General features: G+C 39.6%; 2 protein-coding genes across 5 annotated transcripts; both read right to left on the bottom strand.

Moving 5' to 3' along the window:
- Positions 1-17,211: 17,211 nt before the first annotated feature.
- ISCA1 (iron-sulfur cluster assembly 1) lies at positions 17,212-24,507 on the bottom strand. Its single transcript, XM_032096654.1, has 4 exons — positions 24,161-24,507; positions 21,977-22,030; positions 20,160-20,265; positions 17,212-19,690 (listed from the first exon to the last, which is right to left on the bottom strand). Exons 1-4 carry the CDS (start codon positions 24,239-24,241, stop codon positions 19,542-19,544), a joined length of 390 nt encoding a protein of 129 aa, XP_031952545.1. The 5' UTR covers positions 24,242-24,507; the 3' UTR covers positions 17,212-19,541.
- A 5,685-nt stretch (positions 24,508-30,192) lies between these two features.
- TUT7 (terminal uridylyl transferase 7) lies at positions 30,193-65,036 on the bottom strand. 4 transcript variants are annotated; one of them, XM_032095947.1, is made up of 29 exons: positions 64,934-65,036; positions 62,514-63,040; positions 58,137-58,312; positions 57,483-57,599; positions 56,566-56,743; positions 55,977-56,065; positions 55,000-55,051; positions 53,207-53,276; positions 52,215-52,341; positions 51,352-51,471; positions 48,754-48,885; positions 47,843-48,023; positions 46,333-47,480; positions 46,057-46,207; positions 45,303-45,389; positions 44,340-44,440; positions 43,777-43,834; positions 42,980-43,083; positions 41,911-42,000; positions 41,708-41,821; positions 41,522-41,599; positions 40,087-40,264; positions 39,160-39,207; positions 38,948-39,039; positions 38,321-38,436; positions 34,897-35,216; positions 33,080-33,156; positions 32,855-32,918; positions 31,166-31,233 (listed from the first exon to the last, which is right to left on the bottom strand). In XM_032095947.1, the coding sequence occupies exons 2-29, from the start codon at positions 63,007-63,009 to the stop codon at positions 31,166-31,168; spliced, it is 4,632 nt and encodes a 1,543-aa protein (XP_031951838.1). In that variant the 5' UTR covers positions 63,010-63,040; positions 64,934-65,036. The 4 variants fall into 4 exon arrangements, with proteins under 4 accessions (XP_031951837.1, XP_031951840.1, XP_031951838.1 ...); XM_032095948.1 differs by lacking the exon at positions 64,934-65,036 and adding an exon at positions 64,177-64,681; XM_032095946.1 differs by lacking the exon at positions 64,934-65,036 and having other exon boundaries at positions 30,193-31,233; positions 62,514-63,009.
- Between the last annotated feature and the right edge of the window lie 7,053 nt (positions 65,037-72,089).

Genomic DNA, 72,089 nt, shown 5'->3' with positions numbered 1-72,089 from the left:
TCTCCCCTCACTGATCCATCCTGCCATGCCACCACAGAAGTGTATCGGATTGGTCAAGCATGAGTTCCCCCTGGTGAATCCATGCTGACTACTCCCAGTGACCCTATTGTCTTCTACATGCCCAGGCAGAATGGGCTGTTCCTTTTCAGGTGTGGAGGTGAGGCTGACTGCACATATTTTCCTAGCTCCTCCTTGTCCTTCTTGAAGATGGCAGTAACACCAGCTTTCCCTCAGCCATTGGGCACCTCTCCTGTTCTCCATGATTTTGCACAGATAATGGAGGTTGGCTTAGCAACATCTGCCAGCAACATCTCCCCTGGCACCCATGGGTGCATCCCATCAGAGCCCACGGATTTATGGGTGTTAAGTCTGTCTAGCTGATCTCTAACCCAACCCTCTATGACCAGGGGAAGTCTGCATTTCCCCAGCCTTCCTCTCTTGCCTCCAAGGTCTGGGACTTCTCAGGGCTGGCCTCACCAGTAAAGACTGAGACAAAAGAAAGCATTCAGTAATTCTGCCTTCTCTGTGTCTTCCATCACCAGGACATCCATCTGATTCAGCACTGGCCCCACATTTTTCCTAATCTTCCTTTTGCTGCTGCTGCTGAATCTATATAAGCTTTGAAATTCACTTTTGAAGTAAGAAAACTCTAGTATATATATTGTAAAAATGGACATCACTATTCACTAGGTCAAGCAGTATGCCTAGTATTGTGCAAGTTTTAATGCTCTTACTCTTTAGAACTGGATTTACATACTGCGCTTTGAGATGTAATTTCACTGCTAGTTGGAAATTGGAGTAAGTATTTGCTTAGCTATGAAATAATACTAGGTGGTATTTTCTACTTCCATTTTAAAAGAAAAACCTTCTGAGCGTTTTATCTGGATTCCAACTCATCCGTGCATTTGCAGACATAGAAAATTCTTATTTAGGTAATCACTTCATATTACATCACAACAAGCCATTTGCAAACAAAACAAGAAATAAGTAGGAAACAGAACAATTTGTTTGCATCTACAAGGATACTCAGAAGAACTGTCAAATCGAATCTGACTGCAGTCTTGTGTTACTGAAGCACAGACAAGGGGTTTTCTTATCCTTTCCCAGATTTTGTGTGCTCTCTCAGAGGAATTCTGAATGTTGTCTGTGGGCTTACCTTCTGTAAATGGCAACATCATTCTGGCTTCTTCAGCTCTGCAGAAGTTGCCTCGAAGTGTCAGCTCTCTTGCTTAATTGCACTGTCTCATTCAGAGAAAATTCCCAGTGTGCTCTGATATGAGAACAAAGAGCTTCATGGAAAATCCAGACCAGCTGTAGGAATTACAGTTAGGCAGGCTGGTCTTGATAGGACAAAATCAACATCTACTGTAAAGGCAGTAAAAAACTCCACCTTAGAAAAGGACATGTTGACTTAGAGAGCTGGATCTTCACCAGATTAACTGTCAGCTTCGCTGCTTGACTTCTTTTTCTTCATGTTACCTCTGTGTCTTTGGTATATTGGCAGCTAACTTGTCCTATTCTGGGAAATAGGTTTTTCATTCATGAGACACCTCTAAATGTTGCGTTAGGAGGTTTATTGATTGATGTTAATTCTTCCGCATTGGTTGATGCCATTTTCTTGGGAAAAGTATTACCTGCAGGCAGTGGCTGTAGTCACTCTTGATGGTTCACCTAGGAGTCAGAATTAAGTCATTCTTTTCTCTTCAAAAATGATAAATAAAAGACAGAAACCCTTATCTCCAACCTTTTTTGTCTTCCATATATGTAAGCCAGTAAAAAGAATGGAACACATTGTTTTCTGTAGTTGTTAGATCGATGGACAGCTTTCTGTGATACCAGTTGCATGTGCAATGAAGGGTGCCAGATTTGCAAGCATTTGCTACAACCTTGTGCATATGTGTACAGTCCCATGCACAGGTTTCAGGCTGAACCTGGTTCTCCTAGAGCATGGGCTGATACTTGCAAAACTTAGGACTATTGGACTGAAATTCATAAAGTGAAGGATATAGTCTGACCTCTGCTGTGCAATTACAGAGCAAATGAGTCTTCTCAGTTCTTCAGTAGCTCAGAACAATAATGCTGTTTTCACCTAATGAGGGCACTGAGTAGCTTAACTTGCTAGGGATAGTACATGGCCAGTCCAATACATAAAACAGGGCTTAAAAGGTTGAAAAAGTTCTCTCTGAGTCTTGAATGTCTACCTAGGAAACAGTGGTATTTTCTAGAAAAACTGTCAGTGGTGCAAAACTGCAGTTCTGCAGGGAAGGGCAGTGTTAACTGGCATGGTAACTGAGTTCAGTTTTGGCTAACTTGCCTCACTTCATTTACAGGAAGACAGAACATATAAGGATCATTTTTTCACTTCTTAGTGCCAGAGTTCACATTACATAAGAGGATATGGTAATGTCTGGTAGACTGTATGTGAAATTACCTGAGAGCCACAGGATTCTAGCTCCAGTGGTGCGCCTTGGTACAGGGCTCTGCTGTTGTTACGATCAAAGGAACAGCACTTAACTTCTACCGTAATTTATAATGTAACTGTAACAATTTAACAGAAGAATAACACTTAGCAGCATTTAACCTAATTTATAACTTCAGAGTTATACTTAGTAACTTAGCGAAAGAACAACACTTAGCAGCATTTAAGTAGGGTTAACTTGTAAGTCACAAGCTTACTTACAGGCCTAACTTAGTTGATATCCAAGGTATTTAAACATCTAAGAAGGCAGCATTTTTCTCAGATTTGCTATAGCATATGCGCATGTGCATGCACACAGACATAAAGAGTCAGCGCAAGCAAGGTACCTGTGAAAAATTCCCCTCAGAGGTCAGTGAAATACGCACGTTGGATGCTTTTGCATTCCCCGACGGGTGAAGTGTCAGGCCTTGAGGAGTGACTCGTCACTGTTCAGTGATTCTCCAAGGATAGCACACCTGAGAGTTCACTGGCTCTGAGAGGCGTCCCCCTCAGAGGGAGATGCTGGTCACAGCCCACTGCGGTCCAGGAGAGCTCAAAGGGTCTCATTTGGACCGCTGTTTGTAAGGTCGCAAGAGAGTGGGTTTTAGTCATAGTGTTTCATACTGGCTGCAGTTTGGGTCGGCACTCTCTTTGAATGTACGAGAACAGGAATGTTGTGCCATTGAGTCAGGAAAGATACTTTCCAAGGCTGTTCATAGGTAAAACAGGACCTCATTAGACAACAGTTCCTGGGAGCAGACCATGTTTCTGATAAGCTTAGGAAGAGCTGAGCCCAGGTGTTGTTTCCAAGGCTGAGGCCTAATGAGCATTTCTTAGATCACAGTGCAGCCTGGAATGGGGGAGAGGGGGAATGCATCACGACAGGAGTCTATAAAGCACAAGCTGATTTACACCTCTTTACATGAATTTTGCATTACCTTGTACACAATACATGTGCTACATATGCAGGTACAGGGCAAAAAGGAAACCTATTATAAAGGTTATGTGGGAATTGCTAGAAGTACTTTGGAAATGCAGGTGGGAAACTGAAAAGTGTCCAGCAAGGCAGTCTACCTATAAATTCAGTAGCATTCAGAAGCATAAGTTTCATACAGTGGTGTTTGTTTATGTGAAGGTAATGCTGTGTTTCCTGGGACTGGTGCCTGAGAGGCACAAGTGTCTGTTTGTGAACCAGATTTGTCACCTTATGGTCACAACAGGGAGCTAGTAGCGAGTGACAGCCTTACCAGTGATTTAGCACCCAGACAAAGCATTTCCAGTAGGGTTGATAGCTAATTGTCCCCTCTTGGGCTGAGACTGCTGCCAGCATTAACTGACTGGATATATATCATGGTATCCCGCAGTGGTAGGGAGGAGAAGAGAGATCCAGCAGGCAGGAATTGTGCAGCAAGATTCATTTATTGAATTATTTTACAACTCTTTTATAGACTTTTTTCTTCATAGTCTAATTGGTCAAAGGATCAGCCACCCCTTGGAGTGGTTGGCTAAAATCCTAAAACATCCATTGTCAAAGTATTTTTCTACTGTACCATAAACAAGGCTTTGCAAGGTCACAGGTGTTCATAGCTTATAGAACTCTGCTAATATCTTCCGTGAGAGAGAAAAGTATCTCATGGGAGTGGAAAGAAGCAAGAGAAATTCTTGCTAGCCACATATTTGTATCTACAGATACATATGTCAAATCTCCTTTTGTCAGCAGTTCAAAGATGGTATGTACAGGATACCACTGAAATTGAACAAATGGTGTTTCTACACTTCCAACATAGCAGCAGGAATAAGAAGCCACCTTAGAAATACATCACATCAACAGCATTTGCACCTTTTGCACCACAAAAATATGGGTACTACAGCAAATCCTGAAGTTTCAGATTAGACACAGCCTCTGTGACAGTCTTCTGCTGATGCAAACCCGCAAGTATTATTACTGTACAATGGGCACATTAAAAATAAATTTTGCATCACTGTTACCTGAAGAGACAGAAATAGCAAATAAAAATACAGTGTGTGGAGATAGCCACCAGATGGTAGCAAATATGTGGTATAGGTGTCTGTCAAATCTTATACTGCATTTCTTGAAAGAGAGAACACTCATGTACATGTTTAAACATGTGATCAACAAGCTGATCTATAAAAATGCTACTGTAATTTTTAACAACCACTCAAAATTTTTACATCAAAAACCACCATTGAGTTATATCCTTCATGGTTACTTTGCTACTGTTAGCAGAACACATCCTTCATGTTCCTTCTGACAAAGAGGTGAGACAAAATTAAGATGTTTGCAAAATTCAGCAAAATGATTGACATTTGTCTTCAGACAACTGGTTGTTGCATTGCCAAATTTTATCCTCAGTCTAAAGTGAAGAAAACTCCAGTGCTTACTAAACTGCCTGACAGCTTCTGCATAAAGACTGTAGAAGTGAATAATGTACAGTGGAAAACCGCTTTTCAGGCTGTTCAAACAACTCTATGCTAACATCATCAATTCACCAAAGCAAGACTGAGACCCTGGGCTCTAGACTGTTCTAGACAAATATAAAAATTTACCCTTTCTCATAGAAAAATAAATACTGACGTAATCAGAAGCAATAGTTCATTACATTTCTGCTGACCCTGATTCACACAGCTACAGGGACTGCATGATACATCTGTGGTCACAATCTCCCTAGACATTAGAACAACATAGATTTAGGAAACAAGGCATTCCAAAGCTGAGTGTATGTATAAGGGAAAGGGCATCACATCTTCTGGGAGCTTCCTTTGCCCTTTGTTTGTTGGGTGAAGGGCCAAAGCTTACATCTGCAAGGGTTATTACCACCAGCTGAGAACAAACAAAGACACAAGCAAACCAAAGCAAAAAACCAAACCAACAAACAAAAACCAAAACAAACAGGAAAACCCCAAAAAACCAGCACTCCAATCTATGCCATCACTACCACAAAATTACTATTTTGTTTCTAGAACTCTCTGGTTCAAGAATTGAGATGTTGACAGGAAAAAAGATGATAGCTTTTGAAGAGTTCACAATGTCATTGCCACCTCTGCACAATGGATGTTAATGCTACTTTGCTTTCCAAGTGACTCATACCTCTAAAAGACTGACATTTTGTATTAGAACCCTGAGAGATGATTTTGGATCCTTTGCTTTTAAAACATGTGAAAACAACAGTTTGGGGTTCTATGTACATGGATAATTTGGTGCAAATTGGCTGTCTCCAAGTTCTTTTTGGTCCTCATGCTTTTTTGGATCTCTTTTTTGAACCTCTTCTCTTGATACTGTAGAGGCAGGCAGCAGAGCTGTTGTGCAAGTATTCATCCTCCATGACAAGATCTCATCAAAGCCTCTGCATTAAATAATGTTCTGTCTGGATTGCTTTGTTGTTTTCTGAAAGCTGGAAAGGTATAGACTTTATTATGGATAATCCCTTGCCCTTGCTTCTACCACCTGCCTTGTGATGACAGAAATTAACATATATGTGCACCTGTCTTCTTCTCTCACCAGTGACTGCAGTTTTCCTTGAGAAGAGGTACTGTTTAATATTGTGTTCCATCATGTCTTTAGAGGATTAAATTATTTCATGGGGACTAATGATACAGACAGTAACAGTAGTGGAAAGTGTAATGCTAGCAGGGCTAATCCTATTATTGAATTTGTGTAGCAAATGGACAGCAAAAGACTATTTGGAGCAGCAGTGATAAATGCATCACCCATGGCACAGTGATGCAATCCTGCTGCTGTATCTTGGAAGAGGAATCCGTGCAATCTTTGAAACATAACTGTGTATAGGATCTGTTACCTTTTGCCTGTTTATGGCATGCCAAGGCTAATTCCTGAAGTAAATTCACAGTCCTCTGCACAGCCATGGTCTGCCTTAGGTCCAGCAATAAACAAGCACCTTTCATGAGCTAGCAGCTCTGCAGCACAGAAAAGCACAGCTGGCCCAAAATAGACTAGAGCTGCATTAGATCTGCATGTCACCCACTGCACTACCCTGAATAGCTTTTTGTGGATATCACTTTTAGAAGTGCAGTCAGACTTGGCTCTGGTACAACATCCAAAGGCCTTTATAGACTTGGAGGCTCTAAAAATAACGTGTTTGAAATAATATACTTCAACTAAGAATGTGACAACCTACTGGAGCATAGCTTAGTACAGACCGTTTCTTCTGCTGCCTGAGGAGCAGAAAGCAGGAACTAATTGCCTTGATTGTTTCTCTTCCCTAATTGTGTGAATTTGATTTTTAAGACCCTGGTATTAGCTGCCTGTACAAGCAATTACAGACCTGCAAACCATTTCCCAAGCTGTTGCTGCCAACAGAATTGTGCCTGTTCCAGTATACTCCAGGACATAGGGAGAGCACAAACAGGTTCTCACTTTTTTTTTCCCCAGTGGCTGCTCAGCAGTACTCCAAGCCTGCAGCCTTACTGCTGAGCATGATCTGTGTGCCCCTCATGCTGCTAATATTACACTGCCATCTCAGAAAGAAGGAAATATTCAAAATCTTCCCTTATAGGCCAACCACCTTGTCAGGAAAAAAAATCTCCGAAACTTTAAAGAAAAGAGAGATTTCCCAGCTACACCTGTAACACTTTCCTATGTCTGCTTTCTGAGAGATTGCCATTTCAGGTGGAAAAGAGAATCCGGACTGTCTTGAGGTGTCTCCATGCAAATGTCCCCTATAGGTACACAAGGCAACCCCACAAAGCAATTTGAAGCACAGCCTAGCAGTTTTGCTTTTGTAAACCTCAGTGTATCTGCGGTGGTTTATGCCACACCTCCAACTCTTGACTTTTGCATCATGCTTTTACTCAACAGGCTGCACCCTCTGAGTCTATTCTCTGCAGTGCCTTGGGAAACTACAGTCAAGGTCTTACACCTGCATTACATAGAATTTACAACTGTGAATTCTGACAGTCATTCAGATGTAGTTCTGTTCATGCTGCTTTGGCAATGCACAGGGACTTAACAATCAAGAACGCAAGAGAAGGAGAATTTATATTTGCTTTGGAACTATGCATTATTTACAGGGCACAAATAAGGAGACTAAAGCCAATAGCTCTTGAATGTTATTTCCAGCTGTGTTACTTCATCTGTGTGACCTCAGGAGAGCAGTGTCTATATTTAAGCTTCCAGGCATGTATTTGTTCCTTACAATGGCTTTAATCTTTATAAGCAGCTAGCTGTCCAGTGCATGTATGTGCACCATGCACATAACAAAACAGAAACACCAAGCTACATCACAGAAAAAGACCCAACCCCATCTATGAGCTAAAACTAACAGGACAGGAATATTGACTTGCACAGTGGGAAAACAACGACAGCAACAACACGATATTACCTTGTAAAAGTCTTTGAAACTTTCTCTTTCTCTGCCCTTTTTATGATCACAGCTAGAGTCACCAAGTGTCTGTTTATGAGAGCTTGGGGACAGCCAGTGAACCCCCCACTCAGATTTCTAAATCCATTCATGAATGTACTGTCAGGGAACACTGTCAGGCTTTGCCACAGCCAAGCCGTGCCTTAGAACCAGACACACAAACTAACAAAAAGTAGAAATATGTTATATGTTAGGACAAATTGTTGAGTACTGTAACTTGATAGACATTGTAGCAAATCTGTACTAGGCAAATAATTATTCCACCACATAACAAAATCACAGGATCTTTTAAGACGGAAAAGACATCTGAGATTGTTGAGCCCAACCTTTGACTGATCAACATCTTGTCAACTAGACCATGGCACTAAGTTCTGTGTCCAGTCATTTCTCGTACACCTCCAGAGATGGTGGCTCCACCACCTCCCTAGGCAGTCCATTCCAATGTTTAACAATCTCATTCATGAAGAAATTCCTCCTGATGTCCAGCCTGAACCTCTCCCAGTGCAGCTTGAGGCTATTTCCTCATGTCCTGTCACTTGCTGCTTGGGAGAAGAGGCCAATCCCCACTTGGCTACATCCTCCTTTCAGGTGGCTGTAAAAAGTCATAAAGTCACCCCCGAGCCTTCTTTTTTCCGGGCTAAACAACCTCCCTCAGCTGCTCCTCATCCGACTGGTGCTCCAGACCCTTCACAGCTTCATTGCTCTGCTCTGTGCAGAGTGAAACTCAACCTGCATCATACCACTGCTGCACCTTACTCTTAAAACACAATGATAAAGAAAGGTGTCAGCGAGGATTATAAAGTCCTGGTGGGGATGGACCACTTCCTTCCAATGTAAGAAATGTCCCTGATTCTTTGTGTTTCATAAATAATTCGCAAAAGAGCCTGGTTGTCTGTTCACTCCATGGTAATTGCACAGTGAAGCTGTCCTTCAGATGAGAGAAAAAACAGCCCACTGAAACCCAGGCATTCCTAGTAACTCAAGCTGTTACAGTGCTGATGTACTAGTTTGAAAACAAACCAGTGGGAGGCACCAAGTCAGAATAACAATTTAATGGAAATTAAAGAAAAGGGGGAAAAAAGGTAAAAGAAAACACTGTCAAACTGACAGAGTCAAGGTACAACCTGACACCCTGTTAGGCACGGTGGTGGTAGCAGTCTGGTAGAATGGTAGCTGCAGTCCTCTGAAACAGTGATCCTGTAGTAAAACAGTCTGCTCTTCCTCAGAAAGTCCAATGGTGGCTGTGTAGCTCCTGTCCTCTGGAAATCCAGTGGGAAGGGTTGTCTCCGGTGTTTAGAGTCCCAGCTTATATCCACGATGGGATGCTTGGTTCCTCCCTCTGGGTGGAGCATCTCACAATGGGGTAATGAGTCATGAGGCCAAGTGTTGATTAGGCTCATTAACAGAAGATAGTCCGGAGGGAGTTATCTCTGAGTCAGGCGACAGGACAATGATGGGCCATTAACAGAAAGATAGTCTGGGGGGAGGAGGCAAGGAAACACTGCCCCACCTGGTTTCAACAGCTGATGGGGATGGTAATAGAATACACTGCAACCCAGGACAACTGATCACGGAGCAAATAAAACTGGTGTGACCGCATTGTTAGATCAGAAATAGTGGCAGCCAGCCATAAGAGGACAGAACCCTTTTTTTTATGGATTCTATTTGTTTCACAGGAATCCACGCTTGTAAGTCTGAAATGTCAGAAAGCTAAAGAAAACTTGACTAGAGGTATTTGTGGGAGGAGAGGGAAGAGAGGAAAGAGAGGGAGGGGGTTTAAGATATAATTTTTAATCATCTTGCTGTGTAGCAGAATTGAGACTCACATTAGACAGCAAGGTTTCCCCTGCAGTGGACAGGCAGAGTGCATTGAGCCAGCTCCAGCACCCTGTATGAAATAAAGCACTTCAGAATTAAACATTGTACATCACAACCATCACTGAAAGGTAAAGTCTCAGATCTTTTAACAAAGGTAGCTACAGGTGAGGGGTAATAGCTCCAATTGTTCCTCAGTAAGTGTAGTAGATACTGAAAAATTGAAAAAATAGACTATGTATCTCCTACAAAACTTTTAGTTACTCAGCTTCAGCAAAGATGTTAGAATAATTTGTATTAAATTGTTTACTGTAAGAACTACTACATCAATGAAATAAATTCATATAAAACACAGGTTAGAGTGCATTCCCAATTCCCTTTTTTTCCCTCCAGGAACTTCTCCAAAGGCTCTTGAACAACTTTATTTGGTTTAGCCTGTCCGTGAATTTCAAACATAATTAATAAAGACATCTTAAGCTGATCTCCTGGAAGTGACACAGTCTCTGTTTTATACTAGGAAATCTTTCCTACAAATTACATACTGTGATCAAGTATTACAATGCTACCACTGAAATACAAGCACTGGTTTTCTTTCGTGTTATAAGCACTTACTCAAAGATCTACACAAGCCTTAATTTGTGTTACATATTTCTTTCCCACAGTATGAACTCATCTAAAGAGAGGTAAGATTCATGTTTTGAGTGTGGCTTTATGTACAGAAGGAATCCGAGGTTTTTTGCTTTATGATTCTTTAGATCACTTTGCAAGGGAAGGACTCTCCAGCGTTACACCAGTATCAGGGAGAGACAGGAGTCTGCAGGAGCTAAGGCACAGCCTTGCCTTTGGGCAGCAATAAAACACCTCCTTCTAAATATTTTCTACAGCAAATGTACATAATTCTCTTGCAGCTAGAACTCTTCTGTACATTTTTTTTTGGAAGAAGCTCCTTCTCATGCCTGGGGAGTGCACATGTCTGGGAAATCAAGCTACGTGTCCTTTCAAACTATCTCTAAATCAGGAACAGCTATTATCAGAAAATGGCCAGAATACTCACTGAATAGTTATCTTTCCTAGGTCAGAAGGGACCCATTTCACACTTTATGGTCCTGATCAAAAAGTTCACCGAAGTCTGGGGGCTTTCATTAACTTCGAGGGGTTTCAGCTCTGATCATTAAAATGAAAAAGAAAAAAAAAACAAAACCAAAAAACCAACAAAGCAATACTTCATCACCTAGCTGCCAGTCTCTGTGTGGGGGTACAGTTAAAATTGAACAAAGTAGAAACCCACTGAGGTTTTCACTCTGCTTTGTATCATACCGCTTATGCATCTGAGAAAAACACTTTATACCTTTAGAGTATTTCTCTGAAGTACACAGCTCTCACTCATTGGGATTTCTGAGAGAACAGCTAGTGGTGGCAACTAAGGCAGCTCCGCATTCTTTTCTCCATAAACACCATCCCGTGCAGCAGGACCACACCCATGCTTGCTGAAGTAACTGTTTTCATCACTCTGCTGAACAGTCATATATGTGTCCAAGGAATAATTTATTTGCATGGTGTAGAGAGACGAAGAGCACAGTTACCAGGAAGCTCCCAGCAATGGATCAACCTCCCAGCTGGCTGTAGTTGTTTCCGGGTACCTAGCAAGGAGAGAATCTCTGCTGAGGCAACAGCATTGTACAAATTGATTAGCTGAGGTAACCAGGCCAACCAAAGGTGTTGCTAATACTTGGAGACACATTGTGGACCAGGCAGAAAGATCTCCTTTGTCATTGGGACTGAGGGAATTCTGTCATAAAACAGGAAAGTCTGATGGGTTAAAGGAGAATTGAAGAGAAAGGAGGAATACAACTGGGATATCTATTCCTGAATAAAAGAAAAGGGCTGTTCCTGGGCATTGGACGCAAGGACTCCTTCATGACCAGTAAGAGTAGACTGACAGGAAAAGTGATCGAAAAAATATTAAGGTGTTGCCTGGAAAGAGGGTAGAAGACAGTGGATAAATACATAGAGAGAGATGAATATACAAAAACAAGAAGAGAGAGAAATGAAAGGATGAGAGAGAAGGAAGGACAGACTTCAGTTCCTTAGCCTGGGCAGGGGACAACCTGGTAAGTTAAGTGGGATGGTTAACGTAGAACATGCCTACTCTCAGGACCACATCTGACCCAGGGATATCTCAGATAGCAGTTAACTGAGCTAGTCTCTCTAGGCTAGGAATTACATTGAACAGAGAAATACAAACTACATTTCATACACACCATGTTCCTGCAGAGACAAAAAAATATAAGCACATTGTTTTTCTGAAGGTTTATGCTTCCCTCCAGCTGCTCCACATCTGAGGAACACTAAAACACTTGTGAGAGTCATATTGTTCTGCTGTGTTGGTACAGCATGAGAAAGTCATGCTCCAAACTCAATTTCCAGCTAGTATTGCAGTCTGAAGAATAATTAAAAATAATAGTAACTTTTTAAATTGCCTACGGCACGTCAACTTTATTTGCTTTCTCTGCTGAACTGCAGTAATTTCCATTCAAATTCATGATGCAGACCAGGATATGAAAGATAAACAGAAAAAATTATTGAATACTCAAAAATCAAAGGGACAACATAGCATGCCTTCTGAGTTGTTCCTTCTAGTATCTTGAAAGGTCTGTAAATTGTTTCTCTCAAAATTTTTTGAAATGTCTCTTTTATCTTCACCGTTCCATTGAAATCTCCTCAGATTGTGGAAGATCACATAGGCATTTCTGCCATGGGCAAAAAGATATGTATTATGTTAACGCATACATATAATACAACATTTTCTCTAGAATAAGTGGGAGTACATTGTAACAAGCCAGAACACTCACCTCTGCATGTTGTAATTTAAACTGGTGCTCAGTACCCAACACTTTCAGTGAGATATCTACACTTGACAAATGCCTACATTGTTTGTTGCTGTTATTTCTTAGAAGGAAAAAAACAAGGGAAAAAACAAAGAAGAAAAAAGGAAAAATAGGTCTACTTCTACTCTCACAGGGGTGAATAGAGTGATTTTGACTGATTATAAAGTCATGAGGTAAAATAATTCATATATAATTACTGTTTGGCACTCATCTTGCCAGTCTCAGTCACAAAGCCAGTGGCTAGATGTCAACACTTGACAACTGCACACTCTTAGAAGCGTGGGTTTGCTGGCAGATCCAAGAAGACAGGTTTGAACTGATGCTGCCTATGTTACATCTGCTATTTGAAGCAAAAAACAGATCTTATTTCAGCTCGTTTCAGTCTGTCCCCGTGTTAAAACCTCCTTTGTCATCTAGGTATTGATTTTGTCCCTGTTGGCCTCTGAGGAATGTCTAGGCAGAGACAGTGTGAGAACCAATTGAAACCAGCTGCCTGAACAGTTCTCAGCTCCTTGAGGGAGCTGACATGCAAGCATGTAAGGAGTGTATGCTATGGCAGTCTTCAGGTGATGACTCACCTACCCAAAAGTATTGCAACAGTGGAAAATATACAGCCTCTGACAAATAATTTCTTGAAGATTTGATGCTATATGTGAGATGCCAAGAGTTAAAGCAATTGGTTTAGTTTTTCCCAAGCTATGCAGAAAGGCCACTCAGAGCCATGGGGTTTTGCTTAGATGTGCATGCACACACGCACACACACACACAGGGTAATAGATGAAAAATGCATATGTAACCCTAAAGTACTTTGTAGTAATGAAGGTGGGGAGGAGGGAAGAAATATGGGAAGTATTGCTTTGGCACAGATTCTCCCTTTGTTTTTCAATTGGGACTAAAGATGCGCTGGTATGGTAATCTCTCTGCACAGAGTGGCCACAGTATATCCAAGCCATTAGCTATAGCAGGTTCATAAAAACAGCCTCTTAATACATTTCAGAGCAGGTGTACTATGTTGTTAATTTGAGAGGAGAAAACTGTATACGTGAATCCAGATCCCACCAAAATCCAAGACAAGTTTTCCACTGAATTCAATGTTAGGAGCAACTAACAAGCTTGTAAGAATCGACTACTTCTATGCACATGGACCTGAAAGTGCTCCCAAATGCCTGTAGGACTTATATATGTTTTTAATATTTCCTGTCATGATTTTGTGGAAAAAATCATGTTTTGTGTAATAAATGCAGCAGATTCTTTGCCTACTTCTCCTTTGAAAACTATCCTTTTTCATATCCCAGATAGTCATGCTTCTATTACTTACAAATTATTTCAGAGACTAATGTCTGAATTCCTATATCCACGAGTTGGCACTTGGAATTCAGACTTTTCCTTCTTTTAATTTTTGTTCTGTGGTTTCTGAATAATCCCATTTGTAGTACTCTGAGAGATCCATAAATAGTTATCAGTACTGACTGCTCAGCATCAGAATTGTGTAATGTAGACATGGAGGAAGTCTTGAATGTTGACTGGAGTCTTTTCTCTTTCCTAAAGTGTTGTATTTTGCATAACATTTCTTTCCCCTCTCTCCCCCTGAAATACTTGTATCAAAGAAACTGGCAATAACACATAAGGAAGTATAAGTTTTTGCAATGGCTTGCAGACCAACTTCCCTGTGCCCTCCAGCAACAGGTATTTTTTACTTTGAATTAGAGAATTGTTTGACATCTTCAGATATGAAACTGTGTGGGATTCTCATTCCTGTTCTTGTTGATTTAGCATTTTGCTTTTCAGCATCTATTTGTGAACAATTGGTAATAATAGGCTCATTAGAAAGCAAGCTGTGTTTGTTACATGCTGTAGCATCCCAATTGTTAGATCTTATTGCTAACTGTACAGTACAGAAGAGAGATGTGCGCTTGCTCCAGAAAACATGGGTACCTTGCTGCTAATTTTTAGTGTTTGTGAGGTATGACAACAATTTTTGAAAAGCATACTGTAAAATCTTCACATTGATGGTGCAGGACCGTAAAAATATATTACATGGATAACTCTGAATTTTTCTGTTGTTGTTGCTTAAACTTTTTGAAGACTACAAATTTTGATAAAAATTGCAGTTCGGTAGCAACTGATCGTCATACAATGCAAACAAATTACATTTGGAACAAAAAAATCTTGCAATCTAAACACAGTATAAAAAATAATCACAGGCTGGGTATGAAGCTAAAAGCATGATCACACAAGAGACAAAGAACCATGTTCCCAAATAGGCCACAATAATGATGAGTACATTTCCTTTGAACTGATACATAATATTATGCATATCTTTTATAATGTTTATAACAGAGTGCAGATGTCAACTGGTCTGTGAAAAAAAAATCTCTAATTTTCTGCATTATGCCTTAATAGAATTGTACAAAAGTAGTTTAAAAATGTAATTTTTCTGGAATACTATTATGGTACATATATAAAACAGATCACTAAGAGGAAGAAGGTGAACTTAAGGAAGCTGTTAATAGTGTGTATATCCCTTAGTTTATGTCCAGAATCCAGTGCCAGCCAAATGCCATCCTATCTCTTACTAGGAAGTTGTGAAGATGAGGAGGAATGTTGAAAAAACCCAATGCTTCAAAAGCTAAAGCTGGTCAGAAAGCTCCTCTGCTTCTCTTTCCATCAGGATCTTGGAAATGATTTGGCCATTTGGATTTCTGTGATCATTTGCCAGGTGTCAGGGACAGATACAAAGCACAGAACAGAATGCAAGAAAGACAAGCAGCAGAGCTGAACAATGCTTTTCACCACTATAGGCAAAAGTGCTCTGGTATTTAGGAAATCCAGTAGGAAACTTGGAACACGAGCATGAGGAAAGAGATCTGCCTTTTGAAACGTGTGGACTGGAAACTTGCTGCCACCCAGTGTCAGCAGGTATCTGTTCCCACGAACTAGCCCTTGGAGTTCAGTCTGTGTGGGGTTGGACCCTGTCCCTAGACAGACACGGTCTGGGACCGCTGGGTTCTTGTGTGAGGAGCTTGGGGCGCACTGCTGCCCGCTAAGGCATGCACAGACTGAGGCACAGCCCACTGAAAGGGAGCATAAAACGTGAGGGTGAAGACCCTGCTAAAATGGAGTGGTTAATCTTCCCTTGCTGTACTTCTCTTTAAGAAAAGTGCCAGATATCGCATACAAAAATTGCTATTCAAATGCTGTTCAAGCCCAAATGCATGTGGAATTGCCCTAAGTACATTTTCCTCACCATGTTGAAGCAGGATATCTCTTAGGTGTTAAAAGCAGCAGTAAAGTGCATGGCAGCCCAAAATGCTCACTGTTTGGCAGATCACTTTACAGACACAAAGCTGTATTGGTCACGAGAAAAAGTAATTTCCAAGTATTCTTTCATTTTAAATTTAAGTACTCTTTTGAGGGTTCTTTTGAGCTGAAGACAGAGATGCACACTCTGCCACATCTACAACTACGAAATTCTTCTGTAAGAAGAAACTGCAAAATTCTAGCATCATAAAAAATTTGTGTCATGAACAGTCAGGCAGCCAGTAGTATAATAATGGTATAGCTGGTATAGTGAAGGTGCTGATTTAAATAAACAGGGAGAATAATAACTACAGTAATTAAAAAAAAATCAAAACAACAATAAAAAAATCAACAAAATCAATGGAAGCAACCTTCAGCATATAGAAATTAAGTTAAAAAAAAAAAAAGTTTCTTTTGCATGAAAAATTCAGTTTCTGAATCTTAATTTTTTATTTTGTAGTTCCTATTTATTTTGTCCCATCACCTGTTGTCCAGTTGACTTGCATATTGAGCTATTCAATGTTTTCCTAAATAAAATCTTCTTCCTGAGCCATCCAAAAAGAGCTATAAAACTGGGTGGAACAGGGATACTGACCTGGTCGAGCAAGCATTTTTGTCAACTTCTGTAAGATCTCCAACAGAAAGCCTTTCCAGGCTCCTGACTGTATGAAAGATTTGTCTCTCTCTCTCTAACATCATGAATATGCAATTGTATCAACGACCTCTTACGTTTTTCTAGAATTCATTACTTCGTCTTCTATTGTTCAGAATCTTCACCTAACAGGAAAAGGAATCTTTATAGAGGTGGACAGACTGTATCTAAGAGAAAACCCCAAATGTGTCATGGACATAGTATACCATAGGGCATTAATGCCATGATAAAGCACTGAAGTGGAATGGTGAAGAATTCCCTTTGACTCATCCTGGAAATGCCTAACCAGTTTAAAAAAACAGATTTTAAATCAGCAGTTACTTTGATCAAAATCATTATCCTGCATTGAAACATACCACAATGATTTTTGGTATGTAAAAGCCTTCAAAATATATTTATCTTGTCTCCTAGAATTTTTACCCTGAGAATAGTGTGTCATGAATTTTAACAGAAGGCTATGCATTAACAGCACAGTCCTCCAGTATGTGTAAATATCTTATGTACACAGTTTACTATTTTTTTTTTGCCATGTTTCTATGCCATTTCAATGCTGTTAATATCTGGAAATATTTAATATTTTGGGGAAATATTAAGTCAGGTAACAACAGCATTGTTACTACTTTGTAATCCCAGCACACAAACCTGTTCTCTCCCCCAGTGCTTTTTTATTACTTTAAAAAATCATTCAAGATAGGAATATTTCATGGTTACCAACAGGCTATATTTATTATTATAATTGAGGACTCTACATATATCGTTGCACAAAATTATAGTGGACCAGTCAACAAAACTATACAGCTTGTATGCAACTGTAAATAGCACTTTAGCAGAAGTTTAACACATTGTGCATTAGTTATCTTAGTAAGGTGACAACTTAAGATGATTACTTCATGGGGGTACAAAAGTGCAAACTTTCATTCAAGGCATACACACAAAACACACAAAAATGATTGCTGTACATGCCACAGGTCTAAAATAAATTTCATACCAATCCCCTCCACTGCAAAACAAGTTAAACGAGTAAGCACCAGCACTCTTAGCAACCACCAGTGTTACCACATTCAAAGTCTTCTCTCTAGCAAGAAGCAGAGAAATGCAATCTGAAGAAATGCCCTTAGCTTGGAGTTTTAGATGTAATGCAACTATGTCACATGAACTCCATGTTTTTGTTTGGCAAGCCTGAAAAGTGTTATGTCACTATAGAAGCACTTCACCAGTGTATTACCACTAATTCCTGAATCACTATGTAAAGTAACTGTGTGCAACAGCTGACTGTTGAAGGAAATAGTGTCTTTACATCAAAAGGTGACATACAACCAAAATTCAAGTATTTACTGTTAGACTGTAAGTAATTCTGACCTTCTGTTCCTGTGCACTACATAAAGCAGATGAAGCCTAATTTTGTTTTTTCATTTTTATTCTTCCATCTGCCCTGGCAAAAGGTGCAGAGGGAAGAACCAAAATGTAGGTGCAATCCGGCACCTCCAGCAGTTGGTGACAGGCATGTGGGTACAACTGTCCGCCTCAAGATGACCTGTGGATTTTCAACAAGCAGACCTAATGCTCTTAGATCACTTCCATCTCAACACCTGCAAGATTCCTTGTGTCCCCTACTTTTTATTTGCACCACTTTCACCAGCTGTTCAAATTTGTTGCTCAGGCAGATATCTTATTTTCTGCACAAGTGAGCACCTGAGCTGCACCATGTAATCTCCAGACAATCAGGAGTTAAAAGGGCAGAACAGCTCCTTTCTCATACCAGGTGTTGGGAAGGTCTAGAGAGATATTTATGCTTCTGTCTCAGCACCAGTGAATAACTGCTGAAGACTGTATAAACTTGAAACACACTTGATTACAAAACCAAATTTCTGATTAAGTAAATTCCAAAGAAAAAATGGCCTCTTACAGTATTTTAATTACTGTCTCTGTTAATTTAAAAGTAATATGAAATACTAAGGGGTTTTTTCTAATTAAAAATGCTTTTTCTCCTGTTATCAAGTTAACCTCAAGACAGGAGTTAAACACAAGTGACCATAAACTTTGGTGAAAAAATTCTACTACCTAAAGAGTTATGAAAAAGAGTTCAAACACTTAACAAAATTAGTAGCATGCATGATTACCAAAAAAAAAAAAAAAAAAAAAGTAATGAGAAATCTGACATTTGTCTCTCAATAGAAGTGTTCATAGATTTTGGTGCAAACAGAGCACATTCTGTGAACATGGGGAATGAGAAAGTGGAGGCAGTTTTACCAACTCTGCAAATTAATTGAGGCAAGAAAAGAAACTGAAATGTGAAAAACAAGGCCTGTGTATCACTTTTTAGCCCTCCAGTGCCAGATACTTCATGTTTTGAAAATGACCAAGTACAGCAGGGACTGTGCCTTCAACAAAGAAAGGAAAATAATTAAAATTAGGCTAGCCCTCTTTGAAGCATTTCTATACCAGTGCTACCATAGTCTACCACTATATTAATACATGAACAACATTTTTATTTCCCTGAATTTAAGGGAAAATAAACCACCAGAAAATGCACTTGTAAAAAGATGAAAGCACTGGAAAACTACAAAATAAGCAAGGACTGTGTGCTTGTATATATAAATCCTTATAAATACACAGAAATGGTTGAGATTTTTTGTTCATTCGTTTGTTTGTTTTCCCCAAATCAAAGCAGAACACAATATATTCTTTCAAATGGGTTTTGAATGGGGAAGTATGAGTAGGATTGACAAAGAAAATGACAGAGGAAGAACAGTGAGATTTTATTTCCTTGGCAAGTGGAAGTACAGTGATGTTACTGCAGCACTTACTGTTCTTACCTTTTAGATCCCAACTCATCACAAATTACAGCGTAACTACATCAGTGGTGGAATTTAACACACAGCTTACATTTTCAAATATTTAAATTTATTTTTCTTAATAGTATCCCCACTTTACGCAGCCTACAAACCTGAAGAAAATGCATTTGCTTCTCAGAGTCATAATAGTAAGTGTTTTGGGCTGCTCAAAGTCAAAGAAGTAGTCCTGAGATTTCAGATGTTAAAGCTTTCTCCACAGCCACACGTTCCTTTGATGTTTGGATTATTGAAGACAAATTCACTGGACAGTTTGTCTTCTACATAGTCCATTTCAGTTCCTAGAAGTGTCAGCTGTGCCTTCTTTTCAATAAACACTCTAACGCCTTGAAAACAAGAGAAAAAGCAGAAATTACATACAGCAAAACCATCATTCACTTTGAAATTCTCTTTTGACCAGTAAAAAAAAAAGAGGAAGCTAAATATGAAGACTACCAGTACAACTTGGTTTCCCTGGCCTAATGTGGGGCACTTTCATCACTGTTTTCAATCTGCCTATAGAAGTCTGGCAAAGTCTGGAACTGTTACTTGGGTGTGCACATGAATGTCTGTAATTTTGAATGGGGACAAAAAAAAATGATGCTGAGGAAAATAAGCTGTAGAACATGGCACCGAATCTCAGCTTCAGTACGCAATTCCCATGCATTACAGACGGTAACCCATTTCATACCTTTCTTAAAGTCTGTGAATCCAACAAGATGCACAAAACTTTGACAACACAGATTTCTTCTCTCAAAATGACCAGGTTTCATCCCCACCACCCGAGAAGCTTGTGCTGCTGCACCAGAAACTCACCATCTTGAACTACTTCTTCATCAGAGTCTCCTTTCGATTTTGTATATTCTAATGTGTAAGAAAGTCCATTGCATCCCCTTGTACGAACACCTACTTTCACACCTACCTAAAAACCAATAAACAACAAAAAACACCACCACATGCATGACTTCCTTTTTAAAACCTATTCAGAATAGCAAGTTAAAAAGTATGCAGAACAACGAAATGCTGACATTTATTTTTCTCCACTGCCTAAATGCAAAAGTGAATTACTTTAACAGATTAAGAGATAACTTTTTCTTTTTTCTTTTATAAATTTGACTGCCACGGTAAAAAAAAACATCTGGTGCTTGCTGCTGCAGATCACGCCCTACAGTATGTTAAAGTTTTGAAGTAATGAACCATTGGGACTCTTGTAGGAACCTGGTCTCAAAAAGGTCAAATTTCAAAGGCAGATACTTTTGTGACTTCAAACTACAGTTTACTCAGATGCTAATTCAGGTACTATGACAAGATTATAGACAGTAACATAATTATGAAGCTGTGAGGCCAAAACAAGGGCAGTTACTGGATTAGAACTGTTGTAATGACACCATCAGAAAACTTACTTTAAACCAAAGTTCTGAAAAACATACTTTGATTTTTCACTACCTTTATTGCCAGTCTCACTTAAAAAGCAAACCCCTCCCTAAATCAAATATGTCTGTATGTGTACTGTTTTAACTGGCCTTAAAAGCCAACTTAGTCAATGTTCGTAACATTCACAGCCTTCAACAAGTCTGACAAAAAGAGCATCCATGTAAGGAAAAAAACTGAGAAAAAGTTTTAACAAAGTAGAAAACTATTTGTGTGTAACAATCTTTAAGAAGTATCACCTTCCACAAACCAGTGCTTCATAACTAAGAGGCAATTTTATTATCGATGTCCGTATATTGTGATAAAAATGTATCAAAATGCAACAGTTGTCATCAAATGGGACCTCAAGACAAACTGCATCTGACCCTTTAAGGGTAATACATTTCTCTACAGGAACTGCTACAAATAATGGGCTGGAAAATGCAAACACCATCTACAGCCAGGAAATGACTGACTGTATCAATTGTAGGCCCAGGGCTTCCTTAGGATGGTTTAAAACATTAGCACAAGTAAGTCTAGTTAGTTGCAGATGTGCAGGAAGAAAAAGAAACAATGGGCTTGTTAATAAAAGAAATGTTCTTCTTGAAATAATACTCACTTGTTAAAAAAAAGCTAATGTTTGCTTTTACAACGGTTATAAAAGAAGCCTCTGCGTGTCTTTCCCCCAGGAAGAAAAGATGACAAACTCATTATTTGGTGAAACACTGATTAGTTAAAAAAACAGACTGCCTGGCAAGTTTCCTCAGAATTAGAAGTTCTCCAATGCATATGAATATAACTTTATTACTGCATACTTCACAATGAGAATTCCTACAAGAACTTAAATAATAACGTCTTAATATCAACAGCTGAAGAGCTCTCTCCCTATCAGAAGTCAACACTATGCCATACTAAAGGGTTCCACTAAAATGTATCTCAAAAATACTTGAAGCTTAAAATTTTTCCAGCTTTATTAATCTCAGCAGTAACAGTACAGTGAAATGTCATTACAGTCAGTTGTTTGCTGCATTTCATTTCGTAACAAAACAAAGCTGGATATACAAATAAGCTAATGCATTCCCCACCAAAAAAAGATGTCAACATCTCTAACAAACACTTCAGTGCTCATTTCAAACTTCTAAGTTAACCAGAAATGCTTTGCAATCATGAGTTGTGCTAATACCTTTGCACACCCTACACACTTATTATTATATTATACTTACATGGTCAGGTTTATCTTTCAGAAGCTCTTTTATTTTCTGGACAGCAGAAGGGGTCTGAAAGACAGAAGCACACATATAAGTTTTAATATGTTTTTGTTTATTTGCAATGAGTATTTGCATGTATTAAAGTTGAGGCATGTAAGATACACACTGCTGTAAAACAGATGTCTGCTCAACCTAATTGATACAGAAAACACCACCTGTTCACTCCTCTCCTCACCCACACTGCCAGCAAACAGATACCTCAAGAATTCAATCCTTAATCCTTAACACTGGGGGGTTTGGCTGTTAGAATCAGCATATCAGAACGGTTTGGGTTGGAAGAGAACCTTAAGGATCATCTAGTTCCAACACCCCTGCCATGGCAGGGACAGGTTTGTAAAGGCCTTATCCAAACTGGCCCTGAACACATCCAGAACTTCCCTGGGCAACCCGTTCCAGTGCCCCACCTCCCTCACAGTTAATGAATTTCTTCCTAATACCTGTCTAAATTTCCCCCTTGTTTTATCCCTACAGTTCCTGATGAAGAGTCTGTCTCCAGCTTCCCTGTGGGCCCCCTTCAAATACTGGAAGGTTGCCATGAGGTCTCCAGACAACTTTCTCTTCTTCAAGCTGGACAGCCCCAACCTTCTCAGCCTGTGTTTGTAAGGGAGGTGGCTGCAGTCCTCTTATCAACTTTGCGGCCTCCTGTGGACTTGCTCCACATCCTTATGTTGGAGGCCCCAGAGCTGGATGCAGTGTTCCAGGTGGGGTCTCACCAGGGCAGAGCAGAGGGGCAGAATCCCCTCCCTCCCCTGCTGCCCATGCTGCTTTGGATGCAGCCCAGGACACAACTGGCTTTCTGGGCTGCAAGTGCCCATCACTGGGTCATGTCCAGCCTCTCAGCAACCATCAGATCCAAATCCTTCTCGATAGGGCTGCTCTCAATCCATTCTCCACCTAACCTGTTGGTGTGCCTGGGATTGCCCCAACCCAAGGTGCAGGACCTTGCACTTCCCTTTGCTGAACTTCATGATGTTTGTATCAGCCCACCTCTCAAGCCTGTCAAGATCCATGTTGTTTCTTTGGGTTTTTTTCCCCCAAAATAACTACCATAATTCAATCAAGTAGCTCTGTTCTTGTGGAAATTTTTTTACACACACATTGCAGAGAAAAATCAGTTAGATATAGAGGGCTCATGGTCTACTTCTCTCTCCCTGTTAACCTAAAGGGAACCTGTGACTTTACACCAGATAAAATTCACCATTCACGCAGGTCTAGTTGATGCAGAAATGCAAGAACACAACGCAAATGTCAAAATTTCCATTATATGCCTACAAATTTCTAAGACACCAAGAAATGCATTAGTTATGTGAAGTTCTTACTATAAGCCGGCTTAAACACACAAAGCAAACCGCAAGTAGACTTGCAGTAGACAACCCTTTCGAATTACCGCTACCAGTCCTGTTGTTAGAGACCCACTGAGCAGGAATTACCTACTCTGACAAACGACTGAACTGTGTGCACTCGATCTGCCCCTGTTCCTCCACGGAACAACTGACTGCACTTTTTTCTGCAGTGATCTCTCTCAGAATCAGAGACTGGAAAAGACCTCTGAGATCATCGAGTCCAACCTATGACCGAACACCATGTTTTCAAGTTTGGCCTCTCCAGTACGGCGCTGGTACAGAATACACGTCCTTTATTATTAACAACAGGATGTAAAGCCTTCTTGGAAACAACCTACGCGTCAGCCTCCGTAGCTAACACATTTCTCTTTTAAAAAAATATTTAATTAAATACTCTTTTTGGGGGTGTCTATGCCACAAGGCCCCGCGCTCGCAGGGGCCTCACCGGTGCTGCCCCGGAACTCCACGGTTCCGCAGACGGAGCGGCGCAGCGCGGGGCCTCCTCCCAGCGGGACTGGCGAGGAGCAGGAGCTCCCTCCGCCTCTCAACTCGGCAGGGGCAAGCAGACCCCTCTGCAGCCCGGCCGCCGCAGCCGCCCCGCTGGGGTTACCGACGCCGGCCGAGCGGGCACAGCCCGGCGGAGCGGTCCGTCCCCGTCCTCGTCCCCGTGCCCCCCCCCGCTGTCGCCAGGGGCCGACTCACTGCCCGGGCCAGAGGGGGCCCGTGGCGCAGCTCCCGCACCCGTGAGGTGCCGCGGGCCCCCGGGTCCCGCTCGCTGCCCACCCGCGGCACTGACCAGCGTAAGGGCGGCACGGGTCGCCTGGATCCTGCGCTTGCTGACGGCGCGCACCGTGGCGCGCACCACGGACGAGGCCATGGCCCGGCGCCCTCGGCCATGGGCAGCGCCACCCGCACGCCGTGACGCCACCGCGCACGGGCCGCGGGCGGGGACGGGCTGCGCCGCCTCCGCCCCCTAGGCCTGGCGCCCGGGCCCGCTGCGGCTGCGGCCTCGGCCCCGGCCCCGCTGAGGGCGGGCGGGGCTCCGCAGGCAGCGGGGCTGCACGCCGAGATAAGCAGCAAAGACGACCAGGACGCTCTGTCCTTCGCGGAGGCCGCGCCAAAACAGCGGCCCAGGTGTCAGGTGGAAAGGAGAGGTTTTTCTGAAAGCCTTTAATAATTGATTAGTCTGTCGGCGCCCTTGAAGGGTCAAGTCAACAGGTTACGGAATATAGAGTGTTAAGGGATTGGAATGGAGCTTAAAGATCGTCTAGTCCCACCGTTTGCCGTGGGCAGGGACACCTCCCACTAGACCAGGTTTGTAAAGGCCTTACCCAAACTGGCCCTGAACACATCCAGAACTTCCCTGGGCAAGCCGTTCCAGTGCCCCACCTCCCTCGCAGTAACGAATTTCTTCTTAATACCTGTCTAAATTTCCCCCTTGTTTTATCACTACAGTTCCTGATAAAGAGTCTGTCTCCAGCTTCCCTGTAGGCCCCCTCCAGATACTGGAAGGTTGCCATGAGATCTCCAGACAACCTTCTCAGCCTGTCTTCGTAAGGGTGGTGGCTGCAGTCCTATCAACTTAGTGCAGAGGAGGCCACACACTCCCGCAGTTCCATGTCCTGGATGCAGTGTTGAGGTCTCACCAGAGCAGAGCAAAGGGACAGAATCCCCTCCCTGGCCCTGCTGCTGTGGATGCAGCCTAGAATTCTGACATGTTAAGGTTCAAGGATTGATGGTGATAGTAGCTGACTGCAAAAACATATTCAAAGCAATATATTAATTCAAAGCAATATACTAAAAAGCTCTAATCCCTGACAAAAGTGAGCTCAAGACAAGCATTTAGCACTCACAGAACACTGTTCTTACCCAATAGTTGTCCCCATGGGACTGAAGAGAGGTTGAGCCTGTCAACTGATTCCAGAAGTTACAATGGAGTCTTTCCTAACTTCTCACCCTTCTGAATTCACTTTTGTACTATTTTCTTATGTTTAAATGGAGCTTGAGTGGCTCTCTAGTCATACAGCTTATTCAGTGAAGGGTGGCTGTACATTGGCGGGGGGGATATCTCAGTACACATAATGTGGCAGCCTAAGGAGAGTGATTTCACCACTGGTATAAACATATATTATAGTATTGGCTTCTCGCAAAGTATTAAGGTAGATATTATATAATACTAGAAATGCTTTTTGCTGTGTGGATGTAGTTTTCTCTCGTTTTAGCAAGAATGTTAGCAAGTGTGAGCAAGTAAGATAACCTCCAAGGGAGCAGAGGATGAGGTCCAAGGAGCTGCTAATCAACACTTTGTCCAGAGAACAAAAGGGCCCAAAGGCTGCTCCGCTGGAGAACGGGCGGCCAGGAGGGTCCGAGAGCCCTTATCACCGCTCTGCCCGGGGGGCAAAGAGGCCCAAAGCTGCAATCAGCCCTGACTGCCTGGAGAATTAAGAGATCCACCCTACCATCGACTCTTACCTAGCGGGCCCAACCCCAAGAATCGAAATAAAACCACAAGGCCGAAGACTACGCATGCTCTAAAAAGGCGGACCCAAGGAGTGGCCATGCAGAACAGTTCCTGGAAAAGTTTTAATATGAATAGAGAACAGACAGTAAAAATGGTATAAAAAGGACTCACCTCGAGCATCAGGTGTGCTCTTGGCAGAGCGCCAAGGCACCCGGCCGTTATCCCTTTGCTTTATTTTATGTGTCTCTTATTGTCTTTATATTAAACTCTTTAAATTCTAACAGGAGAGTGAACCTCGTTTTTCACAACCACAGTTGCTGATTCTGATGCCTTAGGTTTTAACTTTTATATTTTTCAAATTCTGTACTGCTTGGTGTGTAACTCTGAAGTTTCTTGTAGCCTGTTAATTTCTGCTCTCTCATACTAGGTAGACATAACAAAGCCTGTCCCACCCTGCATTCCAAGGACACCAAGACTGTCCTAGGCCAAAAGTATAAACCAAAGAGCCACGAAGGATGGGGGGGGGGGCAAACTGAGGGGAAAACTGAAGCTTTAATTTGAGAATTAACCCTGCTATGCAAATGAACCAAACCTATAAAAGGGTGAAGAACTCGTGACCTGGGGTCCGTCTTGGGGTCCATTTTGAGAATGGCTTCAGGCTTCCTGGGGTGTACCTTTGAAGGCCTTTCAAATAAATACGTCTTTTATTCCCTCACTCCTGTCTAGTCTCTGTTTCTAGGAGGCCTCTTAAGGCATCAGTTCGACAACAGCACATCTTCCTTTATCTCCCTTGGTTTTCAGCTCCTGTGCAGCTTATCAGCCAGAAAGGAGCTTGAAGTTCCATCCTCTGCAAGAGCCTGGCTACAATGTACTCTACTCCATTCTTCTTCAGCATGTACAAGTGAGTGGGAAGTCAGGTATGCTGGCCCTGTTCCATGCAGGGGGTAGCAACCCTATTTTCCTCTATAATTTCCATACCGTTATTTTTTTATCCCCAAGCATTTTCCCACACTAGGGAACAACAGAGGCCCATGAGTACATAGTGTCCCACCTATAAAATGTGAATGCGAGTATTTATTGACTGTCACACAGGCAAGAATTTTAAAATAACAAAGCATATGGCTATTCCATAGGCAGCTTTGGCTCAGCAGGCAAAACCCATGTGCAGAGTGATCCAGTTTGGACAAATCCCTGAGTGAAGTGCACAGGACCTGGAACCAGTGACTGCTATGATCCATCACAGACAATGCATTGTGTCTGCTCTCCTACTGACCAGGATCCTGCCCCTTCCTCCAGGCTTATGCCCTGCTGGGGCCAGGTGAGAGGATGGCTGTGCAGTGGTCAGCTGCCCTTCTCAATCCCTGCAGAGGCATAATGGGAGGAGAGCTTGAAAGCTGCTGGGTGAACTGCACTGCCATTCCCCAGCTCCTGGTGGCTGCAGTGACTTCACGTGCAAGAAACCCCAATAGCCTTGGTACAGGGAGACTCATGCCATTACTTTGAATTATGGCTATGCCAGAAGGAAAACAAGTACCTGTTTTTCATTTCCACATTCCAGCATCCTTAAATATGCTAGATAATACTTTAAATCCGTGTTTATGAAGTCCAAGCACAAGAAACACATTTCAGTCTCATGACCTCAGTTACTTCAGCTCCCCGATTCTGGGCTTAGTAGTTCTGGAGAGCTTGGCAGAAAGTGCGCAGATGTGTTTTTTACATAATGTCATGGGTTAGCAAGCATAGTCCCGGAAGGGATGTCCTTGCCAAGGGGTGCTTACAGCTTCCTCTGGGACCTGATAGAACCTATCAGCTGGCCAGTTTGAATATGGACAATTCTTTGAGCCACTTAAAGTTGTGACCGCCTCTGTGATCCACATTTAAGAATAGACAAACTCCCCCCCAAGCTCTCTCTCGTTTCCGGCGCTGGGACAGGTGGCTGCAGGCCCCGTGTGGGGGCCAGCGGGCCCGGCCAGGCCCTGCTTGGGCCAGGCCGGGCCGGGCCACGGCCATCCTGGAGCCGTGGGCCTGTTCCAGCCGTGGAACCCCCCCCACTGCCTGGCTGTGAGCAGCCGGAGCGGCTCGGCTCTCCCCCTTCTCCACTTCGATAAGCAACATTCCAGCTGCAAGGCCGAGGTGAGATTAACCCTTTTATTGCTGTGAAGAGCTGAAAACCTGAGGGAAGAGAAAGAGGAGATGCTTAAAGCTGAAAGTCCGTTGTGAAGCTATGATATATCAGAGTATCCAGTTGTAATTTCATGAAGATATGGGGGGTGGAGTGTTCAACTTTTACTTGTGAGCAAAAGCACCTGTGCTGAGATAGGCAGATGCTGACGCAGCTGTAATTTCATGAGAAGTTTGAACAGGGAGAGATGAACCAGATGAGGACTTTTGCTCCAAATGGGAAAGGAGAAACCTCAGTTCCTAGAGATGCTCCCAGAGATAGTCCTAAAGATGAAGACGATGAAGACCCTTTGCTCCCAGGGAAGGAGAACGGCCTCTGTTCTTGCTTCTGAACGGCTCAACCTTAAAATTGTACCCCAAAAAACTTCAAGAGTGGACCCTCGAAAGCAGTTGCAGGAAAAGCTGCAAGTCGGGGGAAAGGACTCACACGCGAGCAGAGAGACTCCTCTTCCTAAATGGACTGAACAATATTTGGAAGTGGGCGGCTGTCTCGTTGTGATACTGTTTTCATAGCATGAGCAAGAAGAGACTTCTCTTTCTAAAAGGGACTGAACAAGGTTATTATGGCAGTGGTAAACAGACTGAACACCTTAAGGGTTGTCTTTTTACCTTGTCAGTGGGAGAAGGGAGGAAGGTGGGGGGGGGAGAGGAGAGTTCTGAAGGTGGTATATTTTTTTTCCCCCTTCTTTTAGGTCTGTTAATAAACTTCTTTATATTCTTTCAAGTTTGGTGCCTGCTTTCTGTCTCTCCTAATTCTTATCTCACAGAAGATAAACAGTTATGAGTATTTTGGACCAAACCACTACACATAATTATGCCACTACACTTTACTGAAGCACTACTACCTCAAATATAAAGATAGCAGGTTAAAAGAAAGCAGGTTATAAAGAAAGTTGCATTTTCTTTAGCTACAAAAAGTGTTTCACACACAATTCATGCACCTTGAGCATGCAATCTCAACAAAACACTCCTACTTGGGGGGATTTAAATGAACTACTGGGCTGAAGTCAGTACTCTTGAAGGGGGGAAGTTCATGTACGAATGCAACTAACGCCACTGTCATCAGTAACACTCTATCATGCAGGCACAAAGAGCTTTACTTTCTCTTTCCTCAGGATGCTTCCAAGCATCACTCCTTAGTCCCATGTCTGCTGAATCAATCTCAGCATGGAAGACTGAGCATGGGCTTGAACATTAGCCTTCCCTCAGAGAAGATAAATGGAAAAATCTGTTTTAAATCTAACTAGTTCAAGCAAGTAACAAGAAATACTGATAATTCATCAGTATGGAAGAAAAAGCCAACAACTTTCCATGCTAGGGAACTCCTATGCAGCTATTTCAAGCCATGAAAACTTATTAGTGAAGGTAATTTTTTATGTGGCTTCTGTAGTTCTTATAAAAACGTGATGATGTTTATAAAAGAAATTGCTGTGCAATAAGTAAGTTTAAGTAGAATTTTAACAGATGGGGAAACAGTTTTAAATACAGCTATGAAACAAACCTCACCAGAAAAATTACATTAGGGAAAATGGATGTGTGTGATCTAGCAGTTAAATAGCTAAATGGGGTTGACTTACCTGTTTTAGACAGTTAACTGTGCTGCAAACCTGAAACAACTTCATCTTTCTCAATTTCTCAGCCCTGATAACTTACTATTCACAGCATAAAACATATTCCAACTTTGGAAACTCGGACGTCAAAAGCACGTGAAATTCTTGTGAAATATGATGACAGCACTTTTTTCTAATAAAAAAGGCAGCATGAATGAACAACTGTGTGTCTCTCCGAATCATTAGGAGGACAGAGTATGCACCTGGTTCAGAAGAGGTTTATACACTTCATTCCCACCAGCAAAACTGGAAGTAACTCTGAACAGAAAGCTAAATAAAGCAAAAATATAGTATGTCTTTGGCAAAGGACACAGAAGAAATTATTTGTGAAAGCAACATATCTAGAAGTCCACAGATAGCTGGCTTCAGATGGATGAAAACGAAAACAGGATCCTAGTTCCCTAAGACCACTTCAGCAATTCTAGCTTTCAACTTCCATAAAAATAGATTGATAGGGAAAAAAATATTGAACATGATAGTCAAAATCAAGATAATTATAGTAAGTTATCATTAATTCTACATTTATGTCAGGAATATTGAAAACTACAACCTCAGGAAAAAATACAGAAACTTAAGTCTGATTTTCACTTTTTTTTAAAATTTATTTCAGATTCATAAATTAACAATTTTAACAATTAACAATTTTAACATGTAACTAATTCTTTTCTGAACAAGATAAGATGGTACATTACCACCTCTGGAAGGACTTCAAGTAAAGCTCAAGTGCCTATTACTAAAGAATGTAAATTCTTGACTGGTACAAGGATCCTCTTCACATTCTATGAAAACGGACATGTATTTTTCCCCAATTGCCAAATATAATACCTCTATTTCTTAAAGCATTTTTGTCTGTATCCCCAAGGCCTTGAAAAAGATTCTTAGCAGCAACAAAACAGGACTGACCTGTTTCCTAGTCTTTCTTTCTTTCTTCCTGAACATGAGCACAGCAGCAAATGAACTCCCATAAAATCACAGAACAGAAAACAACCCCACAAAATCTCAGTGGCACTGCTTGTCCAGAGACTGTTTTACATATGATGACTAGCGTCTATGTTTTCAGTTCTCTAGAGAAATAAAAAAGAACGTAGCAGTCTACAAACATTTCAAACACTTACATGAGGATTCAGTAAACAATCAACATTAATAAATATCATTTGCTCCTTCTAAAATTCATTTTTGAAGAAAATATAATTTATTTGGCTAGCACATAGTTTTAGTGCAGTTTAAAATCGTCAGGTGGAACAACAAAACCCTGAAAACAGTCCATTTTTAGTACCTGCCCTTTTCTAAATGATTTACCTAGTAAACAAATACAAAACATCATGGCTTTCTATTAAAATCCTCAAACAATCTATTAAAGAGCAGGGGTGCGTATTAAAATCCACAGTTGTTTGTACTAACAATTTGAAATAAAACACCCATATTTTCATTGAACTTAAGCTGAAGGTTGTCTATGCTGCTGTCCCGTGAATTCAGATGCTTTAGCCAAAGACATTTCTTGTAAGTGAATGATGGGCCTGTGTTGCAGTTTACCAGTGCTTAATATCCCTCATGATTCTTGCTGGGTCCTCTTCTGTGAGGCTTTTCCCTGAGTCATGTATTTATTGGAAAGGCTGCCTAAATTGGGAGGAAGAAAGCATCATGCTTTAAAGGTATTTGCTTTTTTTTTTTTCTCCAAAAAAGACATAAACCAACTGAAACAAAAAGACAGGAGAAAATTACTATCAAATCAAACTAGAATCAAAGGACATACAGATCAACTTAAGAGCATTACCTGCTGAAGGACAGTAGAAAATAATAAAATACAAAATCAAAACCCAGCATTTTGTTCAACTAAACACCTAATGACAAATCACTTTGTGTTAAAAAATCCCCAAACTTAGACTTGAAAAAGCCTTGCAGTGAAGACAAAAAACCAAATATGTCTTCCCAACAAAACAGATAATTCAGTTTGAGATACTTAATTGCAGTCAAATCTTTACAAACTTCAGAAAACTAATTTGGTCCCCCTCCAACTGCAGAGAGATTAGTGTATTATACACCCATGCTGCTGAAAGGTTTGAAGAGTTGTACTAGAAATTCTAATTTTAAAAAAAGCAGCCATTCTAAAAATATTCATTGTACTGTACTTCATAAGAGTGTGAAATTACTGAAAGGAAGCTACATTGTTAATCACACATTTAAAGCAAACCATCTCTGATTCAGAAAAAGTACATAAAGGCCTTTATAATACAATCTCACTGCTACTTTCAAATGTAATTTTAACTAGTTTGCATTTTGGCAGCTCACACTAAGGATGTGGTTTGATAATTTCTCTTAAGTTTATTGTGTATAATTCTAGACAATTACTGCAAGGAACCCTCACAAGAAAGGATTCCATGTTCCTGAAGAATCAGAAAACCCCATGTAAGCTGAAACAGAAGAGATTGATACAACTCCACCATACCGTTCTGCAAAATAAATCAACCAGAGTCAATGATATAAAGGCACAGAATTGTTGTGCCCAAGTTTTGCTTCCAAATAAAAACTCAAAAATTGTACACTTTTCCAGATTAAAAAACATAGGTGGCTTCAGCCTGTTCAAGCTGCCACTGTGTTCAGCAAATTAGGTAAAATTCCTGTAAGGACTGATGAAGAATCATACAATTCTAGAATAATTTGTGTTAAGGATCATTTAGTCCAACCCTCCTGCCGTGAGCAGGGACATTTTCCACTAGATCAGGTTGCTCAGAGCCACATCCAACCTGACCTTGGATGTTTTCAGGGATGGGGCATCCACCACCTCTCTGGGCAACCTGTGCCCATGTTTCGCCATCCTCATTGTAAAAAACTTTTTTCTTTAATCTAATGTAAACTGACCCTCTTTCAGTTTTAAACCATTACCCCAGGTTTTATCACAACAGTCCCTGCTAAGAAGTTTGTTTCCACTTTTCCTACAGGCTCTTTTTTAGAACTGAAAGGCCAACACAGTCTTCCCGAAGCCTTCTTTTCTCCAGGCTGAATGGCCCCAACCCTCTCAGCCTCTCCATAGGAGAGGTGCTCCATCCCTCTAATCATCTTGGTAAGCCTCCTCTGGACTCACTCTCACAGGTCCATGTCCTTCCTGTGCTGGCACCCCAGAGCTGGATGCAGCACTGCAGGTGGGGTCTCAGCAGAGCAGAGGGGCAGAATCCCCTCCCTTGCCCACCTGGCCAGGCTTTTACATATAGTTTATGAATTGAACTGAAGATACACAAACCTGACTGGGGACTCAAAAATACTTTTCCTTTTTGTTTCTTTTTTTCTTCATGCATAAGCACTCCCTATAAAAAACATACACACATCAATGAACCAAGAAAACTGAAGTATTCCATTTCACAACATAAAAGGTTTTCCTTGAAAATTAAAGTAAAGCTGTTCTTAATTACTTTACATGGACTTTTAAAAAGTAAAAGATGAAACAAAAGTGACACTTGGTGTTTACCTGATTTAATCTACCAGCATGTTTGACAGCACTGGGTAAAGAAGGGGACCCGCACAACACTTCTGGTTTTGAGCCACCTGAAAAAAATCATACAAAGGAGTTGCTAATTGCAAACTAATTTCTATTTCGGTTATCATAAGACAGAAAAATACCAAAATATTTGCTATCTAGAATCAGAAAATGTAGAATGTAGGACATTGTTATTTTCCTCAGTTTTATAACACTGAAAACTGGCATAATGTGGTGACATACATCTAAGCTAGGAAACTACAATAAATTAAGCTTTGTATTCTCTTCCAGAATCAGCAGGCGACAGGGAATTTAGGATGAATGAAGATAAGGTGATAAGCGAAGTGTCCGTATTCTCACAATATGCAGCAAAGAGTGAAGTCTGAACTCTTTGATCCATTTGTTCATAGTACTTTATTCAACTAGAGAGAACACTTCAGGCACTAAGCAAGCAATAAAAGACAAAGCCCAACCTACAGCAATTCTTTCAAATTCAAACATACTAATAAAAACACCTACTTCAGAATTTATTAGTTTAGACATATATACTGTGAAGCCTAAGTACAGTTCTCATACAATGAATGTTAAATATCATTGACTATGAAACAGTCAGGCATATTCCCCTCCACCTTAGCACACGCAGTACCACGGTGAACAGAATGGTTGGAAGAGAAGTTCAGTGAGAAAAGGTCAAAGATAAACTCTAAAGTTAAATTTAGACTTGACATACACCTTCAAAAGGTCAGAAGCTGAATGACGCATGGCTTCAATTTTTAATCAACTTCTCTGTCCATCCAATACTTCTAGTGGTCTATCAAAGTAAGAATACTTCTAAATATATTCACAATTCTGAATATACCTGCCCCATTTTCCTCCCTCTTCCAGTATTTTAACACAGTCTTATGCCCTCTTCCTCTAAATGCATCCGATTATGAAGAGTTTCCTCATCTAAGGCAGACAGGATATTTTTTCAAGTAGAGAAAAGCTGGTTTGTAAAATATGTTTATATAAAAGACTCCTGTCTGTTCCTTTAAGAGGTCAAGTCATTAGTAATCTGTAAAACAAATTTTTTCCAGCCTGAATTTAAACACACCCAGGTTAACCTACAGGGAAACAGTGTTATTTTGTTCCTTTGGAAGCTAATTACAAGTACCACATATTGTCTTAAGTCTGAGTTTTATCTTAGAAAGATATTCCTTTGGAACACAAACTATGAGCAATCCATCTTATTTGAGGGATGACTTAGATAATTAAACTCTTTTGCTTAGAAATATTTCATTCAGATCTGTCAATCAGGATCTATGAGGTGAATTCCTGTATCCCTCCAACTGCTGACTTGTCAGAAGCGTTCTTTATTTTATTCACAAAATTCTATCTGAGCAAATCTGTACACTTTTCATATCAACTTTAGGGTTGTATACAATCATTCTGGTTTAGGTAATGTGAAGAGCTGTAATGTTAGCTTTTGTTGCAATTATGATGAACTGGAAGAGAGGCTGTACTTTGAAATGTTGGCAAGCTCATATACTGTGATGGCAATGGAAGGAATTTCAATATATTTGATACTTATACCCTTTTAATTACAAATATCTTATCTGCTAAGAGAAACCATGCCAAATCCCCTAGGATACAGCAAATTTCTGAAAGGAAGGTGAGGATGAAGGGAAAATCATTAAATGTGACTACATTAAAAAAAACAACCCGACATTTACATGGTGCAAAAACCTTATCTGTTAGTCAGTCATGTTAAAAATACCAAAGAACACCATAAGTGCTGTTTAAACTACTCAGCTTGATCAGTTTCTTACCGGCAACTCCTTTATATTGTGGGCATTCCTTTCTAATATGACCTTCTCTTCCACAGATAAAACAACGTTTTTCTCTTAAGTCTCTCTCTTCTGGACGCTTCCATTTCTCTGCTGATTGCCTGGGAGTCTTCTCTCTTCCAGTTTCCACTATTACCTTTGCTAGTTTCCTCTTCTGAGGTGTACAGAGGTGCAACTTTCCCTCCTTGATTGAGTTCTCCTTTTCTGTTGGTTTATTCTGCATTTCTTTGTCCTCTTTGCTTCTTTTCTCCTTGATTTCTCCATACCTTTGTGCACCTTCATAATCACGACGCCGTCTTAGCCTGCAGGAGCAGAAAAGTGCTGCAGAATTCAGAAGCCTTACATTCATACACAGAATCAATAAAAAGCCAAATCAAAAACCCATGTGCTGTCCTTAGACAAAGTAATTCTTCAGTGGAATAAATGAAGTGAATTGCCATACCTTTCCTTTTGACTCTCCTACCAAACAGTGCTACACTGATGTAACAAATATTTAATAATTTAACTTTACAATTAGATGACAATGCAGTCCTAAATCCTAATAATTGTAACTCAAAAAATATAAGAACAACTGAAAATCTGACTGCTCAAGTTGCAGACAATGGAAGAGAAGAAACACCAAGCAAAATGCTAACAAAGTACAAAAAAAATAGGGCTATAGTTGTGGGTTGTTTTTTTATTTGTACAATTCAACCAGAACTCAGTTCCTTCCTTCTGAAACTGTGCATATTCACTCTAGAAGTCTCTTCTACTGCCAGAAGCTTCTAAAATTCTATGTGACTTAAAGGTCTAGCAGTGAAGAAACACTACCACTGTCAGATTTGTTTCATCTAACAGCTTTATACATGACTAGGGAAAGAGACAGGAGTGAAACCTCCAAGTCTGAAGATGGTACCAGGCTCCTCTGGCAAGTTGGATGCATTGCTAATGGCTAAAAACTTGGAAAACACTTCACAAAACTGAATGAAGGGCAAAAGAATGGCATGAGCTTCAAGGTCAGCTTCTTTTTTAAAAAAAAAGGCATAAAAGGAAGACCTGGGGAGCTATAGGCTGGTCAGTCTCACCTCTGCCTGCTAAGATTATGGAGCAGACCCTCCTGGAAACTATGCTAAGGCACATGGAAAACAGAGAGGCAACTGGTGACAGCCAACATGCCTTCAGTAAGAGCAAATCATGCCTGAAAAATCTGGTAGCTTTCTATAAGATGGTTACAGAAATGTTTGGTAAGGAAAGAGTGACTGACATCATGTAGCTGGACTTCTGCAAAGCATCTGACACTGTCTTACACAACATCCTTGTCTCTAAAATGGAAAGACATGGATTTGATAGGGGCACCCCGCAGTGGATAAGGAATTGGATGGATAGTTGCACTTCAAGCATTGTGGTCACTGTCTTGATGTCCATGTGAACACCAGTGATGAACGGTGTTCCTCAGGGGTCTGTACTGGGACCAATATTAACATCTTTGTTAGGGACATTGACAAATGGATTAAGTGCACACTCAGCAAGTTATTAGATCACTAAGATTAGCTTTAAACAAATACAGGAAAGTACTATTTTACACATCAGTCAGAACACTTATGGAACTGGTTGCCATAGAAGACTGTTACAGAAACCAGGAGAATCAGATGCAGGAAAAAAGAACCTAAAAGGACAAAATCATAAACAAGTCCAGTCCACAAATGAGCATTACCAGAGCAGGGCAGGTATGTGCTCTAACATCTTTTATACAGCAACTGCAGATGCTGAGGGAATGCATGAGAAGAGATTGCAGAAAATAACTGGTTTGCCCTTCAGAGACAGCATTCCCTTTTGCAATGAATGGCTGAACAGAGCACTTAAATGTATCAGTGATTATACCCCATAGGGCATTTCTGTTCTTAGATGCATAATCCCATTTACATTTCCTCTAATGTTGTACAGAACGTAGCTGAGTATGTGCAATGAACTGGTGTTTCACTTCAGGATGCAAGACTAAAAATCCATAGAGGTAAGACAGCAGTTTAGACCTTGAGCAGACTTTCACACCATCTTCAGCACTCTTTAATTTCAAACTATCGTCAGCTACTGCATTTTTAAAAGTTGAGTAAATGTCTAAATTAGCAGAATCAACAATGTAAGTTCACAAATATCTAATGTGTAGTGGAACAGCCACTTCATCCAACATGATGTTAGTAGCTTTTTTTTTTACTTAGTTACAGGCAAGTGCAAATGATTTTTAATGACAGCTTTTAACATAAATAGATACTAAACAATAGTTAGGTTTTTCCATCCACCTTACAAGTGAGCATAATTCATGATTTCACTACTTTATATGTTGGAGAATGGTTAGAGGATCAGGGACAGGGATCATTGATAAAGGGTACAAATCAATAACAGAACTGTACAAGCAAAGGCCTGCAAGAGAAAATGTTTGCATGAGAAAATGCCTGCATGAGAAACAGGCCTGAGAACCAAAAGGGAGTTTTTAGGAGGTACAGTCCTGTGCTGATAAGATATACTGAGCATGAGAAGGGAGGAAGATTTTTGATCTCTCAAGTCAAAACATAAATAATAGAAGCTTGCCAAATGTAGTCTTTTATCTAACCCAATTATGTAGAAGTAAGAATGTGCTTTTATAAGTTTAAACTAATTAAAGAACTGATAAGCTTGTACTCAATACTATATAAGCGCCTCTGTATTGCCAATAAACAAAGCTTGCTTTATCAATCACATTGACTGTCTGCATGGCTTCCCCCGCCAGAAAGTCAGCATTTACAGACATGAAGTCTTTAAAAGAGCTTTGTCTTAAATAGAAAACAAAATTAAAGGATGAGTTTTAAGTTTAGACATTTCATAAGAGGAAGAGCAGCAAAAGCCATTTAGCCATTCATTTGTTGCAAGAAGAAAGTCATTGAATGTTGGATGTGGCTATTCAGGTAGAGAGGTATTCTCTTGGATGTAAAACAGGACATTGTTCTCATACATGTGTGCTTACAAAAAGTAATGCTGTGACATTCTTGCCTTGCTTTTGATAGAAATTGTATGATTCTGTGAACTTGACAAAATTGTGTCTTGCTAGGAGAAACATAATTCTGGTAGTAGAAGCTATTAAATAAATAAAAATAAAATTGCATCCATGAGTGCTTTTCACAGCACACAATTATTCAGCTCTGCTGAGTATTTAGATTGTCGTTGACTACTCCCTTCCTGTAAAATGAAGTGGAGAGTCAACACTGATACCTTAAATTAACAGTTCTACAGCAACACCATCCACCACCGCCAAAACAGGTACTGATACATTTTAATTTAAGTTCAGGAAATAATCTGCAGCACACAGATGTTTTGTTTCAGCATTACTATCCTAATCTTTCCTAAACAAACCTGAGGAAAAAAAATTACACACAGATGCCAGTACTATACTCACTTTCGTCTCATGGGACAATCTTTCATGAAATGGCCAATTTTACCACAAGTTCTGCAGCATCTATCATTTGGTGCCAATTCTCCTTCGGTTAGTATCTCAGGATCAAAAAAGTACTCCTATAGAAGAAATCACATTAATAATTTAAAAATCATTTAAATAATTTAAAAATGAAAATACAAACACTTGGAAATCAAGACAGATACAAAAGTGTTAAAACAGCAGTAAGAGTTACAGAAAAGAATAAACTTGGGGTCTGTAGCTGAACCCTGAAAGAGCTAATGAATTAACTGGCCACTGACCTCTTTTTTGACAGGCAGCCTACTAACCACCAGGTGTGCATACTCTTTTATAAAAAACTGCAGTTTTAAGAAATGCTAAGCTGGTTTTGATTCGGATTAAAATACATAAATCTGTACAATGAAACTCTGACTTGACTAGTCTTCTGTATACCAACATATTTTACACGCAAATGACATGAAAATGGTACTCAGCAGTAACTCCCATGAAGACTTTTAGAGTAGTGTGGCAATTTAAGAGAAAGAGCTTCAAGTGAGTGTAACCATACTACTGCAAAGGCTAAGTTTTATGCCAAAGAGCACACACATACTCCTCTTAGAAGGAACTTACCATTTTTGATGGGTATTCTTTAGGAAATATTTTTACAGGGGTACCAAATACCCTTCTGCCATTGATAAAAGCCTTCATTATAAAATTTGTCACTGTGGAAGAAAAAAAAAAACTCAAACTGAAATCATCATCTAAATATCAAACCAGAATGTAAAATAAGATCCAAGACAAGGTCTTCACTTTGTAACTGAAATTGTTAACAGATGACTTACTTTTTCTTGACAATCCAGCTCCAAGATTGTGGTTCAAATCAAAGGGATCTGTAGAAGAAAACATGACAGGCATTCCTCAGTGTCCAGGCAAGAGAGTAGAATTCTTTCCATGAAAATGAAATGGCCAGAAAACAGTTTACAGAACATTTCTAAAATATGTCACTGAATTTTCTCTGTCAGCAATCACAGTGATACTTAACAGCATAATCATACACAAAGTTAAATTTATTAAGTAAATATGGGCTCAGCTAAACTTAGTATTTTTGAAAAACCTCAATGGCATTATAGTTAATTTCTTCGCCAAATATTACCACAGGCCTAGGCCCTAGGGTATATCACCGTGTCCTGCAGCCGTAGGGAGGAGGAGTAGAGAAGATCCAGCAGGCAGGAATTGTGCAGCAAGATTGATTGATTTAATTATTTTACAAACCCTTTTATAGACTTTTTTCTTCATAGTCTAATTGGACAAAGGATCAGCCACCCCTTGGGGTGATTGGCTAAAATCCTAAAACATCCATTGTCAAAATATTTTTCTACTATACCATAAACAAGATTTTTCAAGGTTGCAGGTGGCTTGGTTGTTCACATATCCTGCTACCTCTTCTGTGAGAGAGAAAAGTCTCTCATGGGCTTAGAAAATACCAAGAAAATCCTTGCTAGCAGCATTTTTGTATCTACAGCCAAAAGATTTTGTTAAATTTGTTTTTCTGCCTTTTACTTCATAATAAAAAATATGCAAAAAAAACCCCAAACCCTTATGAATAATTTTTAGCACTACTGAAACTCAATGGCAATTTTGTGATGATTTCAAAACATGAGCAAGTAACAATTTATAATCTAGTAATAGAAAATAAATAAGCCTTGTGAAAAAGCAAAATTTTCATGCTAAAGAAGTTCTGTATATTCCTGTACTTCATATGCTTTTACCTTCAATTACAATATATTTGGAGGTCCACTGTTTCTTGAAAGTTGTAAGCAGACTTTTTCTCCTAATGCAGATGACATGCTCTTTAAAATCAAATTCTTCTGTGTAGAATCGGAGAAGTCCCAGCCACAGTTGCCCAACAGACTCAGTGTTTTTCCCATAGTCTGGCCAAACAACTGACTAAAATGACAAAAATATTGTTACATCCAGTATTACATTAAGCAGAATGATTTTCATAATTTCCATAATATATTTTCATGATTTATTTTATACAGAAAAACAATGAAGTTACACTAGAATACTTCCTTTCATAATTGGTATCGATAATCCAATATTGGTTTTAAATGGTATATTTTTTATCCTATTAACAACAAAAGCAGACAATTAATAGAACTTTTGGCATTAGGTTTTGCCTCTTAAAAAAAAATTATTAATTCACTTCATGAGTTGTATAAAACAAAATTATTCAATGGAATTAACCAGATATGACCAGATATACAAGTTATAAGAGTTATCTTCACCCAGAGTGACATAAAGAACAATTAATCATCCTTAACACCTTAAAATAATTTTCTGATCTATTTTGTCAGATTTTGGAGTTTATTTTTTCACAGATGAATTACAACCAACCATATTCTAAAAGCTTTACAACACAGGAATGGGATTTTCAAAACAGCAGCTACTCCACTTCCATTCCTGTATTTGCTCTGGGATAGAGTTAATTTTGTTCTTAGTAGCTGGTATAGTCTGTGTTGCGGATTTAGTCTAAGAATAATGTTGGTAACATTGATAAACCACTGATATTTTAGTTGCTGCTCAGCAACTAAAGGTCCCTAAGTCAAGGACTTTGCAGTTTCCCATGCTCTGGCAGGTGCACAAGAAGCTGGGAGGGAGCAGTACCAGGACAGCTGACCTGAACTGGCCAAAGGGATATTCCATACCACAGAACGTCATGCCCAGTATATAAACTGGGGGGAACTGGCCAGGAGGTACTGACTGCTGCTGAGGGATGGGCTGGGCATCAGTCAGCAGCTGCTGAGCAGTTGTATTGGGCCTTTCTTGTTTCTCTTGGCTTTTAGTCCTCTCTCTCTCTTTTAATTACCACCATTACTACTACTACTGCTACTACTATTATTATTATCATCATTGTAATAATTAGAAGTATGAGGATTATTATTTTATTTTGTTTCAATTAATAAAGTGTTTTTATTTCAACCCACAAATGTTACTTTTGTTTTTCTTTTTTTTCTTTTATTCGCCTTCCTACCAGGGAGGGGGCAGGGGGAATGAGAGAGTGGCTGTGCGGTGCTAAGTTGCCAGCTGGGGTTAAACCACAATATTCAACCTTTATATTTGGGAACATTGTCTTTAGAAGGAATTTCTATTTATTTGCCAAGCTACAGGTAACACCTTTTCCAATTAGTCTGATTTACTCACCAACTCCTCTATCTTATCAAAGAAATATACGTTCCAGCCATCAACTAAAATTTCAGGCTTTTTTGGTTCTTTGTAGATCTGAAAGAATAATATTAGAACTCATTAGAAGAGCCTTTCATATTCAGCACTGACATTCTTCTGATCAATACTGCATACAGTTACTTGTTTCTTTCTGATATACTTTACCTCTTGAAGAACAGGGATGACTGGTGGATTTCTCCGTTGAAGAAAATAAAGCACCATAAGAGTATATGCATAAGATGACAGGCTACCTCGAGATGCATCTCCAATGTCACACATCTAGAAAAAGAAACATGATTTTTATCTTTCATGGTGATCATTCCTTGCTGCAGGAGCTACTGCTTCTAGAATGTCTGAAATACACTTACCTTTGTAAAGACTTTCATTGTGTAACACAGATATTTTACTCTAGGATCAATAGCTGCATATGATGACAGAAGTCTGGTGTTATGCAAGGCCTACAGAAATAAGGAAGTAATGTAGAAAATAAAGGAGCTCTGAAGTTACGAAGGCAATAAGCTGAAAACATGAAAAACAAAAACTCAAGAAATGCATATGTGAAGCCCTACATAGTAGGAATATATATTGAGAAAGGAAGCATTCAACAATGAGGTTATCACCTCTCTGTTAAAAGCCGATCAACTTCCTTAATCTGTGTGGAAGTGGTACAAAGCAGCATTCACAGAACAATACTTCAAAACAAGAAGCATTAATCCCCTACTATGGTTTCAAAGTATTTGTTAGAAGGTAATTACTTGAACCAAGAGATTTCAGTCTGGATCTGTAAGAGCTGCCAACGGACATATAGAGATGCACAACTTCAAGGAGAGAACTTTCACACTTAGTGGTTGAGGTATCTTCCTCAAGACTCCCTGTGAGCTCACAAAAAAATCTTCAGAAAGTTTAAAAATTGTCTCTAAGACTTAACTTTTCTTTGCTGTTTCAAGCAACAGGGTTTTGAAGTTTAGAGACATTGAAATAAACAAAACCTGTTTTTAAAATGTTTGGCCAAGAACACGTGAATTGTTTGGGGTTTTTTTTGTTAATTCTAATATGTTACAGTTCAGGCAAGCTGGGTTCAAAACCACTATTTTCAGGTCTCAAGGCTAGGCAAGAGCCATGATGCTAAGTGGAGTGTGAAAAAGCTCATTTAAGAAAGACTTAAAATACTTAAACACTATTTCTTACTATTACTGAAGAACTAATAAATTTTCTTAGGAAAATGACAACTCTAAAGTCACAACTGTGCAGCTGACTCCACTCATAGTCAAACAAGCAAAACGAAAAAGGTGTCTTTGAAATATAAAACTGTAAATATAAAACTGTAATTGGAAACAGTTGATTATTGAATCTCATCCAAACAATCAGTTCAGTCTCAAGAAACAGATCCTCAGTTTTTTGTTACACAACATAAAATAAAAAAGGAGATAACCTTACCAGAGTATTATATAAACTGATGTCTACTTCAAGACCACTTCTGACATGGAAAAATTTGACAATTGGGACTTTAGCAGTTGTTATAGGCAAGACATTTCTTAAACCTAGGATGAAATGTTTTATTACTAAATGGCTACAATACAGTCCTACACAGTATCAAATAACTTCCAACTGCAGCAAAAAGGCTACAAATTAAATCTTAGTTGACACCAAGTTTGTATTTCAGTTATGGTTTAACAGGGATTTTAGCAATTTGTCAAACATGATCAGTCTGCTAAATATAATTTATCTAAATGTATGTTTAGCCCCCTCAAAAAATGAAGATCAGTCTAAATAAGAGTATAGAATCTCTTTATAGAGAATTAAGCTTAAGAGAAAAATGATAGTTCATTACAATTCACTGGAGATACACCAAAATGAGCACTATAAAATTCATGATTTCTTGTAGAAAAAGCAGGATTCACATTGCAGACTCGTATCAGAGTATCTTTTACTATCAACTTACTGTGCACTGAACATACAAATACATAATTACTAAATTGAAGCCTCAAGTCTTAGTAAATATACTATCTGTCCAGTTCAGATGTGGTCCTGTAACATTATAACCTCGAAGATCTACATATACAAACAAAAATGAATCCAAATGTTCACAATATTTAACCTCACTCTTACCAACATAAGGTCTTTGATATATTTGTATCTTAACGACTTTCATCTACAGTGCCCCAGAACGTTGTCACTACAGCAAATGAAGTAACAAAACCAGAATCACTTATTTTAATTTTCCAGAAAGTTACCTGACTGTTTCTTGAGAACTTTTGCTAAATCTTCAATAATTCTGATGCAGTCAAGTCCCTAAGACATTAAGAAAAAAAGCTGAAAGATGTATCTGCTGCAAGTATTTTAGGCAAACCTTTTATTATGTGCCATTAAGCTTAAAGCTGTATAACTGAATGTTTCATACAGAATTATGTGAATACAAGAAATTGTTTCAAAATAGCACATGTAAAATCAACAGTTGATAATGAAAACTTTTAAAAAACTGATATTAGGCATGAAAGGAGACTGATGTGCTCTGCCATTTTGTTCCCATTCCTAGTTTTTTATGCAATAAAAAATGTTACTTATCTGCACTAATAAAGCTAGAAATGCAGAATTCAGGAGAAAACTGGCTACTTTATTCTTAGACACATGCCTAAACCAACAGAAAACACCCCAGAATAATCTGACTTAGTGATGCCTTAGTATTTTCTTCTGATATTAAAAGCTTTTACAAAATAATTAATTTGTTACACTAGATACACAATATAAGAAAATTTTGCATTTATTCAACCATAAAACCAAAGTCTTCTCAACCTACCTCAGCAGTTTCCAGACCATCTATTGTCATACAGATATCAAGATCACTTTGTTTGAAGCCAAAGCCATTTTTTGAAGAGCCAAACAAATCCAGCTTGGTTCCTGTAAGGCATGTATTATATTACAGCCATATACCAACAAAGAACCTCAAATTATATATACACAGAATCTCAAATTTTACGTAGCTTCAAACCTCTGCATGTCTTCTAATACAGGCATGAAAACATTATTACATTTCTGTGTACATGAAAATTTTCTGATCCACTTTGCTTACGAGAAAAGAATCTCTACTACTATTGGTTCAAGTAAGCAGTCTGACAAATCCAGAAACAAGTTACTTTCCAGTAGTGAAAGCATCAGCAGTTAGGTTCAAGCTGACATCTGATTAAAAAAATGCTTTGTACAGAGATTCTCATGGTAAGGGATATACCTAGCTTCAGCCAAAAAAATCTTTTTCTAATTTTAAAAGATCATGAACTGAAGTCCAGGTGTTACAGGTAAGAACTCCAGAAACAAACAAAGGAAAAAAATCAAACACCAAGGTTCTGCAAATAGGTCAGATGTTCTGCCTACGCTTTAAAATATTCCAAGCTCAGTAAGTTTCAGTAGGAAGTACTACAAAAAACTTGTTGCTTGCAAGAGCAGTTACAAAAATAAGTCTAATTAATAAATACACTTAAAATAACAAATATAAAACTATTCCACTTCTGCTTTGTTTTTTCTTAACTTGCCATTGTTCCTTCCTGCTAATATGTACTATATATGAATAAATAAAAAATCACAAATTTAAAAAAGGCTTAAAAGACTTAGAACAAAAAATAATGTAGTGAAATATTGGAATGCTGAGCAACAATATGGGCTAAACATTCAAAACTAAAGTGTTTATTATACTGATGTTTTCTTGGAAAACATTCAAGTATGAACAATGAAAAGTATAAATATGAAGTTAAAATGGCTTAATTACCTGGGAAATCCTGTCTAATGAAGATTTCCAAGCTTTGTCTAATATATTCCCGAGCCTGATCCTCTACTATATTTGGAGCAAAATCATCTTTAAAAAAAAAAAGAAAAAAAGACAAGAATTTAGACAACTGTTGTGTAGAAAGAGCAAACAGCAAAGATTCAAGTGAAAATAGAGAGCGGTTTACAGTGGGGCACGGGAAGGGAAAGAGAAAAAGAAAGAGAAAATTCACATGTGAAGGAAAGAAAGCAAGGATGAGGTAGAAGAGAAATACCTGTTCAAAGAAAAACATTAATTAGACAAATAATGCATTTTGTCTGGTCAGAAATGGCGAGAGAGAAAGGAGGAAAGTTGGGTCACTCTGAAAAGAACAAAAGTGGAGAAGTGTTACAATAGAACACTGAAGTCTTTGTTTACAAAAAAACACAAGTTAAGGAACAGTTAACATAATTCAAATCAGCCAAATATAAAAGGATCAGTCAAAAACTCCACCCAAAATTAGACTCTCAGAAAATATATTTTCCTGTATGAGTAATCAACCAGCCAGTTGGAAGACAAATCTGAACACTTTCTGGTTCTCTAGATACAAATTATTCAGCAGTTCTATTAAAGCCATTACCATTAAGCCAAATCTAAGAGTTGGAGGCAATGTAGCAAATAAACTGTCACCTTGTAACACCATTAGTCTGTGGGTATTTCATTATTTTTTTCTGATTCTTTTTCTATGGCACAACAATATTCAAAGGAAAAAACTTACGGTAACATTGGACACAAACTTGATCTAGAATATCTGAAAACTTGGGTGTCAGGGGTGGCAGTGGGTCAAGCTCAATTTTCTTGAAGTCTTCTGGACAATCATTCTTTAAATGACCTTCCCGTTTGCACAAGCTACATACTACTGTAGGAGACTGCATAAACAAAAAGCAAGATCAGTTTTAAAAACTGTAGTACTTTAATGAATTTGAGCAACACTTTCATATAACTTCTAACAGAACATAAGCAATATGTTTATGTTCTGATACAGCTTGCTTACCTTGCCCTTTGTAAAAGCTTGTTTACTGAACTGATAAAAAAGTTCAGATTCTAAGCACTGTTCTACTGCTGTGTTCTCTTCAGAATGGCTTCCCTTCTCAGTAAGATATTCTTGACTCAAATTGTTCCTTAGAGGTCCAGCTACATTTTCTTCGAAGTGTTTGTTCTCATATTTACTGGGGATGGAAAAATCATCTTGTTCCTCTGACAGTGCATCATCATCTCCAGATCCAGTATATGTGTTATCTAGTTCACCTCCAGCTCTAATGGTAATACTGCATTCTCTCTGATTGACAAGACTTGGTGCTTCCTCCTCTTCCTCTTCATCATCTGAGTTAATCATTTGGGATATCTGACTCTGTGCTGAACACAGGAATTTTTGTGGGGATTCATCCAGTTCATCAGTACCTTCAGTGCTACTATCCTCATCAATGTCAATCTTATCATCTATTATACCGCTGCACTCCAACCCAAATTCATCACTCTCTGTAAGTGCAGTGTTTCGAAAACCTTCTAAGTCTGAAGTACTACATGTCTCTACATCGTGCTCATTCACTGTAACAGGGACATCTCCACTGTCACTGTCTTCATCGACTGACTGCTCAGCAGCCAAAATACTATTCCATCGTCTTTTTTGTTGTTCATGTTCTTCCTCTTCCTCCTCTTCTTCATCTTCATTTTCACTCTCTGTCTCTTCACAACTAGGTTTAAAATCCTCATTATCTCCAGAAATAATCTCCTCAATTATACAGTCTGAGTCTTCATGGGTAATTCCCAGATGACTTATATCATCAGCCAATTCCTCTTCTGTGAAACTTTCTGAGCCATCACACAGTCTTGAAGGATCAATTTTATGTTCTTTGGGCATACATGTAGCCTCTGTTATGCAATCTTCTACTATGGCTGTGTTTGTTCTACTATCTAAGTTTTGCAAGTCAGAATCTTCATGCTTTATAGCATCTTTTCCATGGTCCAGCATTTGGGATTTCTCCTCACTTGCATTTGAAGAGGATATTTTGCTCCATTTTGCACTTTTTTTGTGAGGCAAAGCGAAATACTTGTAAGTTGCTCTCAGGCAGTGAAGAATATACTCATACACCAGCTGGCTGTTTAGAGTTCTTGCCACATTCCTTTTGACTGAATATGGGTCTAGAAGAAAGAAGAAGTGAGCCAGCAGTGAAAGAGTTAACTTTTTTAAAAAAGAATACACTTACATCCTTACAGAGTTCGAATTGCTAGCTACTCTTAAACATTGTGTAAGGACACAAGATCTACGAATTGTGCTGAAGACACAATTCTGCTGAAATTTTAAGTTCACTTAATTATTTCTGATAATGTTGAAAATAACACCCAATAGAAATATTAAACTGATTTTTTAAAAAAAATATTCTACTATAATCAGTCCAATATTCAAAATTTCTAAGATGTAACACAGTATCAATAGCCAAGTCACCACCATATAAAAATTAGAGTTATAGCTCTTTGAAGTTTGTTGAGACATATTTAGATACCTTCCACAGCAATGCGCTTTTTAGGCCAGTCCTTTGATTCACGAGACACTGGTTCTTTGAGTCGTATGCTAATAACCAAATCAGCCATATTGAACTCCAAAGCATAGAAACGAAGCAGTTCAAGCCAGAGCTGACCAACGGGTGCTGAACACTGCTGACTTAAATCAAATACTAAGGGAACCTGTCAATTACAGAAGAAAACCTTAAATAGCATTTAGTTGACAGGCGTTTAGCTGTTACACTTCCTTCATTTTATCTGTAACCTAGTATGACAGAACTTATCATTGCTTCTCTACTCCTGCAATTGCAATAAAAACTGCAATTAAAAAGGTGGAAGAGATTGTATAAAACTTGAAAATGAAAGGCTGCAGCAATGGTAAAGACTAGCATCAATAATTAATAACAATTGCTTCTTTAAGTGTTTATGCCATAACTTATAAATTTCAAAGAAAGAAATGTATCTCATCTAACAGGACAGAATGGATTATACAGCCTATTTTTTAGCAAAGTCTAGGCTGAATTGTTAACTGGCACAACATGCAATCACATACTGATACTGTTTCTTACAAAGTTGTTATAACAGAAATAATTTGTAAGAACAGTTCAAAGCAAAGAGGAAATATTTTTCATATGCTTAATCTCCTTCCAAGAGAAAACTGCTCCCTCTGTAAACTACATTATCCCTGGTAGATTAAAATTCAGGGTCTTATCAAAGAGTTTGAAATTGTATCTATTTTCCTGCCAGCTCCTTAGCGCCAAGAGCTAAGCACAACAGACCTTGAAGCAAGCAGTCATGCAATCTCTTAGTTCAGCTCATGGTTTTGAAACAAACACAAAACTGAAATTTTGTTCTTCTAAGAACAGCAATGACTGCTAGACTACTACAGAAATAAATATATAAAAGTTCAGACCTTGCCCCTTCTAGGGGAAGTTTCTTGTGGCAAATCAGAATCATCAGCGGGGTTATGCTCCCAAACCACAGCATCATTCTTGACTTCTCTCAGATGAAAATTAGTTAATTTGTTTAATGAGAATCCTCCAATCTAGAGGAAATAAAAAAAAAAACCACCATAGAACATCATGTGAACTTTAAATTTTAGTCCTCACATCACAGTAGAACAAAGTTTAAAAACACCTGTTCCAGGTCTAGAATATGTCCCAACCTTTTTCTCTATCTTCTCCCCAAACTTCTCTGCAAAAAACTCTCAATGGTCTTGGAAGGGTGTGCTTGTGTCCACACTCAGGAAATATGGACAGTGAGGTGGACTGAAAACTGGATGAATGGCAGATCCCAGAAGGTTGTAATCAGTGGCACAGGGTCTAAACATGGGCCTGTCCCAAGTGGTATCCCCCACGGGTCAATACTGGGCCCAGTGTTGTTAAATTTGTTCAGCAGTGACTCAGAGGGACAGATGCCTCCTCAGCAGGTCCAGATGACACAAAGCTGGAAGCAGTGGCCAATACCCCAGGATGCAGCCTTGACAGGGTAGGAAGATGGGCAGAGAAGAACTGTCTGAAGTTCAACAAAAGGAAAAGCAGGGTCCTTCATTCCAATGGGGAGGAATAACCCAAAGTGCCAGCACAGGCTTGGGCTGATCTGCTGGAAAGCAGCTCTGAGGAGGACGTGGGGGTCCTGGTGCACAACAAACTGTCCATGAGCCAGCAGTGTGCCCTGGGGGCCAAGAAGGCCAATGGTGTCCTGGGGTGCATTAGGAGGAGCATTGCCAGCAGGACAAGGGGGGTGATCCTGTCCCTCTACTGTGCCCTGGTGAGGCACATCTGGAGTGCTGTGTCCAGTTCTGGGCGCCTCAGTGCAAGGGAGACATGGAACTCCTGGAGTGGGTCCAGCAAAGGGCTACAAAGATAATTAAAGGACTAGAGCACTTCTCTTATGAGGAAAGGCTGAGGGAGCTGGGCTTGTTCAGCCTTGAAAAGTGGCAACTCAGAGAGGACCTCATCCATATCTGAGTATCTGAAGGGAGGGTGTCAAGAGGACAGATCCAGGTGGTGCCAAGCAACAGGACAAGAGGCAATGGGCCTCAGTTTGGGTCTGACTGAGATAAAGCTTGCAGCCCTCCCAGTGCTGTGCTTTGGATCAGTAGCTGGAAGAGTACTGGTAACAGACCAGTGTTTTGGCTACTGCTGAGCAGCTTTGCCCCTCTGACATTCCTTCCCCCCACCAAAGGGGATGGGAGTGGGCAAGAGCCTGGGAGGAGATACAACCAGGCCAGCTGACCCAAATCAATCAAATTCCATACCATATCACATCAGCTCAGATATATAAGCTGAGAGAGAGAGGAGGAAGGGGGGGGGCATTAATGAAGTTCCAATGTTTGCCTTTCAGAGCAACCGTTATGTGCGCTGAAGCCCTGCTTCCTGGGAAGTGCCTGAACATCGCTGCTAATGGGAAACAGAGATTGACCTTTTTTTCCCCTTCAGCTTTTGCACACACAAATCTCTGCTTATTCTTTTTCTTTTACTGTAGTAAAACTGCTTTATCTCACCCTGCTGGCTGCTCTCCATCTTACTCTTTCCCCTGTCTCAAAGGGAAAGGGAGTGACAGAGTGACTTAGCTGCACCTGGCACCCAGCCAGGGTCAACCCACTACAGCAGTTTTCCCTGGGAGGGGAAACTGATGCACAGAAAGTTCCACCTAAATATGAGAAAGACCTTCTTTACTGTGTGGCTGACCAAGCACTGGAACAGAAAATTGTGTGACTTCTTTGCACATTAGACAAGCATAAATATTTCTCTTTTAATTACATGGCCATACACAACAGGACATTTTTCTAATCCAGTTCAGAGAGTGGAGAGGCTTCCAAATGAGTCAGTAACTTACTAGAGAAAATTGTTAACTGCAAGGTTCATGTTATTAATTAGAGGAACTGCAACACGCATGCTAAACATAACAAGAGACTGTAAGTACAAAAATGGGTGCCGTGAATATAACACATAAACGGTGTCCTGGAGAATTGGATTCTGGATCGGCATCCATAATACAACTCCTGACATCAAGATGCATTTCAGTTTCTAAACCCAAGAAATACATGCTCTAAACTGCTAATGCGATCCCTTCAGCAGGTATCACATCAGTGTGCTCCCCAACCATGGTCTACGTTTTGGAGAATTAGATGTCAAATTCCAAGACATTGTTTTGGGACGTAGCTATGTGGATTGAGTTCTCAAGAGTCTGGAAGAAAGGCTCAAAAAAATGAGGAAGTAAATTGTTGCAAAATGCATTATTCAATGCCCAGCTCTCCTTACTTATAGAAGGGGCAACAGAGCACTTACTTCAATGACTAGGATTGTGAAATGCAGCCTTACAGCTAGGCATACTAAAGTTAAGTGTAGTCATTGAATGATGATGAATTCACAGATGAATTCATATGCTTAATTCCTGCAGGAATGGCTTGCTTACAGCTTGCTCAGAGTAGCATAGAGCTGACAGATTATATACCACAAGTGACTGGTCCTCTCATTCGTACTATTCAGCATATTAACACACATACCCATGATCCCAAATAGACAGGTAGAAAAGGCTCTTTCCTCTGTTGTAGAAAGAAAATAACCATTAAAGCGAACACATAAGGTGACAAGCCTCCCTCTTCAGGACGATCAACACAGCACAACTGTAAAAACAAATTGTGCAGTCATTAAAGTTTCAAGTGGTACTATGAAAACTGTTTGCTTAATTACTGTTCAGAAATCAGTCATATTGAACACTAGCAGGAACTCAGATATCTCTGAGCTCTTATCAGATGGAATTTGTTCTCAAGGACTGCATATTTACTCCAGTTACTACCATACCACCACAACGTTTTCAGTGTAAGAGCCATACGACACAGACTAGCAAAACAGACAGTATATATATACATACATATTTTCAAAAATGATAGCTCCTTTTGCATAGATACAGTACACGTGGAAAGTTGTTCCATTTTTTAAATTAATATTTTAATTGCAGACACAAATTTTAGAACAAGTTATGTTAATTCACAAGACTGTTTTCATCGACAATAGAGACAGTTTTTAATTTTTTTTTTTTCATGATGGATTAAGTATATGAGAAACTAGCAATTCCATTTCATATACATTCCTCTGACTAGTTTGGTAACAGAGCAGGATACTTACAGTCTGCATGCTACTGAATGAAGCTTAAAATTCTGCTTTTGAAATTTAGTGGAACATTATCACACACAAATGATAATTATATAATTTATAAAATTTACATTTTATAAAAACTTACGTCCTTATTCCAACTCTTTTTTTAAAGGACTGTTTCAACAACTGTTTTCTAAACTATAACTACAGGCATAATATCAAAGTTCATTCAATATTTATTGACAGATAAGGGAATATAAATGACTCTCACCTTTGCCCAGTACCTGAAGGCAATCACTAAAGGTACGATAGTAGGTTCCAGCTTTCCGAGTGTAGCCAAATGGTTTGTTGTCAGACAAGCGTTCTCATTCCCTGCACTCACTTTACAAATAAGGCCACTAAAATCCAAAAAGAAACAAAAGATCTTGGAGGTTTTGTAAGAACACCCATAGGTCAGATAACATCTCACAGAACAGTGTAGCAGAAGGCTGCGAGGAAAGCCTTGACCGCCTCTCAAAGACAGCATCTCTGCATGAAAAGCAGCATGCAATACTAATTTGATTTATGGTTAGGTTGAGAATATATGCATTATAATTTTCTGTACAAGTGTTTTAAGATACAGTTCAAATTTAAATATTTTTTCTAATGATAAGAATTTACTGAATTGAAAAAGTTATAGTATTAATTTCCTTCATGAAACAAAAATGTCTTCCCATACGACACCCACCATTCAAACAGTTTCTATGCTGTTTTCACAGAACATGAAATATTTTTAAACACTGAAAAATCAAGGTAGCAGCAAATAACTGGTAATATTTTTATCAGTAGCTGTTTATAGAATGTTTCATGAATCTTAACTGATATTCATCAAATGGGCAAAATAAATTATTTTTCACTTGTTCTCAAAATACTAGCAAAGCTAAGCAAACTGTTCTTATCCTTACAGAAATCCATAATTTAATGCGGTATGTACACTACCTATAAGAAAGGAAAGTTTCTGCTTAAGCAATAATCCCAAATGGAAGGGTAAGGGTACATGCTGGAAGCCATAATGGTTGAAGGGGTTGGGAAATACACAGCTGAGGACAGAACAACCCTTACCCTCTTATTCTAGGCTAGGAATGACTTGCCCATGAGTGTTAGTTTGTGTTTCAAGATCCATGGAACTGTAATAATTTAGTACAGAAACGTCATTTATCAGGTGTTGGTAATATAATTTACATTGCTATATACTATTAGAACACACAAAGTGACAACTGAGACCTTTGCTTTTCTCTGCACACCACCACTGGTACTCTAGCATGGAAATCTGCATCAACTTCCGTAAAAGATTCTAAGTGGGAGAGAGAAAAGGAAGAAGCCACATTAAGCATGGTGTTGACAAAAAATATGTTGAACAGGTTGCAACTAGAGGAGTACAGGTAGAATTTCAGCTTCTAATACAATGACTTATGTTGAGAAAAATAAAGTATCTATGATAATTTACAAGAGTGATGGGATTAATTTAAGTGTTTCACATGTGATGGGAAGAATATGGTTTATACAATGAGCACTAATAGGAAAATACTGAGGAAAACCAGAACTTTCGAAATTCATATATACACAGTAGGTACAATTAAGGAAGTATATTCTGGTTAAGAGCTGGGTTCAGCAATTCAGGCATATAGACAGACTGACAACACCTGTGGAACAACGTTAGTGTGAAAAATAAAAAACCAGAGTGTTACAACACTACTATACAGAAATAAATTTGTTCTCCCTGGTTATCTGACAGTGCTTTATGTACATGTAGAACAGGTTCGCCTACATGATGTAATGTCCTTTTGCTATGCTTTTTCTATTTTTTTTGTTCTTATTCTTTATATAATTTTTCCAAATATGATTCAACTGCCAGCAACCCTGGTCCTTCCTCTAAGTGGTGTTTATTGATCCAAACTGAATTTTTGATGCCTCACTGTTTCACTGGCCATGAAGAGAGGAAACTATGAAGCCATTTTAGATTCTTAAAAATTCTGAAATGACAAGATTTTTGTGATGTTACTTAGCCAACAGTACACCTAATTTCATTGAAAATTATCTTGCTCTTGCCACTGGGGTACCTCAGACACCTAATGCTTTATGGCTGTATCTTCTCACTCACAGAGAAGACTTTGTACAACATGTTAATAAAAATATTACTTGCTTTTGAGATACATTGGAAAGCCTAACTTCTTACAAGATCTGGGTATTCATTCCTCTAATATGACTGAAAAATAACCCCATTCTCAAAGACCATAATGCTCCAGACAATAAAATACACATACAACAATGGTGGGGGTGCCACTGAGAAAATGTAGGTCAGTAAATATGCATGTTTTGAACCGTACTGTCTAGTTCCCCAACTGAGGGCATAAAGCAAGGCAAGAAAGCAGTGAAGCTACTCTTTGCAATCTGCATTTTAAAAGAACAGTTTTCACACCCCCGGCCAATAATTTCATTTTTTTCCTGCTTGCATATGCTTGAATTGGTTTGAGTAAGTGCATTTTTTAAAGGATCTTAAACTTTACTTCACTGTATCAATGCACAGAGTTACATTTGTTACCTGAAAAAAACCCCATGTGTCTGGAAGCAGTCATCTGTACATGGTCATCACATGCACTAACAGACACACGCACATAATTACAGGAAAGAGACCACAATGTTAAAGTATATTACTGGTTTCTGTTACATATTAAGGAACTTAGGCTACTTTCTGTACTATGCATGGCTAATAGAGCAGGCTGGGAAGGGAGCAGAGTCTCTCTCATGTGTAATGACATCTTCACTTACAATGTAGAAGAAAGCTTCCCACTAGGAATTTCTCGCATCATCAAAAACAACAGAACTTTAGCCCTCATAACACTCGAACATTAAACCAAAAGTAGTTCTGTCAATGTATTCTTTCCTGCAGTATTTTTCAATCTCATATCTTTCTAAAAAAGAATAGCATGTGGTGTACCTATTCAGCAGAGGTGAAATTCAACAATACTAAGCAGCAATAGTTTAATGAAATCGAGAAGGCAGCAATTTTTTCTTACCACTGTTCTGCAGACTTTCTTGCACAAGTAAGAGAACATCTGGTTGAGTCATCTGTCAATAAAAGGAATAAAGCTGGTTTTGTATCAATCACTTGTCAAAAAGGTGATTTTCTACAACTCAGATTTAAAACTGCCTCTAGGTGTACTAGAGTATTGTTAAGTTGGACCAAAGGAACAGGAACTCTCTTTGTTTTGAAGATGAAAAAATAATCCCGGAGTAATTTTTAGTAAAGTTACTTTTACTTCTATCAAAGACTTTGTTATGGTAAGAAAACCCCCACCAACAGAATTACTGTTTCAGTGTGCTTAAATACCTCTTCATTCTGACACAGTGGACTTACATCATGTTAAAGACTGGAATTACAGCTTTTTAAAATTATACGCATTTTATGAACTTAGATCACTCTTTGTTTCCTAAAGGAAATGCTAACTCTAACAATGGGACCGCCAAATCAACTACAGCAGGAGTAAGTTTATGTATGGAATCAAGTTCTTAATTCCTTTTCAGTGTTCAAGCACAAAGACACACAGAAACAACATGACAAATCAAGGCTCCACAAAAAAATAGTAACATGGTTTCACGGCTCAAATATAACCTAGTAGTCAAAACGTGCGTGTGTAAATATATCAGTACAAAACTAGGATCAGTATGGAAACAAGATCACAGAAGTATCACTTATTCCAGCTGTTAGAGAATATAAATAATCGTCTGTCTCATAGGACTGCTAGAGTACAGATGTTTTAAGTGTTTTCAGAAGAAGTTTCAATAAAACACAAAGCTGTATTATGCTGCCTGATCACTACTGTTCTGTGAAGAAAGGAATGTTATTTTAAGACCAGACCAGCTCTGTTTTACCCAATGGGCTTTTAGAGAAAGTGTTACTACCACACTAGAAAATACATTTAAAATATAATCTACATGAAGATGCAAACATTCAAAACCATTTACACATACTTAATAAAATAGCCTTACTTACATTGGCAGGAAACTGGGTATCTATGTTTATGTCTGAAGTTTTGAAACCAAATCTGCTATAGGAGGAGCCATACAATCTTAATGAACACTCTGCAACAAAAAGAATTATACTTCATTTACACTATGCCTAACTCTAAGTCTGTAGCTACTTTACAGCATTGTTAATAAATCTTAAACCTACACCTGGTTTTGATAAGCACAGGAAAACCAGAAGGGTCTTCCAACAGCCCAGATTTATTACTAAATCCTGCCTTCCATGCTGTTGTTGGTAAAGGCTTATCAAGAAGGTCAAATCCTTCCCACATCCTTCTCATCTTCACTGTTTACTTGAGGCTTGTTTGGGTCATGAGCACCATTGTAATTTAATTCTGAAACAGTGTTATATTACTGCATCATGTTGTTCAACAGACTAGTAACTAAACATGCTGGTTTAGAATTTAGAGAGACAAGATTTTTAATTCAGTTTTCATTTCATAAGCTGTTGGGGATTTTTTTCTGCTTGTTTTCTTTTTCGTTTGTTCAGTTTTTGTTGTTGTTATTTTGTTTTTAAGCTGGCACATCTAACACTTAAAACAAACTGCAAATAATACCTGGCAATTTTTGACGCAGCAAGTTTTCCATTGTTGTTTTAATGTTAAGCCTTTCTTCTAGATCTTCATTATTTAAGCCAAACTCCTGCACTACATTTCCAATAGCAACACCAATAGCTTGTATCTGGGAAGGCGTTGGAGGAGGAAGAGCAGTCAGCAGTTGTTCTTCTTGCTTTTCCTTTCAAGAAAAAAAGACCAATGTTCAACTGCGTTTCTTGAGTTGCTTAACATGCTAGAATTAATGCCAACAACTCATCCCAAGTAATACCACCACCACCACAGATTTTCCAGGTAATGTAGGTAACTGGAAGCAATAAAGAATCTGATACTCCAGGAGGCCTCAGTAACATTCAGAGGTGTATATATACTTGTACTTGGCACGTGAAAAAAAAAAAGTCACAAATTCTTTCATCACCTCTGAGGTGTGAAAAGTTAGGAGCTAAAGAGGAAGAAACAGGAAATCTGCATATGACATATTTTGTCCACTTCAAGCAGAGAACGTAGAAGACATTAAAAAAAAAAAAAAAAGGTAAAATTGATGTTATGCTGAAATTTATTTTGATACTTATGCTCAAAACAAATCTATTTCCTTTACATATAAACAAGTCTGTAGTACTCCACAAGTGCTTAATTTTTACAGTATTTCTGAACTGAAATATTCACTCTGACATGCAAGTTATCATTGCTAATTCTGCCATACCAACTGTATTTGCATATTGCTACTCCTCATTGCAAAGTCCATGTCCCAAGTTTACTGTTTTTATCAGTATCACTATGTAACAGTTTTCAAAAAGATTGAAACATGGTAAAAATTAAATGCAGAACGATTTTAAAAGCAGTGCAGTTTCATAATCATTAGCAGGGTAAGGAAGGTTTAATTAAGCTACAGATTATACTTTTTCTTGTCCTTAACTCACCTTTACGATTTTCTTGTGTCTTTTGTCTTTAATATGCTTATGAGCAAAAGCCACTGACTCAATCAAAACATCACACAGTTTGCAGGTATATTTTGCTGATGGGTAGTTTCGAGGTTGCTAAAATAAAGACAGTAAAAAACTCCCTAAAATATATAAAGATATTACTTTCACTTCACTCAATACCCTTGCTAAGTTGAATGACTAAAATCTACACCCACTCACTTCAGCTTCCCTAACTCCGTATCTGCCATCAAAAAGTTTGCACATCAAGTATAATGTCAGAAGAATGATACCATGTCAATCACACCCAAAACCCTATCTTTTACAGGAAAAAATACCCAATGCCCATGGAAGAGTCTATTAATTGAACAAACAATTACTCCAGCATTTTAACATATAAGATTTGTTATTATTTCATGAACTAAAGGAGAAGCCATTTTTTGAGCTTGAACTGTTATACTGTAGAAAAAAATGCCCAAAAGACAACCCATCTTCTTTTTATAATTCATTAACAGCAATACCGTTACTTAAATTCTGTAACTAAACTTTCTAGCTACAATCAGAGATACTGCTCAAGGTCTACCCTCTACAATGTATTTACAGGAAAAAAAATAAATAGGAGAGGTCTATCTATACAAGTAAAGACAGTGGCACCTTCTTCAGTCTATAAATGTAGTCTCGCTTCAATCGTTCTTCAGCTTGCTGCAGCCCCAGAAGTTCTTTTGCTGACAGCACAGATTCATCTATGACTGGACCATCCACTTCATCATGATCATACTCATCTTTCCTAGTTCTTCTTGATCTTCTTGGTTTTCTAAGCTTCTTCATTTCTTATAAAGAGTTATGAGAACAAATGTGTCAATGTGTCAAATAACTTCAGAGTGCCCCACAGCCTTTTAAAGAATTTTTTCCTTAATTAACATTCTACTTATATAAGAGTCAAAGAATTCACCTACCTGGTATGGTTTCACAATCTGTTCTGTGCAAGTCTGATAATAGTAAGTGTATTAGTATTATTACCTATAGTACCTTTGTCCTAAACTACTAATAAATCAACTAATTTGTCCCTCTGAAGACAATGACCTTATTTAGATACCTTTGTTAAAACTAGCAAAAAAAAAAAAAAAAAAAAAAAGAACTAAATGGAATTTATACACCTGTATGCCATTATAATGAAAAGACAGAATATACTGAAAGGTTTCAGGATTCCTGGTCAGGCTTTTTTAGGCTACTAAGTTAGACTACAAGTATGACAGAATTAAAAAGTGTAGGCCAATTTGAATGACTTGTAAGAGCTAGCAGCACTATGATATGGCAGTGTCATGGCATAGCTCACATTTGACGTTTTATTAACAAGGGATGATTACCAGTGATAATCTAATCTGCCTCTCAGTTAAGCCAGTATGTGGATCAGTACTAACTCCACAACATTAAATAAGCAAGTGAAAAAAAGTAAGCACCACTGCTGACTACAGAGACTAAAGAATGGACTTGCTAAGTATGTGCACATTGCTTAATAAAGCTGTAACACTGTCATAATAATAATGCTTAAAAAACTTCTTGTGTTTACAGCAAAACTTCTGGAACAAATTAATGTAGGTGCCACTTCTACTTTAAAGCAAATTTTGTCATCATTCTGAAGCAGAAGTTGCTATTGGCCCAAAGCCAATACCTCTAAAAATCATCTCAGGAATAAATATACACAGGTCAGATTTTCACACATGACTTCAGATCACATCTTGCCTTTCATTTGTACAGCTATACAGGATGTATAGCACGGAATTTCTAAAGTTCCCTTCTTCTAAGAAAGTTTATGCAACTTCCCTAGACTCCCAAACTTTTATCACAGCATGAGGCTATAATTTGTAATAAAAAGACCAAAAAACCCACCCCAGATAAACTGCTCTGCCAAATACATTTCTGGAGTTTCTTTCCTGTGACCACAATTTTTGTCTCTAATAATTGGCAAAAGAGAAACAACACAGTTGTGTATTTGTAACCAGTTATTTGATTCAGTTCACTAAGCAGCACACACGTGTTAGTGGTGTAAATAGTATCAGGACAAAAATGGTAATGTAATAATTTCTTTCTTTCAGCGGCAGCACAAGTTTAAGCTGGAATAAAGAGAATTTAGGCTTAACAGGTTGCAAAAGCAGTACTCCCAAGGAATCAAGGAAACAAAAACAAAAGTCTGAGATTCTGAACCTTCCACATACCCTCCATTTTTGCTCTGACACTTCTGCTCAAATTCCTAAGATGCGCCACATCTATTTGACTACATTTTTAACTAATCGGTGTAGACAGAACCTGAAGGTGTATTAATGTCTTCACAGAAAAGCCTCTGACAACTACCTACTTATCAATTGTTTCTGTAGCCAACAAATAACTTAAAAAAAAAAGTTATAAATTAAAAGAAGACTTCCTAAAAAAAAAATCACAAATTTAAAAAATACTTCTGGTAGGTACAGGAGTGACAATCTAATTGTAAGTTCATGATTAAATGAAGAACTAAAGACAAGTTAAAGACAAAGCTCTTGCAGACAAAACAGTGTCTCAGATATTTGGTAAACTCCATATAAGCCACAATAAAAAAGACATGAAGGTAATGAAAAGGACAACTGCACAAAGTATTTCAAATAAATGCTAAAAGAAACAATTTCATTGATTTTGCTACTTGACACAGAACTTCTGAAGGAACTTCAAGACGTGAGCTAAGCCATGCCAGTGCTTCACAGCAGGATGAAATGAACTCTGTCAGATCTGAGCAATGCTCAGCTAACCTGCTCTTAAAGGCCTTCAGGTACCTTTTCCATGAGCTGCCCAGACAACGTCTCCAGAACTTCCCTACCTTTATCTTTAGAAACTCTAAACGTTGCCCTTTATTCCTCATCTGAACCTTTCTTGCTCAATTTTAGTCCCATTGCTTTGTGTTCCATCTACTGGAAAAAAATACATCAGTTTTTTATGGCCATCCTAGACAGAGGAAGATTGTAACTATGTCTCCCTACACTTTTCATTTTGCAAAAAGATTGGGCATTGTTCACAGTTGTTCACAGAACAGCTTCTGTTTCCTCAGTGTCTTCACAACCTTCTTGCTTTTGTTTGGACAGCTTCCCTTTTATTCATACAAGTGGGGTGCCAAAACTGGATGAAGGATTGCAACTGAGTTTACAAAGACTGAGAAAAAGGAGTACTTCAGGCTGTGAGTCTTTTCTCATGCCTCACAACCCCATGATAATAACTGCTCATTATCATCTTCTGATTCACTATCATTTCAGATTCTTCTCTGAAAAAAATATTATTTTATACTAAGTTTTCCTCCTTTATTTTCACAGCTGATATTCCTACTTAACAATGGCATTTACACATCCTTTGTATTTCATTCTATATGTAGGTCATTTCTCCAATTGTGCAAAGTTACTTTAATTGACCTTCCTGCTTTGCTGCATTCCATTCCTACCAGCTCCACAGCATATTCAATTTTCAGAGCACACAATGACTAAGTGTGGTGTCTTCATTCATCGTTAGAGTTGTATAATAAACATTGAATGGAATAGAATCCTCACTCACTAGATGTTCGCTCACTACTTTCTTTAACTGACAAAATCTTTAGTAGTTTCTGAGTATAGTTACCTAATCAGCTCTGCAAGTCTCTTACATTAATTTAATCCAGATAATTTTCCACTAGTTTACTTACGGAACTGTCATATAAGAGTATCTAAAGTAGTACAGTACTACTACCAGCAATATCTACCAACTGCCTTTCCCATGTCCACAGGGGACTGATAACTATTTTAAAGAAATAAATTAGGGCTTGGCATACCTTTTCCTTAACAAATCCATTATTAACTACTACTTATCTTTGTTACCTTTCAGATACCTTTCAGTATATTACATTATTTGCTCCAAAATTGGCTCCCAAGATTAAAGTTGCACACCAATTATTTTAATTCCACTTGCACTTTCCTGTAATCAGTAGCTCACTTCCCCAAAGCTCTCAAGTATGACTGCCAATTGCTCCAAGTATCTATTTCAGTGAGTTACTGAAGTTGAAGAAAAAAGTTCATTACATCAAGTAAACGGAAGAAAAAACTTATGAAAACACTCTACTCTCTCCTCATGTGAGGTTGAGCAGTGTGCAACTTACTTCTAACAATGAGGGACACTGGGCACCTGTTCACAGTTTATCTTTCTCGTTACAGCTACTACCAAAGGAAAGGACATTTAATTCCTGGGCTTCCGGGTACCAAGCAGCAGTAGCTTTTTTTCTCAGCAGAGGGTCTGATCACTACTTTCTTTGGCTCCCGCTCTTAACCAAAACAAGACAGGTTTCTTGTCAACTGGTGTTCCACGTTAGCAGCACCGCATCCATGCTTTAGTCTTTCTTATTTTATGTAGTTATATTCTCTATATTCTTTGAAGTTCCCTTTTTCTGCTTTACTTGCATTAAATGAAAATATTATGGTATCGATCACTTAACCATCTCTAAGCCAGTCCTTCCTCACATTTCAATGCTTTGGGTTTGTATGCTCATTATTAGTACCAACTGCACACAGGGAAGTTCAATATGTATGGAGAACTAGATTTGTGTTATTGCTGTACTAAATTCTCAAAATACTTACATGGCATTGTTTTCAATCTTCATTAAGACACATCTTTAAAGACCTCATTGGTAGCTCCAAAAATCTTACCCTGTTATCAGCTTAATTGAAAGATCCCCTACCAGCCATGACAGATTACACCAAACTGTACAGGGAAAACTGCAAACAGGGACACTACACAGATGCTGCAACCTACCTACCTCTACCACTCACAAACCAAACTACAAAGACAACACAGTCTATAAAACAATTGCTGAAACAATTTGTCTAAAGTGCTACAAGTACAGTGCAGTCAATAGTTTGCAATACAGGAGAGAACAAAAACGCTTTTTTGCTTTAATAGTGAATCTTGAAATTTTACTTTTCAGTAACACATGTAGGAAGCTACTTTACTGGATAGCTATGTAAAAACAAACAAACATGTGATTACCAGAACTTCTTTTCTGCATGTCTGGCACATCTTTGCTCATTAAATCTTCCTGAAGTTGTCGTCTTACATTTCTGTTTCCACCACCTTCCACCTCATGAAAAGAGTCCTTTCTTGTCCTGCCATGCCCAGGAATCCAGGCAACAGATCGGTACTCTCTCCAGGTGTCAGAAGCACTACGGTGGTCATCGGATACCCACTTCTTCCTTTGGTCTCTTTGGATATCATTTAACTTTGAGCCTTGACTGTAAGTTGTGTTTTTAAGTGAATTTGGGCTACTCAAAACACTACGTGGCCCTCGCCTGGGACTGCTTCCATAATGACCTGGAGCTCCCTTTTTCTTTTGCAGGCTGGTATCTATTTTATTGCTATAGCCACTGCCATATTCATCCATGACTTCGTAGCCTTTTTGTAAGGGACTTTCTTTTAATTGTTCTTGATGCAAAATTTCCTGTTCCTTATTTTGTTTGGCAAAGCAAGGTTTTGCAGCATCTCCCATGATTATTGCTGTTCAATTTAGTGACTCCCACCTAGAAATCAAAAAGGTAAAAGCTGTACTTTAAAATCAATCAAGCAATAAACACTAGGTATTAATTGCCATGGAAATCTCAACAATCTTGAACCAAGGCAAGAAAAGGCACTCCAAATCTTAGCTAGGTCTCTTCTCATAGAACGTCTAACACCTATGGGTGGTTCATAAAATCCAGAGACAGCCTATGGCTTTTCCAGGCACTAAGGTCTAGACGCCTTTAGGACAGATAGGAAATTTTAAGACTCTACGTCAGTCGCAGCTCAGTACAGGCAAGCTGTGAAAGAAATGCTGAAGGAATTTCATGGCATGCAGATTATGTAGGAGGTGAAAACAAGGATGGCCCCAAGGCCATTCTGCATATCAAAATATTCCTCCTTGCCCACAGTAGACACTGTTCATCTTGTTAAGAATGAAAATTGTGTCATCAAAGAGATGCAGAAGCTAAGCTGCAATCCAGCTATAAGGTAAATATGATATAATGATTTAGAAACAATGAGCACTCTGCACATTTTAACCAGACCACCATTGTGACACCTCACATTACTCAGAATTAAACACTCCAATTTCATATTATTTTAGCAATGTCTGAAACATCTGGGCCACTGAACTGCTTGCATAACCACCCCCCTTTCCTTGGTTACATCCATGTTCTTACTGCAAAACACTTCCACAGAGCTCTAACTCCAATGTTGCCAGTAAGCCATGTGGACTATGAAAGGGGGAACTACAGGAAGAGACTGTGTAAAACATGCTGAGGCAGTGGTCTCATCAACACTGAATATTTTATGATTTAAATATAGACACATACAACCAAACAAAAAAGATTTTCAGAATATGTGCAGGTGCTTAAGGATGCAGATGAAGATGTAAAGTGATGTAAAGAGCATTTTCAAGCATCTAAACATCAGAAAATATCCTTCTGTTGCCTTTAATATGGGAGCAGAGTACCTGATTTTTTAACCTTTTTTTTTAAGTTCTGCAGGCCACAAAGGCACTCTTAAGCATCTCAGTGTCTGCTTTTCATAGGCACGAGACTTTTAGTGTTTATGCCCCTCTTAAGAAGAAGATAGTTTTTTGCTCCTACACAAGCAACAAAACAAATAGGATTCCTGTTCTAAAGACCGGAATTCTTACCCAATTATATACATCTCTGGAAATGCAGCTGCTCCAGCTAAGAGTGGAAAAAAAGGTTTCAAACACACAAAGTGTACTTGCTTCCTATTTTAGGCAAGAAACTGCTGTCAAACCCGAATTTCAGAGTAACCTAAACCCAGCCTGTTTTTGAGCTATCCCCAGAAGCAACGCCCACAGCCTGCCGCCAGGCTGGATGACGACACCTCCCTGCACTGGAAGGAAGCAGAAAAGTCAAAGTTTACATGAGCCTGCGGCTCCCAACCACGACTGCAGGTGCGAGCCTGGCATGGGCAGGGGGTGCCCTGGGGGTCAGCAGCGTCGCAGATGGCCACGACACGGTAGCCTTCGGGGCCAGAAGCACCAGACAGCGCCGGCCAAGCTGCCAGCAGGACCCAGGCGAAGGCGTTACGATACCGGCGCAAGAAACACACAGTGTGGGCCAGGACTCCCTTGCCACCACGCCGCAGCTCCCGGATCGCTCCTCGTCCTCCCACAGGCTGACGAAGGTCCCCAGCCCCCTCCCCCGACCCCAGTGCAGGGACTGTGGCGCAGCATCCCCCCGACCGACCGCCTCAGCCAGACACAGCCCGCGACGAGGGGGCCGCGGCGGGCCCGGCAGGGAGGGAGCGAGAGACAGATGTAGGGAGGGAGACAGGAAGGCAGAGGGGCGAGCGAGGGGGTCAGGACACCGGCGGACACCGTCCGCCGCCGGGAAAGGCCTCGCCCTGCCGCCGGCCGCCGAGAGAAGGGCACTCACCGCCCGCTACCGCCGGCCCGCCCGTCGCCATTGTGCCGCGACGGAAGCGGCGCCGGTCCCTCGGCGCGCCCGATCCGCGCGGGTCTTCCGGCAGTGCGGGCCCGCCCTCCCGGCGGGGTGGGACAGGGCCGGACGCGGAGGTGGGGACAGGCCGGCGCGGGGTGGGCGGGGAAAGGTTGACTGACCGAATACGTGTGTGGAGTAGACCGTGGCGTTAAGTGCCGGGTCCAGTATTGCCTTATACGTCCAGGCATGGTGACTCCACCACTTCCCTGGGCAGGCCGCTGCCACTTCTGATCACCCTTTCTGAAGAAATTCCTCCGATGTACAACCTGAGCCTCCCCTAGCGCAGCTTGAGACTCTGCCCTCTTGTCCTGTCACTGCTGCCTGTGAAAAGAGGCCAACCCTCACTTGGCTGCACCCTCCTTTTCGGCAGTTGTAGAAAGCAATAAGGTCTCCCCTGAGCCTCCCCCAGCTCCCTCAGCTGCTCCTCACAGGACTTGTGCTCCAGATCCTTCCCAGCTCCATTGCCCTTCTCTGGATATGCTCCAGCACCTCTATGTCTTTGTTGGCAGTGAGGAGCCCAAATATGAACACAAGATACGAGGTGCAGCCTCACCAGTGCTGAGTATAGGGGGACAATCACTACCCTGGTCCTGCTGGCCACACTATTGCTGATACAGGCCAGGATGCCATTGGCCTTCTTGGTCATTGAAGATGTGAATCATGTGCATTGCAGTCATCTCCCAGAAAATGCAATGGAAAATAAATGGATTGGCACAGCAGTCACAAAACCAGTACAATATAAGCAAGACCTGCATAATAGTTCCTGAATGTAATGTTATTGGCTCTTCTGGGGGAAAACTGAAGACATTGCTGCCCCACTGTGTACCAAACCCAACCCAGTCATACAGCCTGTGTGTCTCATCAAACCAGGCCCCCTGTTGAAGTCACTAACATTTGGAGCAAATTACTTACAAGAAACAAAACCACAAAGTACTGGAAGTGGGAAAACCTGGGGCAGGTGGGGAAATGGACACATACCTGGTTTCAGGTAGGAAAACCCCTTGTACTTCCCACCTCATTAAGTTGCCCTTCTCATTGGATTAAGTGACCTGTGTATTTTGTCAATATTGCTTGCACTTGCTCAGCCTCTTGTTCTTACAGCTTCATCCTGTTTCTGTATGCCCTCTTCTTTACCTAATATACTGGCTCGTTCAGAAGGGTCTCTACCTACCATGCTTTTGCATTCATATTTATGGAAAAGAGGGACTCTTAATAAACCTCATGACGTGGTCCTCAGAAGAATTCACCTTCCCATTCCAGTTCAGATTTCCTTAGCAAAATGTGTACAAGTATAGAGGTTTTGAAGACAGGTAAATAGCAGAGACTTCCCAGAATAATTTATGGTTCCAAGACAGGAATTTATAGCCTAGTGCTGTGCATTAACAGTTGGAAGATGCTTTTGCCTTCCCCTCTATTACCCTTTCCTGGTAAAATGCTTTCTGGAAAGGGCCTGGCATGGAAGGATAACATAACTTAACAAAACAATTGGAGTAAGCAGATGTGGCTAGGGTCCCAAACATGAAAACGTTTCTGAATCCTGTCTTGCCTCCTTCTTCCATAAAATTGTTGAGTGGCTGCAGGCTCAGCATGTTTCATGTTGTATTGACTGTGGTGGGTCAAACAGTTTTTGGTTTGATGAAAGCTTTTCACTAGTGCACCCATGCAAGACTGTCTAAAGTTTCTGTCATTTTTATGAAACTAAAATTCCTGTGGTTTTTATAAAGCTCAGTGATTCTGGTTTAAGTTTCGATTTGATGGATTATTGTATACTCAAATACTAGCATTTTCTATGATCAGACAAAAATAAGAGGAAATGAGCTAAAACTGTCATACATCCTAAATACACATGCTGCTTGCTTGGAAAGCCTAAATTTTGATCAGCTGAGATTTTTTCCTAAATAGATAGTATGAAGATGCAATTAGACAGTTTTTGTGAGAAAAAGTAAACTCAGCATGCCGAATACAAATATACTGAAATGGGAAAGATAACTAGCAGATCTTGTTAAATTTACCTGTAATAAAAGAGAGAAACTGAAAAATAGTAAAAGAGTACAACTCACTAAATCAAGTCAGATCAGCCAGGTGCATATAAATTATAAGACTGAGCGTAAAGAACAAATCACAGTATTGGGCATCACAAAGTCATATTTTAGTTTTGAAGAAATGTAGTCTTTGGAATTTTTGAGTACTGATCTTGAATCTGCTGCAGACATTTTGTTCCAGATTAAAGCAAGTCACTACATTCCCAGTTTCTCCAGTTTGAGCAAACAAGTATTTTATATATCTTTTAAATAGCTTTTGTCTTGTTTTGCTGGTGTACAAAAGATACTGTTTTCCTTTAAGAAAGCTTGTTTACCAAAGAATAAAGGATTGCATTTTTCTGTGGTTTTGTGAGACAAACTGGGCCAGTTTGGGATTATCCTTTCCCATACTTGTGCTAATGGGGATGGGATTGCCCAGGCACAGAAGTGGTAGGAAGCAGAGGCAGAATCCTGTTTTGACTGTGACTCAGACATCTCTTGGAGCCTCACCCCATACCTGCTTTGTCACCACAGCATTTTACTGTTGGAACACTCTCCATCTTGAAAAGCTGCTAAACTACTAGAAGCACTGACAATGTTGCTGTTTGTCTTCACCAGTGAAAGATTGCATCACTTGCAGAAAAATCATAAAACCTGTCTGCTGGATATTTTATTGGTGACTTTTTCTGGAAGATAGTGGATCTGACCATTTACACCCAAAAAGAACTTGGTCAAATGTGGTGTCCTTTTCCAACTTGCTGTGCATCTCCAGACTACTTTCTGGTGGGAAGCACAAAAGGCCTTGATGCTGTGTAAGTGCTGTTCAGCAGTAACTAAAACATCTCTGTATTATCAAAACTTTTTCCAGTATACATCCAAAACATTGCCCCCATACCAGCTACCATGAAGAAATCTAACTCTACCCCAGCCCAAACCAGTATATTCTCCACCAGTTATTCCATATCACTTACGTCGTGTTAAGATTCCACCCTATCTCAGTACATCCCGCTTGGCCATAAAATGTCTGTGAAATGTCCATAATTATCCACAAAATGCTCACTGTGTTTATTTGGTGTATGACTTTGGGCTCCATCTGCTATGGTGGTCACTCAAGATGGGAGAAGTAGTGTGTTTCATCGAGTCATTTGGCACCAAAGGCAGCTCTGATCAAGTCACTGCTGCACTTGCTCTGTGTGCAGAAAATCACACTATGAAAAGCCAGTGTCCCCAAAAGAGACAGAGGAGTCCTGCAGCTTTGTTTGAATAAAGGGAAAGAGTCCACTGGGGCATACCCCCATGGCGTTTCTCTCTCTCGGTTTTGGAGGATGCAGCCTCCTTTTACCCTAAACTCCCAGCCACATGTTGCCCTCTTCCTAACTGGCAGAGGAACTAGGAAGGTACAGCCTTCCATAAGCGCCTTCCACATATTCCGCCCTTGAACCTGTCATTTTCCTCCAAAAGTCAGAAGTTCAGGCTGCCTGAGTTCTGTAGTAGACTTTGTGCAGACTCATTTGTCTATTACCCTAAAGTTCAGGAGTCAATCTGTCTGGGTTATGTAACAAACCTGTGGCTTGAGGTTGATAGAGACATTAAGAACCATTTCAAAGACATTAACACCTATACCCTCAGCCATCAAATTATTTGTAAAGACATTAACACACATCTTTTCCTGTCAATTGCTTCTTATGATGTTCATCCTTCTTTGGTACAGGTAGTTTCTGCTGTAGGTCTTTCTATAATATTCCACTCAAATCATGGTTTACAACAATTTAAAAGTACATCCATTACATTCTCCAGCCCTGGTCCCTTTGGACTAGGCTGTAAATTTTAATGTGATAATGAATTCCTGCTCTTGTCTCTAGCTTTGCTAACAGCAAGAGGTTTCTGCTATAATACCTTCAGTACATGGCAGCTACAGCTGTGGTGATATACAGTGTTGTGTAACACTGCCATCTTACAACTCAAATAGTGAATTATTTTCAATCAGGATTAAATCACTTTGAGGTACATATTGCACTTCCCCATCCTTCTGTGCTAACCAAGTGCAACCAGGTTCTTGAGCAAAAAACATCCCATGAACAGGTTTACCGTTTCCTGAAGAAGGAATAACTGGTTTTTTAGTCAGTTTCTCCTATGTACTATTTGGATCTTTTCTTCTTCCACAGTGCAGAGAGACCTTGATTGGACAAGGCCAGGTCAACTGGCAGATGCTCTAATGTTAACTAGCCAACTGGCTTCTGCTGAATGCTGTGTTTTACAATGTTTGAATGTCTGTCCTTGTTACAGGAGAAGAATGCCAGTTTAGTACTATGTGGGTGTAACCAAACTGAGTATTCTACTACCCTCCATGCCATTTCTGACAAACTGTTAATGGTGGGTCATTTGCAGTAGGTGCCCAGTGCATGTCTTACATCTCAGGCTGCAAGCTGCGTGTTAAATGACATAAGGAAAAAGAGGAGGGGAGTATTTCTTTGTCTTCACAAATGGGTCTGCAGTGATAACTCCCTCTGGGGAAGCCACAGTCCCACCCACCCTTTTATTATAGGGAATTGTTGTATTATAGTCCTCACTACAGCTTGCAGGAGAATCATAATGGCTAGTGGGCCATTATGGACTCAATGGCACTAGCAGAATAGGCAGCTGCAATGATTCAAAGTATTACATCTTTCCATTGTGAAACTGCCTGCCCTAGCATTCCCACCCAAACCTGACTGTATATAATCTTGGTATTTGAGGACTTGGGACCCCCACCACCCCTGGATGGATCCAGAGGAGGACCAGAACTTCCACAGGATCACCGCTTTTGACTGCAACCATCACTTCAACAGGACTGCAATCACCACTTGATAGGACCACAACCACCACCTTGGCCAACAGGGTGCCAGGTTTAGTCTGACTTTATGGGTCTAAACCAGCTTTAATGTGTATCATTGCATTTATTGTAACTTTTCTATTAAATTGTAACTCTGACCTGAAATCTCTCTTAAGGTAATTGAGTGGTCTTCATTTCTCCTACTGGTTTACTTTCAAACCAGCCTGACGTCCCAGCACCTATTACTCTCAGTGCAGTTTTTAACAGCCATTCAGCATTCCTGGAGGCTGGTGCATAACAGGGAATGTGATCGCCGGGTTGATGTCATGTCCCTTGGCCAGGCTATAAGTTTGCTTCAGAAATGAGTCCTGCTGTCTGATTCAATTCTTTCAGTAACCACCAAACTGGCTCTTTAAGGCCCAAAACAGTAATCCAGGCAGTGGCATGGGCCACTAATCATTCAGTAGTCACTTCTATCACTGTAAGCAGATGGTGCTTGCCGTGGCAAGTTCATGGTAGTCTGATATAATCACTCTGCCAGGCTTCCCTGTATTGATATTTCAGCCATCATCTTCAATACCAAAAAGGCTTTAGCTCTTGGCTTATTTAATTATGGCACACTCTTTGCATTCATGGATAACCTGTGCAATGGCATCGGTGATCAAGTCCATGCCTTGATCATGAGCCCATTTGTGTGTTTCTTCTCTTTCTACATGTTCTGGTATATGTGATAGCTCACCCTTATATTCCCAGTCCAGATCCGTCTGAGTCACTTCCATTCTAGCAGCCTGGTCCACCTGCTCATTGTTTTGATCTTCTTCAGTGGCAGACTCTTTGGTATGTTCACACTTATGTGACGTATATTTACAACCAGGTTCACCACATGAGCAGCAATACCTCACTGCAATTCAACAGCCCAGATGGATTTACTTCTGCTCTGCCACCTGCTCTGCTTTCATTGCTGTAGCCACCCGCGGAGCATTTGCCACAATCCATGAGTCAGTGCAGAGATAAAGTACTGGTCATTTTCTCTTTCAACAATGTCTAAAGCCAGTTGGATGGCTTTCTCTTCGGCAAATTGACTCAATTTACTCAATTTTTGTCTGTCAGCAGTTTCTGCAACTTGTCATATAGGACTCCACACAGCAGCTTTCCACCTTTAAACAGGATCTGTCTGTAAATAAGGCATATTGGTTCACTTTCTGGTAACTTATTATACAGTGGGATCTCTTAAGCATGAGTCACCTCTAGTGACACTCCAAAGTTTCAGCCCTCTGTCCCATCCATGATCACTTCCAGGATTCCTGGGTGGTTAAGGATCTAACTCCATTCATGAACACTCTATTTTTATCACAGTGAACAGTACACCTATCTAAGACATCAGCCAGAATGCTTTGGGAAGTGGTGTCAAAGCCTTTACTAAAGTCCATAGACAGCCACAGCTCTTCTCTCATTCTAAGTGCATCACCTCTTCATAGAAGGCAATCAGGTTGGTCAAGCTATATCTTAATATGGAAGGAGAGCAGAACAAAATCCTGCATGTCTTAGAAGTTAAAACCACTGCTGGCTGCAAAACCCACGCATTTCAGATTGATATCTGCTCACCAGATGGCAGCAGATTCAAAAAAATTGCTGAAAAATGACAGCTCAAACTACCCATGAATACATAGCGTAAAGACATGCTTTTGCAGTGAAATAAAGGTGCAATAATAAAACATGATAAAAAATTTAGCTGGTCTGGATAAGAACAGTGCATGGTTGGGGGAGAAATGAGAACACAGACTTCAGATTGGTCCGATAAGTAGAATCTTCTGCCACAATTTCTGTACAGTCTCTGCTTTGCCTGCCCTCCTAGACTGAGATTTCTGCCATTCCTCCGCCTCATTAGATGAAAGCTAGCATGTCTTTGCTTTCCTGAGCCACATCCAAGAGCTCTGTGTCAGTAGAATCTAAGAGAATATATTAGAATAGTGTCGTGGTTTGACGCTGGCTAGGTGCCAGGAACCCACGAAAAACCATCTACTTATTTTCCTCTGCTATAGTTGAGCAGAGGAGGGGGAATTGAAAACTTCATTTTCATGAGCTGAGATAAGGATTATTGAAAAAAAACTCTTTAAGGCAAAACAGGATTAAAATTTAAACAGTATAAAAAAGATTTATTATTAACAGAATTAAAAGCAAAAAGGGTAATGACAACCAAAGCAAACCTTCAGAACACCTTTTTTTCCCAGTCCCTCCCTCTTTCCACCAACCGCGC

Source organism: Corvus moneduloides, chromosome Z, assembly GCF_009650955.1.
Source record: "Corvus moneduloides isolate bCorMon1 chromosome Z, bCorMon1.pri, whole genome shotgun sequence".
Taxonomy (NCBI): Eukaryota; Metazoa; Chordata; class Aves; order Passeriformes; family Corvidae; genus Corvus; species Corvus moneduloides.
Note: the sequence above shows the minus strand (reverse complement) of the source record. Positions and strands in the feature narration are given on the sequence as shown.

Excerpts from the sequence above, each read along its gene's own strand:
- ISCA1 (XM_032096654.1), bottom strand. The coding sequence starts at position 24,241 with ATGGCCTCGTCCGTGGTGCGCGCCACGGTGCGCGCCGTCAGCAAGCGC. Across the intron at positions 20,266-21,976 it reads TGAAAGATAAACCTGACCAT|GTAGGTGTGAAAGTAGGTGT; the intron begins GTAAGTATAATA and ends ATTGGTTTTTAG. Across the intron at positions 19,691-20,159 it reads TGAAGAAGTAGTTCAAGATG|GCGTTAGAGTGTTTATTGAA; the intron begins GTGAGTTTCTGG and ends CTTGTTTTCAAG.
- TUT7 (XM_032095947.1), bottom strand. The coding sequence starts at position 63,009 with ATGGGAGATGCTGCAAAACCTTGCTTTGCCAAACAAAATAAGGAACAG. Across the intron at positions 45,390-46,056 it reads AGTTTGTGTCCAATGTTACC|ATGATTTTGCTCCAAATATA; the intron begins GTAAGTTTTTTC and ends TTTTTTTTAAAG. Across the intron at positions 41,822-41,910 it reads CAATGAAAGTCTTTACAAAG|ATGTGTGACATTGGAGATGC; the intron begins GTAAGTGTATTT and ends TTCTTTTTCTAG.